Below are 72,089 nucleotides of genomic sequence, written 5' to 3'. Positions count from 1 at the left end.
CTCCTAAAACTATTAAAAGGGATATCCCGGGTAAAGAAGAAAGGTGTACTTCTGCTTGCAGCACTTTTCTCTCTGTATGTTTCGTGCAGAAACCGAGCGGAAACCACAAGGACCCCATTATAGTCTGTGGGGTCCGCATCTTTCCTTTAATGCGTATAGGTTTCCTTTTGGGGAGGTCCTCAAGCAGACTCCCTGAACAGAAACCGGAACGCAGATGTGAACCGGGCCTTACATTAGTACGTTAGAATTATATAAACATTTTCATTATTGTTATTGCACCACTCTATAAATGTCAGAAGTCAGAAATATAAAATAGAAGTTTTGGAAAGGAAATTCTCTGGTAACTGTTAAGCAAGATGAATGTGCCCTGTCACTGCAGGATTTCCTGTACATCCAGCTGTGTGTCTTCATGCTACTAATGTCAAACCTGTAGGATGTCACCATGCCCTGCTCTATACATAAGATAATCCTAATGATTTAGTACTTACCTCTCCAGAGCCCAGTAAAGACATGTACCGCTGCAACCACTATAGGTACACTCCTGCTGGCAACAATATACCTGGCGAAGGGAAGTATTACTCACAGGGCTTTGCCATTGTATATATGTGACATTAAAGATGCTATTGCTAGACTCCATCTAATCCACAGGTCACCAAACATGTTACTAACTAGTCTGGGTGTTGAATCTTTGTATACGAATATATCCCTTATATATCTTGACACTAAAAGCGTCCTGTTTAAAGCTCACGAGCACCCCGAAAGGCACCCCGAAAGGCAAATCTTTGCAAATTAGGGTATCATTATAGTGCAAAGAGGTAGATTTATTTAGGTAAGGTATTCTGTATTGCCTGTTACAACTCCACATTCTGTTACCCTGCTTTCCCAAATCTAGGCAAGGTCCGGCATGACTTTGGAGCAAGAGGGAGATATATAAGGGCATATATTTAGGTACATGTAATATTCAGCAGTCCCTATTACAGCATTAACTGGTATGTTGCCCAGCTTCCCGGGACCTGGAATGCAAATCTTCCATAATATAGCACAATATAGTAAGAAGGGCATTTATTTAGCTGGATTTGCTATTCAGTACTCTCCATATGCTATTGTAGCCCGCCTTACCAGAACATCTTTGGTTCCCACACTCCAAAAACATACTGATAGGAAATTTAGATTGTCGCCCCTGTATGGGGCAGTAACAGTCAATGTCTGAAAAGCACCTCAGAATAAGATGACGCTATATAAGTAAGCTAAATAAATAATACGATTTGGAGGATTTGTCATTGTAGAATCGCTCACAGGGGTTCAGACTGAGCTTTTCATGGTCCTGGATAACCAATATGGCTACTTGCGCTATAATATGAGAGTTGGGGATTCAGCATTCATAATTAGACAGATCTGGCATTCTGCTGTCTGAGAAACAGGGGTAAAAACTTTGACTGGGCTGTGGCTGTGTGTCGCTATACAGATTCCCTAAGGCTCGGATAAGGAATCTGTCTACATTGAGATTTCACAATTACTGTCTATCTAGGCAGATTTGGAGTAATGGAGGTCAGACTTGGTGCATACATTCTGTATGGATATTTCCAATACTATTTAGTACATAGACATACTTCCCAACTGTCCCGAATTTGGTGGGACACTCTCGTATTCCAGTCTCCCTTGATGGTGCTGTGCGTATGTGATTTTTTTTTTTGTACCTGTTTCCCTGACTTCTACCTGTATACCAAAGTCTGGGGCAATCTGTCTGCCCTGCTGCCTGACTGTAGAAGTATTGGAGAATTCATGACACCCAATGTGAGCATAGCAATATGTCAGTTGTTTCAATATTTCTAATTGATATGTTATGTTAATCACCGCTTATCAGATATGATGAATACAGTATACGCTTAGGCTTCATTACTGAAAAGAATGGGGAAGCAAAAAAAGTATAATATATACAAAAGTCTGATCTCGTAACTTGAGAAAAATGTCTTAAGACATTAATTACATTCCAAAGTAATTGTGTGTAAAAGCCAAACATGGAGATACCAGTTTAGATGCGGAACACTGAACTTGTAATGTTGAATCTGCTTTTTGTTACATTCATTATCTGTTGCTTACTTTCCTCCCTGCTGTGGGATGTGTAAACCTTTATAGAGCATCCTTTACATTGCCAAGGGAAACCAAGAACACAGAACCCAATGCCCCACTAAATTAATCTGGTTTTTCATCATTAACCCCCTCCCCCATTATAGGAATCCTGTCTTTGCTGCAGGGAAACCCCTGATCAATACTATAGGAATAATCTCAGTGGCTGCTGGGATGGGTCAAGAGAAGATAGAATGTGGCACAAAAGGAAGAAGAAGAGACAAGGTCAGTAGACAAGTTAAGGTCAGGCCAGGCAGATATTGCTCATAATGGTTTCCAGCCAGAGGTCAGGGCAGGCGGTACAAAACCAAGATAGTTATCAGGCAGAGGTCAGGGCAGGTAGAATAGGTGTAGAGTTGGGTGAACAGACAATGGGCTATAGAACAGAAAAAAATATTTTATAATCATATCACAGTTAAATTAAGTCCAATGTTTTAATAAAGGGCTTGGCCTCTTCATAAATGATGTGCATGTCCATGCACCAAAATGGAGATTTACGCCAGTCAGTTCCTGGTGTAGATTTCCTGCATAACTCACACCAAAAAACTGGTGTGTGTTATAATAAATATGTCAGACATAGGCAGGCGTGCATTAAATCGCACATTCACACAAGAAAGGGCTTTGCGAAAAATGCGCTCCACATTGTCAGCCAGAAAACTGGCACAGATGGGATAATGAATTTCCCCAATTATTTTCAAAGTGTAACAGGTAGATAATTACAATGCTCAATAACAAGGTCCCCCTCCTCAAAAATGTTTTCTGTCTCTGCACCCCTCAATCAAACTTGTATTCCTGCAGCACGCCCTCTCCTCTGGTAAGACATTATCTTGCTTTTTAGTTTCTTACTAGCAGGAGGACCCGGCTTCGTACAGGTATATTTAATTTTTTGTTAGTGTAGTGGCCCTATAAGAATTGCCCAGTTTTGCACTCGTGTATTTTGTATGTCGCTTGTGTCTCTGCCCACGACTTTGTCTCCATGTTGTTGGTGTCGATGATCCACCTATATTCAGCAAATTGCTGCCGTCAATGGTTTGCCTGCTCCGGTGTTTTGGCCTGCTGCTGAACTTGTTCCTCATGCCATGCCTGAAATTGTTCCGGCATCTCAGCAGTTTGCTGGGACGCCATATAATTAGCGTGCTGGCGTTGATCCGTCTGCACCAGCGTTTTGGCAGCTGTCAATCTGGCCTGCCACTGAACTCATTCCTCACGCTGTGCCTGTGATTGTTCTGGCATCTCAGCAGCTCGCTGGGAAGCCATATAATGAGCGTGTTGTTGGTACCGATGATCTGCCTGCTCCAGCAGTTCAGCAGCTGTTAAGCTGGCCTGCTGCTGAACTAGTTCCTCGCACTGTGCCCATGATTGTTCTGGCATCTCAGCAGCTCACTGCAACAATATATAATGAGTGTGTTGTTGGTTCCGATGATCCCCGTCAGCTCCGCTTGAGGAGAAGTCTGTGACTTCTGGCCACATTCATAGCTGTCATTGTTTTAGAATTTTGCAACAAATTAGATTTTCTTTTTCCTGGCATGTTTAAAAGTAGGAAACTGCCAATTTGGATTACAGGTGTTTTCCCATGTCAGTGCATCAGCATGTTGCCTGGAGCAGATCAGATAATATGCAAATGCCTGTACAGAATCCACTGAGAGTTAGCTGAGTGTTTACATAGAGAGATAATAGACCTGGCGTTATCAGAACTTGAGATTAGCTGCTGCAAGAGCAGTGTAATATACTATGTGAACATAAATTCATAACAGTTGTGAAGCCATGTCATTTACCGTAGTCTATGTTTTATTTGAGGTTACAAACTATGTGCCAAATTTCATTAAAATCTGTTCAGCTGTTTTTGCGTGATTGAGGAATAAACATCCAAACACACAAACTTTCACATTTATAATATTAGTAGGATTTCTTCTATGCATTGCTATCAAATCTCAAGATGCCACAGCATTACAGAAGCAGCTACAGACAGTATCGTCTTTGCCTTCTAAGAAAGAGTGTAATAATCCTTTTTTCTATATTCTTGGAAATAAGCTCAGTTCCTTAGTATAGTCAGTGAGACTGCACTGTCATCTATCCCATCATAGATGGAAACTGTATAGTCAGTAGTAGCTGAAATGGCAGTCCGTGTGGAACTGTCCATCATACAGGAAGTGAAACTGTGACTTTTGGTCAAGGCATGCAAATTTTAGCAGGTCAGAATGAGGTCATATGACTCAGCTGAAGAGAAGGATCGCATGGATTTCCAATTACAAAGCAAAAACTAAATACAGTAAAAGTCACTGAATTCTATGAATTGGGGAACTAGGTATATAATGAAAAAAAATTAGAAATTTTTATTGAAGTGTTGCTTTAAAATTGCTGCGGGGATTATTCATTCCAAGTAGAAGGATGATCTGGATCCATGGTTTATTCCATGAACCCCATCTTCATATATATCGTATAGATATAGGATGTGTAGCGGTATAAAGTTGCACCCAGGTACTGTGGAATCACAAGAATTTTGCTTATAATTTCTAAAGGTGCACAGTAAAGTGAAAAGACCTTTCTCGCGTTCCACATTCAACCTAACTGCAGCAAGTTTGGCATGCCACATCACAAACTTGGTCAAATGTAACAGTTTTGGTACAGCATACAATTTTGTGACAAGGACTATTATTTATTGACACAGGTTTATACTTTGTGCCTTATAATATCACTTTGTGGTACAAAATGTAGTTTTTGGATTTCATTCTACACAATTAATAACTGCAAATATTATACACAGAGATCGCACTACAGTTTATAAAGCAAAATAAAAATACTGCTCTTAGCATTTCTGAGTGGTATTTGTCGACACGGAGGAGAATGAAATTTGCAGTAATGTAAATAAGTAATACATAGGCAGACATAATATTAAGAAGTTACTATTTATGCAGGGGAACTATTATAATAACTTCCATGTATAAATAGGGAATATAAGCAGTTCTAACAGGTATTAGGAATTTTGGAGGTGTAGAAGACTTATACAGTGGTAATAACTAGAGATGAGCGAACACTAAAATGTTCGAGGTTCGAAATTCGATTCGAACAGCCGCTCACTGTTCGAGTGTTCGAATGGGTTTCGAACCCCATTATAGTCTATGGGGAACATAAACTCGTTAAGGGGGAAACCCAAATTCGTGTCTGGAGGGTCACCAAGTCCACTATGACACCCCAGGAAATGATACCAACACCCTGGAATGACACTGGGACAGCAGGGGAAGCATGTCTGGGGGCATAAAAGTCACTTTATTTCATGGAAATCCCTGTCAGTTTGCGATTTTCGCAAGCTAACTTTTCCCCATAGAAATGCATTGGCCAGTGCTGATTGGCCAGAGTACGGAACTCGACCAATCAGCGCTGGCTCTGCTGGAGGAGGCGGAGTCTAAGATCGCTCCACACCAGTCTCCATTCAGGTCCGACCTTAGACTCCGCCTCCTCCAGCAGAGCCAGCGCTGATTGGCCGAATTCCGTACTCTGGCCAATCAGCGCTGGCCAATGCATTCTATTAGCCCGATGAAGTAGAGCTGAATGTGTGTGCTAAGCACACACATTCAGCACTGCTTCATCACGCCAATACAATGCATTAGCCAGTGCTGATTGGCCAGAGTACGGAATTCGGCCAATCAGCGCTGGCCAATGCATTCTATTAGCCCGATGAAGTAGAGCTGAATGTGTGTGCTAAGCACACACATTCAGCACTGCTTCATCACGCCAATACAATGCATTAGCCAGTGCTGATTGGCCAGAGTACGGAATTCGGCCAATCAGCGCTGGCCAATGCATTCTATTAGCCCGATGAAGTAGAGCTGAATGTGTGTGCTAAGCACACACATTCAGCACTGCTTCATCACGCCAATACAATGCATTAGCCAGTGCTGATTGGCCAGAGTACGGAATTCGGCCAATCAGCGCTGGCCAATGCATTCTATTAGCCCGATGAAGTAGAGCTGAATGTGTGTGCTAAGCACACACATTCAGCACTGCTTCATCGGGCTAATAGAATGCATTGGCCAGCGCTGATTGGCCGAATTCCGTACTCTGGCCAATCAGCACTGGCCAATGCATTCTATTAGCCCGATGAAGTAGAGCTGAATGTGTGTGCTAAGCACACACATTCAGCACTGCTTCATCACGCCAATAGAATGCATTAGCCAGTGCTGATTGGCCAGAGTACGGAATTCGGCCAATCAGCGCTGGCTCTGCTGGAGGAGGCGGAGTCTAAGATCGCTCCTCACCAGTCTCCATTCAGGTCCGACCTTAGACTCCGCCTCCTCCAGCAGAGCCAGCGCTGATTGGCCGAATTCCGTACTCTGGCCAATCAGCACTGGCTAATGCATTGTATTGGCGTGATGAAGCAGTGCTGAATGTGTGTGCTTAGCACACACATTCAGCTCTACTTCATCGGGCTAATAGAATGCATTGGCCAGCGCTGATTGGCCGAATTCCGTACTCTGGCCAATCAGCACTGGCTAATGCATTGTATTGGCGTGATGAAGCAGTGCTGAATGTGTGTGCTTAGCACACACATTCAGCTCTACTTCATCGGGCTAATAGAATGCATTGGCCAATCAGCGCTGGCCAATGCATTCTATTAGCGTGAACTGAGTTTGCACAGGGGTTCTAGTGCACCCTCGGCTCTGCTACATCAGATTGCTACATCTGATGTAGCAGTGCCGAGTGTGCATCAGATGTGTAGTTGAGCAAAACTGACTCAGCACTGCTAAGTCTCTGCATTCGCATAGGAATGCATTGGCCAGCCTTCGGCCAATCAGCGCTGGCTCTGCCGGAGGAGGCGGAGTCTAAGGTCGGACCTGAATGGAGACTGGTGTGGAGCGATCTTAGACTCCGCCTCCTCCAGCAGAGCCAGCGCTGATTGGTCGAGTTCCGTACTCTGGCCAATCAGCACTGGCTAATGCATTGTATTGGCGTGATGAAGCAGTGCTGAATGAGTGTGCTTAGCACACACATTCAGCTCTACTTCATCAGGCTAATAGAATACATTGGCCAATCAGCGCTGGCCAATGCATTCTATTAGCTTGATGAAGCAGAGTGTGCACAAGGGTTCAAGCGCACCCTCGGCTCTGATGTAGCAGAGCTGAGGGTGCACAAGGGTTCAAGTGCACCCTCGGCTCTCCTACATCAGAGCCGAGGGTGCGCTTGAACCCTTGTGCAGCCTCGGCTCTGCTACATCAGAGCCGAGGGTGCGCTTGAACCCTTGTGCACACTCTGCTTCATCAAGCTAATAGAATGCATTGGCCAGCGCTGATTGGCCAGAGTACGGAATTTGGCCAATCAGCGCTGGCCAATGCATCCCTATGGGAAAAAGTTTATCTCACAAAAATCACAATTACACACCCGATAGAGCCCCAAAAAGTTATTTTTAATAACATTCCCCCCTAAATAAAGGTTATCCCTAGCTATCCCTGCCTGTACAGCTATCCCTGTCTCATAGTCACAAAGTTCACATTCTCATATGACCCGGATTTGAAATCCACTATTCGTCTAAAATGGAGGTCACCTGATTTCGGCAGCCAATGACTTTTTCCAATTTTTTTCAATGCCCCCGGTGTCGTAGTTCCTGTCCCACCTCCCCTGCGCTGTTATTGGTGCAAAAAAGGCGCCAGGGAAGGTGGGAGGGGAATCGAATTTTGGCGCACTTTACCACGCGGTGTTCGATTCGATTCGAACATGGCGAACACCCTGATATCCGATCGAACATGTGTTCGATAGAACACTGTTCGCTCATCTCTAGTAATAACGGAACAGACTCACATTGTATTATAATAACAAAAGAAAACATTTATTTGTAATAATTGTAATTGTCAGGCAAATTGTTTGATGAGGTCATAAAAGGACCATATAATACCCCAACCCGAAGAGTCATCCACCAGCACTCAGGAGAGGAAAAAACTCCTGTCCGAGACAGCCTTCCCATACACCTTTTCAGTGACTGTCCGAGACAGCCTTCCAAAACACATCTGTAGTGACTGTCGGAGACAGCCTTCCAAAACGCCTCCATAATGACTGTCCAAGACAGCCTTCCTAAACACGTCTGCAGTGATTGTCCAAGACCGCCTTCCCATACACCTCCATAGTGACTGTCTGAGACAGCCTTTCCTAATGCCTCTGCAGTGACTGACCCTTACTTAGGTCACTTTCTGTTGTCTTTCAGTTTTCAGTGTTCGCGTCTCCTAGCGTATGTCTCTTCTGTCTTATTACTAACTTTATTGTCATCCCATCCTTCTGAAATATATAATTACAGGTTACAATTTTGCTTTTAGTTTGTTATAATTTTCTATGTTATTATATAAGAGAGTCTTAGTGTTTGTCAAGCCTTAGAATGCCGGATATACATTACTGGGACCTTTTAAAGTCGTCTCCCCCTAAAATGACCCAACCAATGTCTGCTATAGATGAGACTCCTATTTTTTCTTAAAGAGGACCTTTCACCATATCTGGGCACATGCAGTGTTATATACTGCCGGGAAGCTGACAGTGCGCTGAGTTCAGCGCACTGTTGGCTTTCCCGATCTGTGCCCGGTGTGAAGAGCTTACGGTCCGGTACCGTAGCTCTTCTATGGTCAGAAAGGTGTTTCTGACCATTAGCCAGGAACGTCCTTCTGCCTCGCGGCGCCAATCGCGCTGTGCTGTGAGAGCCGGGAGGAACACCCCCTCCCTCTGCTCACAGCGCTCGTCCATAGACGAGTATTATCAGGAGAGGGAGGGGGCGTTCCTCCCCGCTCCACAGCACAGCGCGATTGGCGCTGCGAGGCAGAAGGACGTCTCTGGCTAATGGTCAGAAACGCCCTTCTGACCATAGAAGAGCTACGGTACCGGACCGTAAGCTCTTCACACCGGGCACAGATCGGGAAAGCCGACAGTGTGCTGAATTCAGCGCACTGTCAGCTTTCTGGCAGTATATAGAAATGCCTGTGCCCAGATATGGTGAAAGGTCCTCTTTAAGGAAACCTTTCTAACATGTCACATGTCAGTGGAGGAATCCCAGGAACATTGCTATAATGGCTGCAGTGGTGGCAGATACTACCAGGCCATGGACCCTGAGGTGGCCCAAAAGGCCTTGACATAAAATATACTACTAGACTAAATAGCATGAGTTAGGTAGGGGCCCCATTACAGACATTAGGGCTCAGGAGATTGAAGTTGTTTCTCTGGAGAAACCCCTATTTAACCTCCATAGAAGCATCTCCTTCTCTGTACAGCTAGATCTACAGTGATCAGGGCACCATCTATTAAATCCTATGGAAATAAATCATACTGTAATGTATCTGGATCATATGAATGTCTACACAACTGCACTTATTCTACAATACTAGCCTCTGCTAGGGAGTAATGGGCACCACTGCCAACCCAGAGATGAAGTGACATCTCCTGCCCCAGCTACTGATAATACAGCAATAGAAGAACCAGCCATGAAGTCCTCCATTCCTCTGGACACTAGACTATCAGTCATGAGGCCCATATCACATATGGCAGAGCTGGTACATGTAGTACTGGCAGGCAGGTGACACCTGAGGATTCCGTGACCTCTGCCATCATGTGACCTGCACACGGCCAACTGTCATTTAGTCTCAACTGTCGACGGCAGCGATTAGACTGGACTTCAGGATTACTGCAAAACTTCAGAGAATGGTGAATACTAGACGTAGAGGAGAAGGAGATAGGAAGAGAGAAGAAGAGAAGAGAAAGGAGGAGAAGAAAGAAGAGAAGAGAGAGGAGGAGAAGAGAAAGGATGGGAAGAGAAAGAGAGAAGATGACAGCAACATTGGATCAAGGAAGATCAAGAAGAAGAGAGGAGGAAAGGCCAGAATATTGAAGGATAACGGGCCAAGACCAGGCAGCAACCAGGACCCCGGAACATCCAGCCCCTACCCTGACTTCTACATCAGTCGTCTCACCATCCATCAGGTGTTGGGTAGGGGCTCCTTTGGCAAAGTAAGCTTTATGACTTCTTAATTTTTGAGAGAGGGAAAAAGGAACTTAAAGGAGTTGACCCATTATGGACACTTATTACCTATCCACAGAACAGGGGATAAGTGACCAATTTCTTAGGACCCAATTGCAGCGTCCTCTAGTGATCAGGAGGATGGGGGGCCAACAGTCCCCCTAAGATCTTCTGGTGAATGGAGTGCAAGTACGCTGGTGTGAATAGCGCTCCATTCCCTTCTATGGGACTGTGGGCTCTTTACTGATACAGTAAATGTCCATAATGGAACAAACTCTTTAACAATTTAGATTTTAATTTCCTGTTCAATTAAATGCAAGCTCCTGTTTTGTATTAACAGCCAATTAATGCATATCAGAGACTAACAGCAGTTTCTTCCAACTATGTGAATGCTAAGATGTCCATAAATGTCATGGCCCTGCGGTCACTCCTTTATATATCATATCTCCAGTGCTGAGAACCTCCTCTGACTTTCTATCTATATGTGTGGCTGGTATCAGTAGTTCTTTCTGTAGAGCTGTACAACAGGGGTGTAGCTATGGGGGTGCTGCAGTAGTAGGAGCTACCGGTCCTGGACCCTGTGGGGGGGGGGGCAGATTTTGCACTGGAGCTTCACATTGTGTCTGTGTTGTACTGTAATAAGCCTCCACATCAGGTCTAGTCTGATAGAAAGTGTAATGAGTTGCTGGTCTCATGGATTGCAGGGTCTGGTATATATTTGTAAATATTCTGTATAGTCATCCCCATAAAGCTCAGAAGCACAGACATCACATTATATTTGTCCACTTCTGCTGTAGGGTCTGGATCAACCTGAGTGACCGACCGCTCAGTCCACCCCTCTGTCACTGGCAGCAGAATATCCAAAAACCCCTGCAGACAAAGCCCCATGTAATAAATGTATAAGAACTTTCCCTGTGACCACTTTGAATGAATTTGCCATCTTTTATTTCAGGTGGTCCTGGCATCATTACCCGGCCGAAATACCTTTGTGGCCGTGAAGGTTATGGCTAAGACACAGCCCTACATAGCAGCTTTACGAGAGCGGCAGATACTCCAGAAGACCCAAGACTCTCCATTCATCTGTCATCTATATGCCGCACACCAGTCCCAGGATGGATACTATTTCATCACGGAGTATCTGTCCGGTGGCAGCCTGGAGGATTTAATCGGAATGTGCGGCAGTCTGAACACCGACAACGTGAGGTTAGTAAATGACGTATCAGATGATGGGAAAATGACTGAAAATGTACTGAAGGGTGGAAAGTATAAGGTGACATAAGAGCACAGGTATAGAAGACTGCAGAGACTGGAGGGGATACAGGCGGCTGTATACAGCGCCCCCTCTCCACTGCTGGTGACACTGATAATAACATGATATTAGGGGATTGCCAGAAAAGTATTTGCTGTCATTGATACTACACTCTGTCTTTCAGATTCTACACAGCAGAAATTGCATGCGGCCTCCAGTTTCTCCACGGACACAACATCATCCACAGGTAAGTAGAAAATGAATTCCCATTGTAATAGTGGATATAATATACCCAGCTTTCCTAGAGTCCTGATAGATAGCTGTTTTTTTTTACATGTCATCTGTCTTCTTTTATTACAGAGACATAAAGCCAGGAAACATCATGCTGGACGGGAATGGCCACATCCGCATAATCGACCTGGGGATTGCCCGCGATGGTGTCACCTCATCCCGTAAGATCCGTGGATTCGCGGGCACACGCCGTTACATGGCCCCTGAGGTGCTTCTCGGACTGGTATATGATGCAGCAGTGGACTGGTGGAGCCTGGGCATTGTTGTGTCCAGAATGGCAACAGGAAGCTCCCCATTTGACTTTTACCGCAACGTCACCAGAGATGAGCCAGAGATTCCAACTTGGCTGGATGCCCAACTACAAGATCTGCTCATACAACTGCTGCAGAAAGATCCCGAGAAGCGGCTGGGTGTGAATAACAACATAAGAGACCATCCCTTCTTCAACATCATCTGCTGGGAGGAACTGGAGATGCGGAGAACAAAGCCGCCATTTACACCTTCCAAAGCAAAACTGCAGAATGAAGACCTGCCGTGGCCGAAAGATCAGACCCTTCACCACGTGGCTGAATTTGACTACATGTCAGCAAGTTGGAGAGACCTCAGCTGCCTGCAACATCCTCTCAGACCATCCTAATGCTGCAAATCTACCACCATGCTGTTTCCCGTACCTGGACCTTCAATATCTGGCTGCTTCTGACATCACTACCTCCCGAAGATCCTCCAGAGAACCAGGAGCGGCCTGTGCACGGATCCCATCACAGCACAGGCCTGGTAAGTTATATGCATCACATATATAACAACATTACATACACCTAGATAAGTACAGGCACACAGACACATATATACATATAAGTATAGACACTAGACATAGACGTATAGATAGATACAAGTATAGTCACAGGCATATAGATAGAACAGTTAGGTGTAGACATCGGCTTTGATCCTGGGACTTGTTCTGATCGCCATATTTGGGGTCAGGAAGGAATTTTTCCCCTTGAGGGCAATTGGCTCATTCCTCAAGGAGGTTTTTGCCTTCCTCTGGATCAACTCAGCCTTAAATAGGTTTAGTATTATAGATCAATAAAATTTATAAGCAATAATTATAACAAAAAATAAATATAGAAAAATACATTTAGCTTCACAAAAATAGATAATCAAAAATACAAAAACATACAAACTCCAGACTAGATACAGTGTAGGATAGGTGCTGGCGTTTGATCCTGGGACTTGTTCTGATCGCCATATTTGGGGTCAGGAAGGAATTTCCCCCCCTTACATGAGGATAATTGGCTCTTTCCTCAAGGGGGTTTTCGCCTTCCTCTGGATCAACTCAGCCTCAGATAGGTTTAGTATTATAAATCTGTAAAATGTATAAGCAATAAATAACATAAAATAAATATAGAAAAATACAAAGAAATATAGAAAAATATAGATAAATTTAGCTTTATAAAATAATAGATAATAAAAAATACAAAAACATAAAATCTCCAGACTATACACAGTGTAGATTAGGTAATGGCTTTTGATCCTGGGACTTGTTCTGATCGCCATATTTGGGGTCAGGAAGGAATTTTCCCCCCTTACATGAGGATAATTGGCTCTTTCCTCAAGGGGGTTTTCGCCTTCCTCTGGATCAACTCAGCCTCAGATAGGTTTAGTATTATAAATCTGTAAAATATATAAGAAATAAATAACATAAAATAAATATAGAAAAATACAAAAAAAAAAAAAAATATAGAAAAATATAGATACGTTTAGCTTAATAAAAAAATAGATAAAAATACAAAAACATAAAAACTCCAGACTATATACAGTGTAGGTTAGGTAATGGCGTTTGATCCTGGGACTTGTTCTGATCGCCATATTTGGGGTCAGGAAGGAATTTCTCCCCCTTACATGAGGATAATTGGCTCTTTCCTCAAGGGGGTTTTCGCCTTCCTCTGGATCAACTCAGCCTCGGATAGGTTCAGTTCATAGATCTTTATATTTACATAGATGTAACTTAATTTAATGTATCACCTAAATATTCATAGAAATAATATAAAATATATATTTAATACAAACTATGTAATAACATAAATAGGAAAAATAAGAAAAAATAAGTTTAATATAATATAACTTTAATTGGAATATTATTGACTTTAGTAGTGATATAGTCAGTTATGTAACATAATATAAATAGATATAAAAATATAGATTTAGCCTAAAAATATTTAAAGCTTCATAAAATAATAGAGTAGTAAAAAACGGAAAAAAAAAAAAAAAAAAATATATATATATATATATATATATATATATATATATATATATATACTCTTTATATTTCCTTATTCTATATTTTCTTGCTAAAATAATACATATTGGATAGGATTAGTAAAAATAAATACAAATTATGTCCCCTCCCTTAGAAACTAGAAATAAAATGCTCCTTTCCCTCCATACCTGATGTGTCTGTGTCTTCATTTCCATTGGATGTCCAGGTATTAATTATTCTGGAATTGCAAATAATAAAACAATATCATAGCTTGGTGTGTTACACTGTTTCTGTATATCTATACAGTATACTAATCAGGTGGCAAAAGTAGCCAAAAGTGTATAATACTCCAGGAAAATAATATATCCCTCTTAATACAGCAAGTGTAATGTACAATATAAAGGCGCTTAGTCCTAGGCACAGGACCTATATGGGTCATACACAGGAGGTTGCGGAGTAGCCATAACAGGAGTCAGACAGGAGTGGTCAGGGAAAGCCATAGGTCATGCACAGAAGGTCAGGTAGATTCCAGGTCAAGAGATCAAGAAGAAGTTGTCTGTAAAGCTAGCCGGTGTCATGCACATACAGGAGGCAATCAGGAAGGTCAGGGACAGGAGGCAGGAAAAAACGCAGGAGGGAGCTGATTTCCGTGGCTAACAAATAACCAGCTGCAGGCCAAAACCAGAATGACGACTAAATAGCCTCCAGCCCGCCACTGGCCCCCCTGACTCCGGAAACACTAGTCCCCACACTAGATGGAGAGCGAAACCTCCGCAGACCGAAGTAGAGGATCCAGGAGGGACCGGAAGCATCATTCCAGCGCTGGATATGGAGAGGGCCGGTAGCCTCCATGCGGTACAGCAGAGGCTCCGGCCCACCCTAACACCACCACTACACTCTGTATGGTAGGCGAGCAGCATGAATCCTGGAATTGTTAATATTAACTGCAGCCTCACAACCCTGGAAAAGCTGATCTGCAAAGGTTCTGGCTGTTGGATAGGCCATCAATATTAGAAAGATGGATAAACCTTTTAAAGGGGATGTGTAGGAATTGAAGCAACCCATGTGGCGGGCAGGGTAAAATAAAATAAAAAATCACTAAGCATACTCATTTGTCCCCAGTGCTTTTTTGTAGACAGCCAGTATCCATTCATTCTCATGCCAGCACCTTCTAGCTGGGAGTCCTGTACCTCATGTGACCGCTGAGACCAATTAGGAACAGGATTTCCAGAAATAAGGCACCGCCATGAGACCAAACAGACAACAGGATGCTGGGGTATCCTTATTTTGAAATTTTACACTTCCCTGGCCACCACAGCTGGTTGCACAAATTTATAGATCTCTTTATAGGGTTTGTCCTGGTCTAATTTTTTATGGCAACTCACTGGTCCCTTCCATACAGTGTCCTCTTCACGGACACTGGGGCCATTATATCGTGTGGGGGCAGTGATAGGGGCTAATATCTTGTGTGTGTGTGTGTGTGTGGGGGGGGGCATTAAAGTATGTGGGACATTAGGGGAGAATATTAAAGCCATTTAATGCTGACCGCCAGGAAGCCGTCCCCTATCCAGTTTCCCCGGGGTTTACGATGGAAACCCTGGGGCGGACAGCGGCGGTTGTGTGAATGCCCCCTTATAGTAATGGTTTCCATGCATTGATAGCAGCCTTCCTACCTATGTATTAACTATTTGCATTACTACTGATTCAGTAATCCTCCTTGGCTAACAGTAGTCCTTGAAAATGCTAAAAGGAGTCGTTTTTTACCATTTCCTGTGACCTCTGGTCATATTAGTGTCACTAAATTTAGCTTGTTTTTATGGATGAGAGATAACTATTGTGAGCTGCTGGGCCTACTGTCGGCGAGGTTAGGCGCTGCCACTTCCTTCAATTATTTATCACTGCTGTGTAATGCTTTGTTAGGAATTTCCCAAGATATAATCTTGAAAGAACATAGAAAGAACCAAATTTGCATCGACCTGTTCACAAATTAGATTCAGCATATTTAATTTGTTGATGCTTTTTTGGTGCTATTACAGTACATGGATTATTGCTAAATCTGGCACCTGTGCAAACCACAGCAAGAGCAGGAGCAGCAGGGCGCTTACTGATAATCCACGTGTGGTTTGACCGCAAACATATAACGGCATCTTTAACTAGCAGTCAGAATTTTACTACATTGCCTATACACTGGGGTTGAGCCGATCTTGACTTTTCAGGATCGATTTTGAAATCCGAATTCCGATCATTTTTCATTCGAACCTGATCTCGATCCCAATTCCGATCCCAATGCAAGTCAATGGGATTTTTTTTACTAATCGGAGATCGGATTTTAAAAACAATCCTATTCACTATACAGCATGGAATTGAACGCTTTATTTGTTAGAATCCACACTGTGTAGTGATTTTTTTTAAACACTAAGTAGCCAGAGGATTTTTTTTTAATCCTCTGACTACTTAGTCCCCCCTGGTGTCCACTTACCTGCAGAGATGGCTGGTCCAGTGCCCGGTGTTCTCGTTCTTCTTCGCCTCGCTGCCCCCTGCCTCCCATGTTAGGAGAGTGTGGGCGGTTTAGGAGAGTGTGTGCGGGTACTGGGAGAGGAGACGTCCGTCTCTTCGCCCTGTACCCCCCCACTCTCCTAAGCCACAAGCCCCGCCTTCTTCCTAGCTCTTTAACACTAACCTGGAAGGCGGGGGCAGCGAGACGAAGAAGACCGAGAACACCGGGCACCGGACCAGCCATCTCTGCAGGTAAGTAGCTACTAGAGATGTTAGCTAGTCTCCCATTAGAATGAATGGATGCAGCCGACGCACAGGGGGTTAAGGCTGTGTGCCGGCTGCTTCCATTCATTCCTATGGAACCGCAGCGAACCTTCACCCTGAGTATACACTCTGCTCAGTATGAGCGGAGCGTATACTCAGTGTGAAGGCTAACATTGTTAGCTTTTCCCACAATGCTTGGCCAGTAGCAAAGTATTGTGGGAAATAATCACCGATCCGACCTAAAAAGATCGTGTTCGGAATTCCGATCGCGATCGTGAAATTTTCTCGATCGACGATTAGAATCCGATCATTTCCAAACATGATCGCTCAACTATACTATGCACCTTTGATGTGTATAGATGGATATTGACTATAGTATGGACAGGCTTAGGTTTGATAAACAGCAGCATCACATGGCTCTGCTTCTTCTGCACTTCAAGGTCTGCATTAGGCTACATTCACCCGGCCAAAGTGCAAAACAGCTGAAAAAAAAAATCTATTTTGATTATATCGAAAAATAATAATTGTTCAGAAGACCCAAAATTATAAAAAATGATTATATTTGTTTTTTACACGCTTTGTGCTACTATTCTAGAAGTATTTTGAGCATTTAGTTCATCAGATTTACTATAATTTACAGAAAAGCTCTTCTCCCTGGCTGGGGATACAGAACGCTATTCCCCTGCATTGGGTATTGCAGGTGGCTACAGTATTGCAGGTACAACTACAGTACCCCATTTGCCACTCTGTAGATCTAAGTTGCCACAATAGGAGAAGGATTCTGGTGATATTGGCATGCATAGGGCAATCTAATAGAAGGCAAAAGCATGGAACATGACAGATAGCCACACATCGGAAAGAACGAGGATGTTGCATGAGGTCACAGGTCAGACAAATCAAGGACTACCCTATGAAAAAGGAAGAGAGCAAGAGAAGGAAATACTTCTGTATGTTAAATGTTCATGAGAAACGCCTATTGCCTCTGTATAGTTGATAAGATACTGCCATTCTTGTACACGTTTTTCTATAAGTAAACTGTTTTGCACGACAACCCTGTCTCAGGATTCTTTATTGTGCATTATCCCTGTAATCTCCCATGAAATACTGATCAAACATCCTTTTTTCCATTGTAGTAGTTATTGGGTGAGCAGGAAAATGTCAACCATTGGTAAGAGAACACCATGACACCTGCGCCCAACCATCTGCTTCTGGGGTTTAGGAGAATATCACGATACCTGTGAACCCCATGAAGAAGGAGAATACCAATAAACCTGTAGCCCTGCCCACCTTCTCCTGCACCTTGTATGAGGCTCCTACAAATGCATTCTCAACTAGGGAACTAATGAATACTGTTTTATTTTTTATAATTTTATTAATTTAGGTTGTGAGCCCAATATAGGGATCACAATGTACATATTTTTTTTCTTTTAAGTACGTCTTTGTAGAAAGCAGGGATTCCACGCAAACATGGGGAGAACATACAAACTCCTTGCAGATACTGTTCCTGGTGGGATTCAAACCTAGAATTCCAAGCTGCAAGGCTGTAATGTTAACCACTGAACCACCATGTTGCCCCTCTAACGAATACTGTTTATCACAAACTGTGTTCTTGCAAAAGTCAGCACATTATCTGTTTTGACTCTGTGCTGGACTCCTTGGCATTGCAACGTCTGGTTTCCTGTTGATGATTGATTTTGCTTTTTATACCTGCCTGTCCCATCAGCCTTTGCTTGAGAGTTATTATGCATTTCGTTCTGTTCTGCTTGTTTATATGGACCTACATCTGGTTCAGCCTTGTTTTGCTGTGGATTCTGCCACATCCTAACAAGTTAACAGTTCTGCTTGAATACTGGGTACCCCAATATCTGAGCCTGCATCTGGTATCCTTTAAACCCTTGACCCTGAACCTGTATTCTTTGAAACATAAAGCCTGAGTCTCAATACTGTAAACCCTGAGACCTGAGCTTGTCTCCTGTTATCTTCAGATGAAGCATTTCCAAACAAAATGCTGAAAGGTATAAGTAGAACTATCCCCAAGGATGGGAAGAATTTAGTATATTCAGCCAATTATAGACCAGCCTCCTTTTTGGAAAGTTTTTTGTAGACATTTGCAGCTGTACCAAGTTGACAACAACCAAGATGGTTTTATGCCAGCTGGGCAGACCAGCGATGCCATGTACTGTGTTAGTAATCAAGTCTAATTGGTTAAACATTCAAGTACCCAAAGTGTTTCTATCACTAGATGCCGTGGAGGCATTTAAGGAGGACCTTTCAAGTCCTCATCGATGTGCAGTATTATAGGTAAAAAATATGCAAATCTATTCTTCAGGATGTAATTAGGATAACAATGCCTCTGTATTCTGCCCTCTAGAGGGAAGCCTCCTTAACATTATGCATGACTCAGTTAAGAAGCCTACTAACATGATGCGGAGGATTTAATTGCCAAATTAGTATTTCTATTCCAAAAGTAACAGATTCCCAGCTATGGGCAGCGCTGTTTTGGTCTTTTGGACCTCCTCAGCATAGCGCAGGGATACTGATTTGGCAGAGTGAGAGACCTCTCACCTATATCATGCTAGTAAGCTGAATTAAGCACACTGTTGGCTTTCCCTGTATGCAACCTGGTGCTGGAAATATTGGTGCTGTTAATTTTGACACCGATATCTCCCCACTGTCAGAAGCATCATTGTTGGGCTTTGAAGGACGCCCTTTTGACAGCAGATAGATATCGGCGCCAAAACTAATGTCACCGATATCTCCTGCACCGGGACTCATAACTAGAGATGAGCGAGTACTGTTCGGATCAGCCGATCCGAACAGCACGCTCGCGTAGAAATGAATGGACGTAGCCGGCACGCGAGGGGTTAAGCGGCCGGCCGCCGTCAAAGCGGAAGTACCAGGTGCATCCATTCATTTCTATGGAGCGTGCTGTTCGGATCGGCTGATCCGAACAGTACTCGCTCATCTCTACTCATAACTCTTTAACAATATATATGATATTGAGCATGGTATTTGGAACCCCACATGGCATCACCCACCTAAGGAAAAGGGATCACTTAGGGGGATATTGTTCATAATCATTTACCTCTGCTTACAGATGTAGCAAAGTTTAACTTGACACTGGTCACGTGTCACTAACTAAATGTGCCTAATGGTCATCACCTCCTATGAATATTCTATTTTCTATGTGTTAACTTTCTAAGGCCAAAAACATTGGACGTTAATCTCAAATAATTTAACGTAGTTGGAATAATGTTTTATCCAAATGTTTTTCTTTGGGCTGATTTTAGATGTTTATTTGTGCACTTTTTGTACTGGCATCACTTGTATGCAGTTTAAAAGATCGCGTCAACTTGTGGTCGGCAAACGCACGCCAGAATGCCCTCTAGTGTACAGAATACAGTAGTTCCTTTCTTGATATAAAAAGCATTCAGAATTAACAAGGTAAGCAACTCTCACAAAAATAAAACGAAATGAGCTAAAAATGGGAAATCGTCAAGTAGGCGATTATGGAATACCGCTAACCCAAATGTATCAATTTGACCTCATCATTTGCGAGCTTTGATACAATTTTCTTGAACCGGTGTTCTTGCCTTTAACCTTAATAGCTTTAGGCTAAACCACAAATTCAAGGGGCAGGACAGTACAGGGACAATGGTAGGCACTTAAGGCACTTTATTGTATTTCCTGTTCTTTCAGGCAACATTGGCCCCTGGCCCCTATTAAATGGACAATAGACCACCCAGGTGTGAAATGCCACTTCCTAGTCTGAAGGTACCGTATAGCATGCACTTTATTTACTTACAATTTTCCATGTACTGTCCTATTTTTTGAACTTCTCAATGACTTGTGGTCCTAGACATTGGGTTCACAAGGACATGCTGCACCCTTCATACAGTTATCGTTGCCTAAATTCAGGTTTGGCAGCATGCCTATGAACTCTGCAAGATTTACTAAGACTAGTGGAACAGTCTCTGCAACAGATCTGTAGCATATGACTTCATCCTTACAGAATAAAGGAATAGGGGGCAGCACGGTAGCCTTGCAGCACTGGAGTCCTGGGTTCGAATCCCGCCAGGAACAACATCTGCAAGGAGTTTGTATGTTCTCCCCATGTTTGCGTGGATTTCCTCCCATTCTACAAAGACATACTGATAGGAAAAAAAAAAGTACATTGTGATCCCTATATGGGGCTCACAATCTACATTAAAAAAAAAAAAAAAAAAAATTTAGGAACAGAAAAAAAAAATTAAAAATTTCATATTTGCCTGTCCCCGATGCTCTGGTGTCCTCCCGTGCATCCCGGTTTTTCTGCTCTGGCAGGTCTCTGTTGTGCTGAAGACGCTGATTGGCCTCACAGGCTGTGATGTCACAGGTTCTTTACTGATTGGCCTCAGTGGTCATGTGACTGCTGAGGCCGATCATCAGCTTCAGGGCAACTCCAGAAGAGTCCCACTGGAGAAGTAGAATCGGGAGGTGCGGGAGAACACCGGAGTAACGTGGAGAGGTGAGTATTTTTTAAAAAATTTTTATCAGCTGATTTAAACATTAAAAGGGTTGTCCATTTTTGCCTGAACAACCCCTTTAAATGCCTTACACCACATTAACCATTAACCTTTCCCTTGACAGACAGCGGAGCCTATTTCTACATTTCCTGTGTTCAGTTCAGTAAAATCTTTGAGAATTTGAGCGTTTCAGGTTAGATGGGTTGATGGTAAATGATGGTCATGCAAATACTTTTTACAATAAAGATGAAAGGACAAACCTGAAAATGGGACTTACAGAATGGGGGTAAGTGACAAACGTAAATCATAAAATAGGGTCAACGTTCATTTAGAACTTCAAAGAGGCGCCAAGATAATATTGTTATCCTGACAAGAACCCCCATGCGGAAAACAGCAGTCTTATATTTTTCAGTTTACCGAAGGAAAGACCCATCATTAGTCATGTGATGAATACTTGCACAAACAATTCCTACCCCTATTGTGTCTTTGGGGTTGTGACTAAGAAATGAATAGCTATGTCACCTTATACTAAGTAAAAATGTAGAAGTGCAGTATAAAGTTACCGTATATAATGTACATAAAGGGACACATTCATTATTACTTTTATTATCTATTTCTGGTCCATTTTCCATCACTTTTGTGTATTTTGCTCGGTTTGTTGTATTTAGCATTGATTTGTGTTGTTTTTCTCATTAATTTGCACTTTTCTAGATGTGTTTTTTATCTTATTTGTAGTAACATGGATAGAGTATGGAGTTCAGTTTATCACTTTTTAACTTTTTGTAAAAGTTTGTAGTGAATGTGGATTATTATTATTTTTTTTTGTCATGATTTTTGGAATTTGCAAAAGAAACTCCCCACATCCGTGATGCATCAGGAACATGTAAAAGCAGCCTAAAGCGATTTGACGAAACTTTGCTAATAATATGCAGTTTGGTAGGAAACTTTTTGGTTCTAAAAATAATAATGCGGGATGTGAAGTGTCAGCTGAACCTTTATTGTGAGCAAATCAAAGACAGGATTAAAGTCAAATACAGCATATCATGTGCACCCAAGACCAATAAAAGGACATGACCTATATTTTGATGGTCCATTTCAAAGGGTATATTGTATGCTACAGCTGATGGGGCCAACTCAGCTCCTGAGCATGGGCCACCTTTATACCAATTTTATGGTAGCTACCACCCACACCTGACATAATAATGCATTATGGGGCAAGAATTCTTTAAGGCTGTGGCCCCAGGTAGTGAATGTCAGCCGCCAGTGATCACACGATACAGTATTAGTATTTTGTATTTACAATGTACAACATAAAACAGGAATAAACTAAAGAATAGAGATGAGCGATTAGTATTCGAAACTAGAGTTTCGAATACCTCTCTCCCATAGGAATGCATGGGAGCAGCCAAACACCAACGGGTTAAGTGCCGGCCGCATTTCTATGGAGCGAGGTATTCGAATCTAGTATTCGAATCAACTCTACTGAAGAACTGACCTCTTTTAGGCCCAGCCTTGGAGACTGACAGATAAATTGGATATATCTACAGCCTGGATTTGCCTCTCAAAGGAGGTTCTGTCCATCCTCCCTTTCTGAAACACTCCTAACTAGAGATGAGCGAACACTAAAATGTTCGAGGTTCGAAATTCGATTCGAACAGCCGCTCACTGTTCGAGTGTTCGAATGGGTTTCGAACCCCATTATAGTCTATGGGGAACATAAACTCGTTAAGGGGGAAACCCAAATTCGTGTCTGGAGGGTCACCAAGTCCACTATGACACCCCAGGAAATGATACCAACACCCTGGAATGACACTGGGACAGCAGGGGAAGCATGTCTGGGGGCATAAAAGTCACTTTATTTCATGGAAATCCCTGTCAGTTTGCGATTTTCACAAGCTAACTTTTCCCCATAGAAATGCATTGGCCAGTGCTGATTGGCCAGAGTACGGAACTCGACCAATCAGCGCTGGCTCTGCTGGAGGAGGCGGAGTCTAAGATCGCTCCACACCAGTCTCCATTCAGGTCCGACCTTAGACTCCGCCTCCTCCAGCAGAGCCAGCGCTGATTGGCCAAATTCCGTACTCTGGCCAATCAGCACTGGCTAATGCATTGTATTGGCGTGATGAAGCAGTGCTGAATGTGTGTGCTTAGCACACACATTCAGCTCTACTTCATCGGGCTAATAGAATGCATTGGCCAGCGCTGATTGGCCAGAGTACGGAACTCGACCAATCAGCGCTGGCTCTGCTGGAGGAGGCGGAGTCTAAGATCGCTCCACACCAGTCTCCATTCAGGTCCGACCTTAGACTCCGCCTCCTCCAGCAGAGCCAGCGCTGATTGGCCGAATTCCGTACTCTGGCCAATCAGCACTGGCTAATGCATTGTATTGGCGTGATGAAGCAGTGCTGAATGTGTGTGCTTAGCACACACATTCAGCTCTACTTCATCGGGCTAATAGAATGCATTGGCCAATCAGCGCTGGCCAATGCATTCTATTAGCGTGAACTGAGTTTGCACAGGGGTTCTAGTGCACCCTCGGCTCTGCTACATCAGATTGCTACATCTGATGTAGCAGTGCCGAGTGTGCATCAGATGTGTAGTTGAGCAAAACTGACTCAGCACTGCTAAGTCTCTGCATTCGCATAGGAATGCATTGGCCAGCCTTCGGCCAATCAGCGCTGGCTCTGCCGGAGGAGGCGGAGTCTAAGGTCGGACCTGAATGGAGACTGGTGTGGAGCGATCTTAGACTCCGCCTCCTCCAGCAGAGCCAGCGCTGATTGGTCGAGTTCCGTACTCTGGCCAATCAGCGCTGGCCAATGCATTCTATTAGCCCGATGAAGTAGAGCTGAATGTGTGTGCTTAGCACACACATTCAGCTCTACTTCATCAGGCTAATAGAATACATTGGCCAATCAGCGCTGGCCAATGCATTCTATTAGCTTGATGAAGCAGAGTGTGCACAAGGGTTCAAGCGCACCCTCGGCTCTGATGTAGCAGAGCTGAGGCTGCACAAGGGTTCAAGCGCACCCTCGGCTCTGATGTAGGAGAGCCGAGGGTGCACTTGAACCCTTGTGCACCCTCAGCTCTGCTACATCAGAGCCGAGGGTGCGCTTGAACCCTTGTGCACACTCTGCTTCATCAAGCTAATAGAATGCATTGGCCAGCACTGATTGGCCAGAGTACGGAATTCGGCCAATCAGCGCTGGCCAATGCATCCCTATGGGAAAAAGTTTATCTCACAAAAATCACAATTACACACCCGATAGAGCCCCAAAAAGTTATTTTTAATAACATTCCCCCCTAAATAAAGGTTATCCCTAGCTATCCCTGCCTGTACAGCTATCCCTGTCTCATAGTCACAAAGTTCACATTCTCATATGACCCGGATTTGAAATCCACTATTCGTCTAAAATGGAGGTCACCTGTTTTCGGCAGCCAATGACTTTTTCCAATTTTTTTCAATGCCCCCGGTGTCGTAGTTCCTGTCCCACCTCCCCTGCGCTGTTATTGGTGCAAAAAAGGCGCCAGGGAAGGTGGGAGGGGAATCGAATTTTGGCGCACTTTACCACGTGGTGTTCGATTCGATTCGATTCGAACATGGCGAACACCCTGATATCCGATCGAACATGTGTTCGATAGAACACTGTTCGCTCATCTCTACTCCTAACCCAGCAAACTTTCAGAGTCTCCTAATTGGGACTGGCTATTGCACCAAATAAAGAGGGATAGGTCCTATTTTGAGACAAACTATAGGGTGGGGACCTCATATAGGTATGATATACCCAGCAAGTGATACCAAATGTTTTATAAGTCCAGGCATAGGAACCATGAAGATAAAATCTTCATCCTTTCGGATCATATTTCACATTAAATGTCCAGATGTTTGATGCTCCCAACTGGTCGGGCGACATGAAATGTGGTGATGACGCTTTTTTCTGACCTGACCAACGCATAAAGTATCCATGTCACATATAATATTACAGAAAGGCCAGGCCTGGGAGATTTGCCCATCCTTTGTCATCCATTTTTGTGCGATTCCCCCAGACCTTTTGGGAAAGTTGCCAAGTATTTATTACTCCGCTATAGAATAGTAAAAACTGTACAGTGATCGGCTGTGATGGTCACAAAAATGAGTTTTCTTTTAGTCGGTTTTGATACATAAGGCCTAAGTGTGTGAAGTAGGCCTCTGTTAGTCCATACCAATTCTATACATTGTGACCTTTATTTCTTTTGCAGGCAACAACACAAATAACTATACATATAAGAAGACACGCTAGAACAATGGCAGAACATACTATAGCTGTGATGGCTATTGTGCTAAGTTTTGCATTAGCTTCTATAGTTGTAGAGATGGTTGTAGTAGTGAGCTTGTGTCTAGTCGTATCTGCATTTGATGTTGTGGGTACTGAAGTAGTAGTAGGAGGCCGAGGGACATTATAGAAAACAGATTGTGCAATGTTAGATTTGTCCGATTTCTGACCCGCTTTGTCTATAGCAATTATTGCATAGTGAAGGACAGTGCCATTCGATATGTTAATATTTTCAGGTGCAACTATAAAGGTTTCCTTGAATCCAGCAGGTTGTGGGGTGAGACTGGCAGTGTTCACCAGGGTACAAGATTCAAAGTGGTCTCGGATTTCTTTGGGGTCTTTGCTCATTCTCAGTTCATATTTGGAAGCTAAAAAAGATTAGAATAACATGTTATTACTGAGTGTTCAGCGTGGCCGTTCTTATGCTTTATCCCAGACTTTGTACATTTCGGAGACGCTGTGGCTGGTTCAGTATAATTCTGTCAAAAGCCATTTATTCCGCTAATATGTGTTCCAGGCGGCTGGGGAAACTGGAGCACCTGGAGGAAGACCATGTAAACACGACGACAGCGTAGAAGTCTGCACAAGCTGAGCCACAGCCAGAATCAATCTCACAATGTGAGCGCTGGGCACGGGGGCAACTTCTGAGCCAGCGTTTTTCTGAGATCACACGCATATCGAATACGAGTCTGAACTTTCAAGAGATCACAAGATGGATGTCCATAATGTGAAGTACAATAATATACGATCATGTCAGTGGCGTAACCACCGCAGAGGCAGCTGCCACAGGGCCCGGGCCATTAGGGGGCCCGGTGAAAGCCGCTACCGATGCGGTTTTTTGTTTTTTTAATAGGCCGTTATGAGCCCTATTTACTTGCCGATCCTGGCTGGGCCGTGATCAGTAAGTGACACCGCAGGCCCCACAAATACTATCATTATACTCGGGGGTCTTTGCAGACCCCCGAGTATAATGATCGGTGGACTGGGAGAGGTAAGAGAACGTAAAAAACGCTGTTACTTACCTCTCCATGATCCTGCCAGGCCTCCTTCCTAGTTGTCTGACGTCACATGAACCCGGCCTGCTTCCCGGGTCATGTGACGTCCAGCGTCATAGAAGAAGGACGGCAGCGGAGAAGTCAGCGTAGGAGTCGGGGGACAGGTAAGAAACAGTAATTTTTTATGTTTTTTTTTCCCCTGGATCTCCGATTATTATACTCTGGGGTCTGAAAAGACCCCAGAGTATAATAATTGTTTATGGGTGTCCACTATGGGCTATAATACTGTGTGCAGCGGACACTATGTGGTATAATACTGTGTGCAGGGGCCACTAAGGGACATAATACTGTGTGCAGGGGCCACTAAGTGACATAATGCTGTGTGTAGGGACCACTATGGGGGATAATACTGTGTGCAGGGGTCACTATGGGGGATAATACTGTATGTATGGGCCACTATGGGGTATAATACTGTGTGCAGGGGCCACTATGGGACATAATACTGTGTGCAGGGGCCACTAAGTGACATAATGCTGTGTGTAGGGACCACTATGGGGGATAATACTGTGTGCAGGGGTCACTATGGGGGATAATACTGTGTGCAGGGGCCATTATGGAGCATAATACTGTGTGCAGGGGCCACTATGGGGGATAATACTGTGTGTAGGGGCCACTAAGGGACATAATACTGTGTGCAGGGGACACTATGGGCTATAATACTGTGTACAGAGGACACTATGGGCTATAATACTGTGTACAGAGGACACTATGGGCTATAATACTGTGTACAGAGGACACTATGGGCTATAATACTGTGTGCAGGGGCCACTAAGGGACATAATACTGTGTGCAGGGGACACTATGGGCTATAATACTGTGTACAGAGGACACTATGGGCTATAATACTGTGTGCAGGGGCCACTAAGGGACATAATACTGTATGCAGGGCCACTAAGGGACATAATAGAATGCGGAGGAGGGGGGCAGTCGAGGTCTTCAGCGTCGGTTGGGGGAAGGGGGGGCCCCATGTCAAAAGTTCGCCACGGGGCCCCGCCATTCCTAGTTACGCCACCGGATCATGTCCAGCTCATCTCAATGTCAGTTCTCATTATTTGCACAGTAGATATGCTAAGATGTCCTTTCCTTTAGTAGTTATCACAATACAGCAAGTTATGATGCTATGCCGACATTCTTACAAGAATCGGATGAGTTTAGAAGACTATCTCTTCTGCAAAGGATAATTGCAGGCATGTGGCTTTCATGGGGGACGTTGCTATTTTGAGCTAGGGGATGCAGAGGGTGCAGTTGCACTGAGGCCCAGGAGCCTTAGGGGGCCCATAAGCACTGGCATCAGTATTGAGATTGCAGCTTCCATCTGGTCCATATGCCAAGGAGACTCACAGATTACCCTAACCACACTAAAGTGGATTAAACTCCTTAGCACCCATAACCATCACTATCATGAATTTGCTGTAGGGATGAGGTAGGGGGCCCCGGACAAAAGATCATACCGGGCCCACAAGACTTTAGTTGTGCCACTGTTTGGAGCCGATATAAGGGGCACTCTAGCAGGGTTAAGGGGCATTAGGGTTAATGTGTGACATACTAGGCATTGTGGCTGTAATGGGGAACAATTTCTAGCTCTCATAAGAGAGATGTGGTGTAAATGCAAGGAGCCAAAGAGGATGTTAACAGTTTTTAATATGGCAATGACAGCTGAAGGTTTATTTACATAGTAGTGGTCAGGTAATATAACTAGAGAATGTAATAACTGTAGAGTTCATTTATTGCCCAGTATGTCTCCTGTTCTGTATATATTGTAGTAGTGCCACTATACATAAAGCAGGTTTTTCACAAGAAATGTGTTCTCATGGAGGTGGTGACTTTTCTCCTCTTTCACTGTGTGAAAAACCTGGAAAGTGGCTGGTCTGCTAGATCGGGAGCAAAAAAAATTTCACTCCACGTAGCAGGGCGGTCCCAGGTTTGAGCTGCTTAAGGCTAAAACCACACATTGCCAAAAAGCAGCTTTTTTTGTTACAAAGTTTTTGGTTTTTTTGAGCTACAGTCAGGAGTAGTTCACACAGAAAAGAAAAGTATATAAGATTCCTTTATAGTTTCCATTCCTTTTCAAGCCATTCTTGACTTGGCTCAAAAAAACACAGCAAAATCTGCAACAAACAAAACCGCTTTCCGAAACATGGGGCTGTAACCTAAGGCTGGGGCCCCACATTGTGAAAACGTTGCATTTTATAGTACCTGCAAAGTGGATGGGATTCTGATCAATCCCATCCACACATTGCAGAAAAATATCCGCAGTGTAAAAGCTGTCACTTCAAAAAAGCTTGCGTTACTGAAAACCGCAATGTGTCAACTATACCTACGAAAACTACAGACTTTCCGTGAAAAACGCTGCAATAAAAATGTGATGCGTTTCTGCCGTGGTCTTTTCCGCAGCATTTTTTGGCTGTGGCTCAGTACGTTGGGCGTTAGACTAAAGAGGTTTTCTGGCTCCAAACTGATTTTCATACTGATGACCTATCCAAGGATCACTCAGATGGCTGGACCCGGCGCAGATCATATGTTCTAGAAGCCTCTGGGTGGCGGAAGATGTTAGTGGAGTTAGAGGCTACTGTAATACTTGAATAGGGGCAATGCTAGAACAGCTGATCTCAGCGGCATCTGGATATCGGACCCCGACAGCTCATATATTGGAGAAGTATCCTGTGGATAGGTCATCAGCATGAAAGATCAGTTTGGAAATGGAAAATCCCTTTAATGAACCTCTTTAGATATCAGATGAGAAGACTCCTGAATGTTCATTGCTCAGATACGTTGGTCACCCAGGCTGATATTTGTAGCTTTACATCTATACACATACAGTAATATTTAGGATCATTTCTCAGCATGTCATTTATAGCTGACACAGTACCTTGTCCTTGGTCCAGATCATCCCCAGTTGCTGTCCAAGACAGCACAGTCCTGAATTGTTCTAGTCTTGCTTCCAGATCAAATATTTTCTCAGGTCTGTGACTATCCGGCTTTACCCCTGTGGGTACATTGGACACAACAAAGGAGCCACCGGATGCAGTCCTGCTGAACGCTCCAAAATGAAGCTGCAGGTCATCGTCACTGATCTTCGGTCTCGGTGGATTTAAAGTGATTTTGCCTGTAAGATGAATGAAGAATAAAATCTATAAATGCACAATTTATGTTTTATTTATTTCCATGAATTAAAACATTTATTCTAATTCTCCAGAAGGCCATTGCAAAGACTGATATCTGTGATATGTAAAATATGTGAAGAGATGAATTACAAGAGTGTATAGCAGCAAAATATTTGATAACTGATAGGCCTGGCTGTTTTTTCATGAATCCATGATGGTTAACTAATAGAGATGAGCGAACACTGTTTGGATCAGCCGTTCCAAACAGCACGTTCCCAAAGAAATGAATGGAAGCACCTGGCACGGCGACCGGCCGCCGGCAAAGTGTACGTGCCAGGTGCTTCCATTCATTTCTATGGGAGCGTGCAGTTCGGAACGGCTGATCCGAACAGTGTTCGCTCATCTCTATTAACTAACATGCTTGGCTTATATGAGGAGGTAAGTGCAAATCTCGATATTGGGTATTGGTGATATGATATCATCTAGATTTTGCAAAAGCATTTGATACCACAAAACTGCTTTGTCCTAAACTATAGATGCAAGGACTACATGCAAGGATGATGTATACACATTGGTAAAAAATTGGTTAGGAGACAGTTAGCAGTCATTGTAAGGCCCCGTGTCGGTAATCTGTTCAGGGGAGTCCGCATGGGGAACCCCCCCAAACGGACTACTGAACGCATTGGCATGCGGTGTAGAGTGAAAGCACACGGACCCCATAGACTTTAATTGGGTCCGTATGCTTTCCGCACGGTCTTTGCATGAGTCATGCGGACAGGTTGATGCAAAAATGTGCAAGTTTTTTAGACCTGAAAACTGGAGTAGGGAAGAAAAGAAAGAAAGAAGATAAGTTCCTTCCACTGTATAATTGTGCAGGTCGACTGACCAATATAGAGTATGTATTTGTCCAAGTGTTTCTCACTTTGGGATTGGTGAAGAAGAAATCCCCTTCGTCAATATGTCCTATATAAATTAGATTCCTACCATTGTTGACATAGCCAGGTATATAAAGAACTCGACTCTTCGGTAACGTCAGTCGACTTTTGTTGTCTTCGCCGGTCACTCGCACTTTCAAAATATATCTTCCACTTACACTAAAAGAGGTGAAGTATCTAGAGTAGATTCCATCATTTTTTGCTAAGTCAGCACCTTAAAAGAATCGCAAAATGTTAAAAAGCTATAAGGAGAAAGTCTTGGAAACATAATATTCAGGATTGGCCTGTATTTTGAAGTTAAAGGGGATAGCACGGCCGCAAAATAGCGCCGCGTATACGATCCACGCTCCCATTGAAATCAATGGGAGCGTGAACGGCCCGCAAAAGCTCACACGGCATTTTACTCCGTGTGAACCCACCCTAAATGACACAAGGTAGGTAGGGGCTCCATTGCAGATTTTGCATTGTAGACCAAGAACTTCAAGATACACCTCTGGCTATAATCATTTTTCCATAGGAAATAGAGTAGTTGTAGTCTTTGTACTCACAGTAAATGTTATCTATGAATCTAGGAATGCTGACATGGAACATAAAGCTTGAATGCAAACAACAGTAAAATAAAAAATGTTTTTGTTGCAGCCATTTGGCTAAAAAAGACCTGCTGTCTGTCCTGACTTGTTATAGTAAATACTAGAGATGAGCGAACAGTAAAATATTCGATATTCGTTATTCGTTTTGAATAGCCGCTCAGTATTCGACTATTCGAACGAATATCGAACCCCATTATAGTCAATGGGGAAAAATGCTTCGTTTCAGGGGAAATCACTATTCGACTCAGGAGGGTCCACTAAGTCCACTATGACACCTCAGGAATTGATGCCAACACCCTGGAATGCAACTGGGACAGCAGGGCAAGCATGCCTGGGGGCATCTAACATGCCCAAGTCACAGTTTTACCCCAACATCACAGCCTAACAACTACACACTTTCCACACTCAAAAAAACCTCTATCAAAGTGGGAAAATACCTGGAAACCTTCATTCTTCCCCAATTTGATAGACAGAAACCCAAGTTTGGCGCTAAAGAAACATTAACAAGCACCCCTTTAAATCACATTGCCCCTGACAACCACAGATGGAATAGGCAATGGGAAATGCAACAGTAGCCACCTTTAACTGTCATTGTATGTGTGTGTGTGTGTGTGTGTGTGTGTGTGTGTGTGATGTGGCGCATCAGCTGAGCTACCAGCAGAGATTGAGGCCCTTTAGGTGACTTCAGCCTCTTACCAGCAGAGTTTTAGGCCCTTTAACTTAGTTCAGCCTTGCATGAGCAGAGTTTTTTGCCCTTTGCGTGAGTTGAGCCTTGCACCAGCAGTGTTTTTGGCCCTTGGAGTGAGTAAAGCCTTGCACCAGCAGAGTGTTAGCCCCTTTAAAATTGTTAGCCCCTAAAACAGTGGTTCTAGAACCATCACTCTCATTGTGTGGGATTGATGCAGTGGATTGGACTGAGGACCCAGACATTGACCTTGATTGTGATTGTGAAATTGATAACATTTTGGTATCAAGTCCTGGGGGTAACTTTTATTTAGAGAACTGCAAAGGTGGAGAATTGGCTGAAACCACTACTAGCGGTAATGGTCCTTTAATATCGGACTCTACATTACCTCTACAGGGTTCTGATCAGGTGTTAATAGTCCAAACAACATGCTCCAGTACTTTAGATGTAGATCAGAAACCACTTTCCCTTCCGACACCACATTTAACCAAGCTTCATCATCATCATCATCATCCTGCTGAGATGGAGCCACTAAAGGAAACCTTGCCTTCCAAGGCATGTTTTGGAGCTGTGACTGAGCCAAATCTAAACACAGAGTCCTTTGAAACTGAAAAAAATTCACCAGCAGTGTTTTTGGCCCTTAGGGTGAGTTGACAAATTGTGGTGGCCTGCCTTGTCTCCCCGCCCAATATTCCTGGCAGGAGTGCTGAAACACCAAACTCCTCCCCATCCACTGTTAAATCGACCCCAGCTACGAGCTGGAAACGCTGCAACACTGGCGTGGGGAGATGTCAGCAGGCCGTGCTGAAGCTAATCAGCTTGGGGGACAGACAGCACACTGCCTCCGAGGTGAAGGATGCCATCCTGGATGATATGGCAATGTGTTTTTCCCCGCTGCACCTGGCGCCAGGCATTTTTGTCGTGTGTGATAATGGAATGAACCTGGTAGCGGCTCTCAAGCTTACCAGCCTCCAGCACAATCCATGCCTGGCCCACGTTTTCAAATTATTGGTGCAATGGTTTTTAAAAACGTACCTCAATTTACACGAGCTACTGGTTAAAGTGCGGCGCTTGTGCGCCCACTTTGGCAAGTCTACAGTAGCTGCTGCTAGCCTCAATACACTCCAGCAACGCCTACATCTGACTGTATCACACTTAGCTTTTGGGGGGTAGACCCTTAAAAATTGCATTGAGCTGATATAGCCTGATTGAATTGCTGTGTCTCCCATTTAGCTTTGGGGGGTACAGCATTAAAAACAGGTTTGACCATACATGGACTGAATGAACAGCTGTCTCCCACTTAGTTTTGGGGGGTACAGCATTAAAGGGATTCTACCATTGGGCCTCTATGAATACCAGGAACCACCATCATATTTTTTTATTTTCCTGTAGGGCGCAGCGAACATAGTCTCCTGATGAATTATCAACAATAAGGAAACTCGTTGAGACGACTAATATCAGACTAGCTGGCACAGATATGTAGCTTTATAGGTAGGAGATATCAGTATCCTGCTGTGATTTAGAAATAGGCACTATAATTTACTCTGGTTTGGGGTGGAGCAAGGGAATCGTCAGGTGAGCTAAAACTGGTCTGAACCAGTACATAGGAATTAGCACATAATTAACTTGGGCTATCAGTGTGACACCCACCTAGGAGTTTTTTTAGGGGTTAATTTGGATGGCTCAGGATAACAGGAGTTGTCTTTTTTGAGGTGTTGCAATTGGATTGGGAGTGGATATATACTATGCACTCAAATGACCCTAACCCCCTGCTAGTCTCCATATGATATACTGCTCATGCAAACATATCACAGAGTGACTGGTGACCTTGAATAGGGTTTATGGTATTAGAATCCAGAGAAAACATTTATACCAGGGGGCCAAAAGTGGATATTAACATTTTAATCAGATATATTAAAGATTAAGTTTTATACATTTTTTTTCTTTTGGGGGTACACATTTGGATTGTAGATTCTACCATTGAAATGAATTTTTTTGTCGATCACACGTCGGAATAGCCTTTAGAAAGGCTATTCGTCTCTTACGAGCTCTTGCTCTTGTAGTTCAATACAGGAGCGGCCTCCCAAAAATGGCCGCCGGCTAGCATGCGCACTCGGCTCTGCTGGTGTCTCACTGGCAGAGCCAACTGTGCAGGCGTCGGAGGTGACGCAAAGGAAGACGACGAAAGAAGGGGAGGATCCTGCCGAAGATAAAGGCGTCGCTGGAGCGTGTTTTTGAGCAGCAGTGGGGATGCCCCCATCGCATTTTCAGCGCTGGGGCCCGTCCCCATTGCTGTGAGAGAACTAATCTGCATACCGGTAAAAACCAGTATTTCTAAGGAACGGCACAGCGGAGACCACTTCTAAAGGTAAGAGACGAATAGCCTTTCTAAAGGCTATTCCAACGTGTGATCACCAAAAAAATTCATTTTAATGGTAGAATCCCTTTAAAAAAACTGGATTGAGCTATTATAGCATGACTGAATTGCTGTGTTTCACACAAAGCTTTCTCGGGTAGACCCTTAAAAATTGGATTGAGCGTACATAGCCAAACTGAATTTCTGTGTTTTCCACCTAGGTTTTGGGGGTACATACCGTGGATATCTGGATTGAGCGTACTTAGCCTGACTGATTTTCTGTGTCTCCCACCTAGGTTTTGGGGTTACACACCCTGGATATCTGGATTGAGCGTATATCGCTGGACTGAATTGCTCTGTATCCCTGTTAGGTGTTTGGGGCGACACCTCCTACAAAGCTGGGTTCAGCGTATAGAACTGGACTGAATTGCTCTGTATCCCTGTTAGGTGTTTGGGGGCAGACCCCATAGAAAGCTGGGTTGAGCGTATAGAACTGGACTGAATTGCTCTGTATCCCTGTTAGGTGTTTGGGGGCAGACCCCGTAGAAAGCTGGGTTGAGCGTATAGAACTGGACTGAATTGCTCTGTATCCCTGTTAGGTGTTTGGGGGCAGACCCCGTAGAAAGCTGGGTTGAGCGTATAGAACTGGACTGAATTGCTCTGTATCCCTGTTTTGGGGGGACACCCCGTGGAAAGCTCGACTCCCCTCCCTGCAGTATATAGCTCTGAAAAGAGCTGTTATTTTTCTTCCGTTTTTTCTCTACCTACTAGAAGCTAATCCTCTCTAGCCCTCAGCAGATCTCTCTCTCCCTATCTCTCACCGCAAATGTCACGAAGATGGCGTTGGCTAATCTTATAAATCAGAGGTCACATGTTTTCGGCAGCCAATGGGTTTTTTCAATTTTTTTCAATGCCTCCGTTGTCGTAGTTCCAGTCCCACCTCCCCTGCACAGTTATTGATGCAAAAAACGCGCCAGGGAAGGTGGGAGGGGATACGAATTTTTACTGCGTATGCCGCGTGGTAATCGATTGGAAACGAATACCTCAAACAGCCTGATATTCGATCGAATACCTATTTGATTGAACGGTGTTCGCTCATCTCTAGTAAATACTTGGATTCCTTGGATTCCCCATGTAATAGTAATAGGCTGGAGCATCTTTTTTAAACCTGTATATTATGCCATTCTATTGTTGCTCAATGTGTATATATATATATATATATATATATATATATATATATATATATATATATATATACAGTCCTATGAAAAAGTTTGGGCACCCCTATTAATCTTAATCATTTTTAGTTCTAAATATTTTGGTGTTTGCAACAGCCATTTCAGTTTGATATATCTAATAACTGATGGACACAGTAATATTTCAGGATTGAAATGAGGTTTATTGTACTAACAGAAAATGCGCAATATGCATTAAACCAAAATTTGACCGGTGCAAAAATATGGGCACCTCAACAGAAAAGTGACATTAATATTTAGTACATCCTCCTTTTGCAAAGATAACAGCCTCTAGTCGCTTCCTGTAGCTTTTAATCAGTTCCTGGATCCTGGATGAAGGTATTTTGGACCATTTCTTTCTACAAAACAATTCAAGTTCAGTTAAGTTTGATGGTCGCCGAACATGGACAGCCCGCTCTCAAATGATCTGAAAACAAAGATTGTTCAACATAGTTGTTCAGGGGAAGGATACAAAACGTTGTCTCAGAGATTTAACCTGTCAGTTTCCACTGTGAGGAACATAGTAAGGAAATGGAAGACCACAGGGACAGTTCTTGTTAAGCCCAGAAGTGGCAGGCCAAGAAAAATATCAGAAAGGCAGAGAAGAAGAATGGTGAGAACAGTCAAGGACAATCCACAGACCACCTCCAAAGAGCTGCAGCATCATCTTGCTGCAGATGGTGTCACTGTGCATCGGTCAACTATACAGCGCATTTTGCACAAATAGAAGCTGTATGGGAGAGTGATGAGAAAGAAGCCGTTTCTGCACGTACGCCACAAATAGAGTTGCCTGAGGTATGAAAAAGCACATTTGGAGAAGCCAACTTCATTTTGGAAACAAAGATTGAGTTGTTTGGTTATAAAAAAAGGCGTTATGCATGGCATCCAAAAAGAAACAGCATTCCAAGAAAAACACATGCTACCCACTGTAAAATTTGGTGGAGGTTCCATCATGCTTTGGGGCTGTGTGGCCAATGCCGGCATCGGGAATCTTGTTAAAGTTGAGGGTCGCATGGATTCCACTCAGTATCAGCAGATTCTTGAGAATAATGTTCAAGAATCAGTGACGAAGTTGAAGTTACGCCGGGGATGGATATTTCAGCAAGACAATGATCCAAAACACCGCTCCAAATCCTCAGGCATTCATGCAGAGGAACAATTACAATGTTCTGGAATGGCCATCCCAGTCCCCAGACCTGAATATCATTGAACATCTGTGGGATGATTTGAAGTGGGCTGTCCATGCTCGGCGACCATCAAACTTAACTGAACTTGAATTGTTTGTCCAAAATACCTTTATCCAGGATCCAGGAACTGATTAAAAGCTACAGGAAGCGACTAGAGGCTGTTATCTTTGCAAAAGGAGGATGTACTAAATATTAATGTCACTTTTCTGTTGAGGTGCCCATACTTTTGCACCGGTCAAATTTTGGTTTAATGCATATTGCGTATTTTCTGTTAGTACAATAAACCTCATTTCAATCCTGAAATATTACTGTGTCCATCAGTTATTAGATATATCAAACTGAAATGGCTGTTGCAAATACCAAAATATTTAGAACTAAAAATGATTAAGATTAATAGGGGTGCCCAAACTTTTTCATAGGACTGTATATGATACAGGGATAAATTGGCAATTGATCAATATGGTACCCCGAGCCCCAATGCTGTGGCCCTTCAATCAGCTGATCGTTGTTGGTTGTTGGTGCTCGAACTATATCACAGAGCTTCTATTTAGCTGCAAATTGGCTGTGTGAATGAGCCTTTACCATTATTAAATGATTTTCTTACCTGCTCCATTATCCAAAAGCTCTGTAGTCACTAAGTCCCCACTCTCTGATTCCACATTGGCAGTCACTTTTGCTCCGGCCACCGGCAGCAGACCTTGGCTTACAGATGCATAAATAACCATAGGGTTTGGGTAACTATTTGAGTTACTGTTCATATGGCAGCTGGCCATAATCGGTGGCACATCTTCATCGGCTGCTTTGGAGGTTACAGTAATACCTAAGACTTGGCTTGATATAAAAGGGTTACAAAGTGCGTAGTTCCAGGGTCCTCTCTGAAAGTAAAGAGTCATAATAACACTTCAGTATTCTTTGTGAAGATTAAAGGGGTTTCCAAGATGGGATATTGATCCTTATATATATAACTGAGAACAAGAGGGCCCGATCGTGAGCAGAATACTGAATTTCCCACATTAAGAATAAGCCTACAGTATACGAGCATACGACATTACCTCTACTGTTCCCGGCAGCTGAAGCCTAGATAACTTTAAAGTGGAATTGCTACTGAATTGTGCTTGAGTATAAATGATTCCCATTGGATCCTGTAAATGAATATTTGGTATATCTGTCTGCCAGGTGACCACGAATGAGGTTTCATTCCCCACTGTACTGTCAATGAAGATGGTGCCATTCAAACATGTTCCAGGTTCAAGGTCTAGCATCATACTCTCCAACTATAAGAAAGAGATATTAATTCATTTAGGAAAAAATAGAAAGAATATCAGTGGATTTGGTATGAAAGGACTAGGAAAACCACTAAGAAACTTCACTAAGTGACCCTAAATGCGTCAAAGTTTGATTAAAAAAAAGCAGTAGTAGTAGCTTTTATATTATAGGGCATCCCGCAAAAAAGTTGAAGGTTTTCCAAAATAACATTTTCCAACAGTATAAGCAATAAATGTCTGATCACTGGAAACCTTACCACTAGCACCCCCATGAACACTGGCAAAGAGGTTCTAGGCAAGAGGGTTCCTTGCTCTAGTGATTGTTGGGCTCCTAGTAGTGGAGCCCCCAGTGGTCAGACACTTATCACCTAACCTGTGGAAATGTCAGTTGTGGGTAAATGGGAAAATCCCTTTAAAGAGGACCTTTTCCCAGTTCAGTTGGAATTTTTTCTCTTGACCTTGTTGTTCCCAAGTAATTATTGCTGTTACTTTCCGTACAATGATGCTCTCTACTGTCAGGTGGGCTGTCCTGTCTCTCCCCTCCAACCTAGTGCCACGCACCAGACAGTAAAGATGAAAGTAGTGAGGAAAAATCGAGAAAAAATTCCAACTACACTGGAATCATTGGAGCCCGTTCTATTGAAGGATGCAATGAGTTGGAGCTGGTAGAGGAGGTGAAAGGTCTTCTTTAGGCTAAGGCCCCACGTGGCGTCCTGCAGCAAAAAAACTGCGCCGGTTTTGGAAATCGCGGCGTGTCCGCAGGACGGTTTTTCCATATAGTAGGCATGGGATTCGCTATAATCCCATCCACTTTGCTCTGACTATAAAACAGCACAATTTTTTGCCACGTAGGCGTGGGGCCCCAGGATTGAAGGAACATTATTTTTAAGTTTTATAATGGATATATTTCTACATAACATATCTCTAAACACCTGAATAGCCTGCTGTAACTCTTGTCCATCGATGGGTACAATTCCACTGAAAGCTTCAATTACACCATTATTGTCCAAATTTTCCAAGGCAGCAAATTGTTTTCCTCCTGAAAAAATTATAATATGTAGTGAATAAGTAAAAGTGTTCACAATAATAGACAAAAGTATAATTTGTGGCCTCTGGGTCCCAATAAAAAATGTAACACCCCCCCTACTGTGTATGATATTGATGTCTTATGTGGCAGGAGAGCCTTTGGCTACCTCTGTGTCCCCTAGAGCTACTCGTCTGCCAGTAGACAACATTGTGGAACAATACTGGACTGTCTATCAATCTATTCCATAGCTTTTAACCTGTGCTTCATTACCAGTCATTGCAGCAATAGTTTCCAGTTCTTTATCTACATAAGGTCCAAGTGCTATGACATGTATGACTGCTCCGCTTGATCTTATAGTTGGAAAACATAGCCTTGTGTCAAAATGATCTTCTCCGCCTGTTAACAGCACAATCTCGGTTCCTTGCACTGAGCCATCTAAATCTTTATTCAACTGAAACGTAAGAAAATTGTTACAAAGTAATGATGACAGTATCAGTTCCAATGATGACAGTATGCAAGTCTTCCATGAAACGTATACCAAAGGGGTAACATTAATGCATGGTCCAATAAGTCCCTGTACCACTGTTTCTCCACTTCTGACCCATATTAAGACCTCTCATACAGCCAGTCAGTACTCTACTTTACAATGATGAGAGACAAAAAACAGAAACAGGAGTCTGTGGGTGGGAACCTCTTTCTTCTGGAGGACTTATTTTGGTTTGGCTATTATTCCCAGATTATGCCCTTAGGTTTCTTTGAAAAACAGGTCTATAGGGCACTACTTTCCAATAAGTGGCGCTAGGAGCAAATTCTATTATTTTTCACCAATGAGGTCTTACTTGCATGTTCCATACCCAGAATTCTTAGCAGGGGATGAATAGTCTAATAAGTTCCTGTATCACCGTCTCTCCTTAATAACAGGTGTTACCCCTTATGACTGACATATATATCTAACCGAAGGATACAAATTCAGTGTGAAAAGAGTCTCTTATACTGTATATGCATCAAACATCAGTATTAGGTATAAAATAGCTCCTCTATACCAAATAATCTTCTCCAAAATTCAAAAAATACCATTGGTACATAGAAACATGAAAGATATGACGTAAAGGAACATACACTGTATTAGAGAATGAGTAAAGGCCCGGGATAATGTGCACTGGAATAACTACAGCAATTCACTGTCCTATTTTCTAAGTTAAATATTCTTTAAACTGAAGCTATATTCATATTAAAGTTGTTAATGTTCATTGATGTCATCCATCACAGGATGACAGCAACGGACATTAACTGTAGCATAATCCATTCCCATTGACTCTAATGTAAAAAATTACACACACTTTCTTCCGTCATGTTTGTTCACTTTTAGCAAACCTAAAGTCCCTCACCAATCTGATACTGATGATCTTCCTTAAGATAGGTCATTCATATCTGTAACCGGTAAAATAATTTAAGCCTCACTATTAAGACAGTGGAATAGTAGCATACTACCTCTAGTCCAGTGACAATTCCAGAACAAACGTTTGTTCCTTCATCAGTTGAAGGTGAAGATGGAATCAGTGATTTTAGTTTTTCCCGTTGTTGATCATTGACTTTCACTAGCGGGGAGATGACAGATGCAGATCTGGAGAACTGGACAATCCCAACATAAGCTGAGGCTTCAATAATCTGAGAGAGGAATATGTCCACCGCCTGGTATAGTCGTCTTATACGATTGTTCTGCAGTTAAGAAAATTCATTCTTAATACAGATTTGTTTAACAATGAATACACAGAATGAGGAAAAAAACCTGAAATGAGATGAGCGAGTAGTGAAATATTCGAGATTCGATTTTCGTTTCAAGTAGAGCCTCAATATTCGACTACTCGATTGAATATCGAATCCCATTATAGTCTATGGAAAAAGAGCTCGTTTCAGGGAAACCACTATTCGACTAAAGGAGAGTCACCAAGTCCATGAGTAGCAGGAGGAGAGCGTTTAGGAGAAGCGCTGTGCAGTTAAAGCACACGGACCCCATTATAGTCTATGGAGTCTGTGCGCTTTAACTGCACAGCGCTTGCAGTTGCGCTGATATTCCGTTGGGGGGGATCCTCCTTTGGACTCCTTCTGGAGAGGAGGCAAGCGCTAATGTGAACTTGCCCTTACTTGTCCTGCAGAACCAGCATTGATTGGCCGAATGCTATACACTGTATAGCATTCAGCAAATCAAAGCTGGATCTGCAGCAGGCTTGTCCTTGCTAATCGGGAGAGCTGGCAGCTTGCGCTTAAGTGGGAGCTGACTTTTTCTCATAGGAATGCATTGACCAGCGTTGATTGGCCAGTGTACAGCATTCGGCCAATCAACGCTGGTTCTGCTGGAGGCTCGTCTTTGAGGAGGCGGAGTCTAAGATCGGACCACAATGGAGACTGCTGTGGTTCTGAATCAATGCTGGTTCTGAATCGAATCTTTACTGTGAATAGCGATAGTAGTCGAACGAGTACGAGTATTTCAAATACCGTAGTATTCGTTCGAATACCTACTCGATCCAATACTACTCGCTCATCTCTAATTAGGACTATATAATAATAATTATATACATGAACATATTACAGTGTTAAAACATAGATATTTACTTAGTACATTCATATTCTATAAAACTGACCAGATACTGTGGCTGTGAGGTTATAATGAAGCATCTGTATAAATGCTGCGTTTCTGCAATGTGGGGCTTTAGTCTCCTTCCCAGAGCTGGTTTATGTAGAACTCACCAGTATCATACTTGTAGATACATCAAGGACCAGAGTCACCACTCTGTCTCTATTCTGCAACAGAGTAAAGGAAGGTACTGGAGGACTGATGTCAGGTTGTGGAGGACTGGAGCTTAGATCTGCTGAATCCATGATGACATCCCATGTACTGCGAGAATTGCACATTCTGTTTTGTAGATTTGGAGCTTCTTTGTTGTGAGTACTGGAGTCACAGAAGTCGGTAACCTGAAAATGTAATGGTAATATATTTAATAATATGGACTTAATCATTACTATTATTATATAAATAATAATATAGTCATTTAATCCAGGGTGCTGTCCATATGATAATGGTTTCAGTACAAATAATGAGCTAATAGAGCACCTTACCTTGGACAACCCCTGCGAATACATTATAGATTCCTGAGAAAACTGGAAGGTATCTGGCACAAACATACAGCCCTCTTCATAAAGTCCAGTTGCTGTATCAAAGTGGCAAGAATTTATTGGACAGTCTTCTCCATGACATTCACTTGTTTTTATAATATTGCTACCTAAGATATCCAAGGAGCACCTAGAAAAAAAGGCAAGAAAATCAGAGACCCAATGTATATCTTTATCTGGATTATGTACTCATGGGTTCTCATGGTCCTCCTAAGTAACACCAGTGCACCCAATAATGCTCACTTAGGTTATATCTTATAAGTTTAGCAATTTCTAGTAGATCCGTGTTTATCAGCTGATATATCCTTCCCTTTTAGTGGTTTAAAGGGGTGGTACGAGACTGAAAAACATGTTTGCTTTCTTTCCAAAATAGTGCAACACCTGTCCATGTAATATGCCAATGAAGTAATGGGTCTGAGCTGCTACATGCAAAATATGGACAGATGTGGTGCTGTTATTTGAAGGAAAGCAATTGTGTTTTCTGGATAATCCCTTTAAATGGAGTCTATCCCAAGCATATTCAATTGCCACCACCATATAACAGAGCATGTTACGGTGATGCATATCATATAATGGTGTTATATATGTCACTTTTGTAGTTCTGTAAATAAATGACATTGAAATCTTGTGCAAATGGGCACTTGGTGCACTGGGGGTGGGTCTTCATCCTCCGGGAGCACTGCTCACAAAACACATACTCACCCCAAATGCCCATATCTCTTTAATCATAGTGCAGCCCTTAGCCTAGCATGCACATATCATAGGATACATACCTTGTTGCTTCGATTTTACTGTGTCCTGCAACATAGTAGGGTTTTTCCTCATTATACTCATCATATACTCCCCAGCGAAGATGTGCCCACTCATGGACAAACACTCTACCTAAAAATCAAAGTAAATGTACAGTATCTGACTTTATCAATGCAAATGAAATCTTCTATATACTGTATTATTATTGATTATTATTGTGTTATTTTCTTAATTCTGCCCAGTATGTACAGCACCTTTGATTTGATGCTACCAGGGATTGCTGAGGCAGAAAGCTAAGATTCCTTAAGAGTTTTGGTAACAGATTTATGTTGTTCAGGAGTCAAGATATTAAATAACTAGTAAGACATTCACCTCTTGGTCCATATACTGAGAGTAGATTATCGTCCACCAGGAAGTTTGGGGTCAGATGGATATATCTTCCGGGCTCGCCACAACGTCCATATTGTAAAGTATATGGATCATCTCCATATTTCAGGTATGGGTTTGCTATAACTATATCTGCCTGAAATATAAATATAGAATATGTTGCATGACATAGAAATATCTTTGTTTCCAGCAGCTCCATCTTGAATTTGCAATCCATAGAACTACTTATTTTTTATGTTCGGAGGTTTCAATGGATAGATCTACCCAGAACCCCCTTTCTTCATGCTTTGGGAGACTATAGGGTTTCGTCCAATGCCGTTTTGGAGAACAGATGAATCATATAAAGCATGGAGGAAACTACTGTGGATGTTGCCATAGAACATTTCAGAATGAGGATACTTGCTATGCTGTAGCAATCCTTTAACTACTTACGGTGTTGTAGGTTTCAGTCGCTGGTTTCGTGTAATTATTTCTTGGTGTCCATGTAGACGGGATAAGGATTTTTACACTTTTTATGAAAAGTCTTTTCTTAGTGGCCTGAAATAAATAACTTGTTGCTTCTTTTACCATTTCCTAGAACACAAAAAAAACCAATTTGCTAAAGTAGATGTCTGTGACTATGATATTCATGGCTGTGGCCTCTTCACTATCAAACATAGGACAGTACATTGTATAGTAGCTGTGTTTGGTATTACAGCTCAGCCCCATTCATTTGAATGGAACTGACCTAAAGAATGACTATGTGACCATTTCATGTCACTGGCCTGGGAAGAGGAAGTGGAGCTCAATATAATTGGTTATAAATCAATTCACAATACCTTGTAGATGTCATGGTACAGTTTCCAAATATACCTCTATTATTCAGCTTTGCAGACCCATTTTCATGCAAATTGCCATTTTATTCATAGGCATGCCTCAGCTTGTGTGGGTTTTGGACTCTTCTGTAGATTCCCAGACAAAAGCGCTTTTCCCATAATATGCATATGACTTAAACAAAGCCCCGGTTCACATCTGCACTTGGGTTTCCATTTGGGGAGTCCATTTGGGGACCCCTTGAATGGAAACCTATATGCATTAAAAAGCAGCTACCTTCTGGAAACCTGTGGACCTCATAGACTATAATGGCGTCCGTGTGGTTTCCGCACGAAACACGTGGAGAGAAAAGTGCTGCTTGATGCTTAATGAAAGTAGCCACAGAAGCACGGCCCATGTATGAGCGGGACATCTCTGATTCCCCCGTGTGCAGCCTGTACTTTTAATTCATGGCAGGCCTACAGCTACTAGACAGCCCTGGGTCACTTTTTTAGACCTAGGAGGGAACAGTAAGCTACAGAAGTCGTGATGATAGGGCTGAAAGGAAAATAAGAAAGGATGCTATCATGCTATGATAAAGTAAGCAAGACATGATGACATCTTATGTGGTCGCTCCCAGGATGTTCATCACACTATGTTTATTGTGATGTTAGTTTGTAACCCTGTGAACTTAGATCAGTAGATAGTAACATTATTGGTTTATGAATTAGAACTACACTCACCGGCCACTTTATTAGGTACACCATGCTAGTAACGGGTTGGACCCCCTTTTGCCTTCAGAACTGCCTCAATTCTTCATGGCATAGATTCAACAAGGTGCTGGAAGCATTCCTCAGAGATTTTGGTCCATATTGACATGATGGCATCACACAGTTGCCGCAGATTTGTCGGCTGCACATCCATGATGCGAATCTCCCGTTCCACCACATCCCAAAGATGCTCTATTGGATTGAGATCTGGTGACTGTGGAGGCCATTGGAGTACAGTGAACTCATTGTCATGTTCAAGAAACCAGTCTGAGATGATTCCAGCTTTATGACATGGCGCATTATCCTGCTGAAAGTAGCCATCAGATGTTGGGTACATTGTGGTCATAAAGGGATGGACATGGTCAGCAACAATACTCAGGTAGGCTTTGGCGTTGCAACGATGGTCAATTGGTACCAAGGGGCCCAAAGAGTGCCAAGAAAATATTCCCCACACCATGACACCACCACCACCAGCCTGAACCGTTGATACAAGGCAGGATGGATCCATGCTTTCATGTTGTTGACGCCAAATTCTGACCCTACCATCCGAATGTCGCAGCAGAAATCGAGACTCATCAGACCAGGCAACGTTTTTCCAATCTTCAATTGTCCAATTTCGATGAGCTTGTGCAAATTGTAGCCTCAGTTTCCTGTTCTTAGCTGAAAGGAGTGGCACCCGGTGTGGTCTTCTGCTGCTGTAGCCCATCTGCCTCAAAGTTCGACGTACTGTGCGGCATTCAGAGATGCTCTTCTGGCTACCTTGGTTGTAACGGGTGGCTATTTGAGTCACTGTTGCCTTTCTATCAGCTCGAACCAGTCTGGCCATTCTCCTCTGACCTCTGGCATCAACAACGCATTTCCGCCCACAGAACTGCCGCTCACTGGATGTTTTTTCTTTTTCGGACCATTCTCTGTAAACCCTAGAGATGGTTGTGCGTGAAAATCCCAGTAGATCAGCAGTTTCTGAAATACTCAGACCAGCCCTTCTGGCACCAACAACCATGCCACGTTCAAAGGCACTCAAATCACCTTTCTTCCCCATACTGATGCTCGGTTTGAACTGCAGGAGATTGTCTTGACCATGTCTACATACCTAAATGCACTGAGTTGCCGCCATGTGATTGGCTGATTAGAAATTAAGTGTTAACGAGCAGTTGGACAGGTGTACCTAATAAAGTGGCCGGTGAGTGTATATTTCATAGTTTCATCAGTAACTCATGTAATAGAGCCATAAGAAAGGTAAAAAGTTCAAAATCCATCTGGCTCAAAACTATTTTATAGTTGATAAGCTGGAAACATAGCCGTAAGATGTGCGGAGGTGGCGGTGTGACAAGCCCAGGTGCCTGAAGGGGTCCAAAAACTCATCTATCACATAAGACACCAGTATTGTTAATGCTACATATGTACTCTGTCATTCATGCCCAGTGGCAACATACCTAACAACTTTTACACTGGTAAAACAGGAATATCTAAGTCCACAGCTGAGACAACCTCCATGCTCTAAACTGGAGAAGACTTCCCATTTTTAGGCAGGATTTTATAAACCCCTTTCAGACCAGGACATTGCAGAATTTACCTGGAACATTTCCAAAAATGTAGGACTGTCCTAGCAAATTCAGGACTGTTGGAAACTATGTCTAATAGCCTCAAAGAAAGGACTAGAGATCCACATAAGGCTCACAAATGTCTCATTGAAAATTAACACTTTAATTAAATATGTTGCTGCTTTCTGGCTGAGAAACCTCTCTAAGGGTAGATTCACACTGGGTTTTTTGGACCAGAACCTGAGGCTGAGGCCGCCTCAGGTTCTGGTCCAAAATATGGGTAACTGCGACTGGATGCCGGTGCAGTGCACTCCGCTCCGGATTAGGCCCAAATGAATGGGAGTGTCTTCAGGCAGATGTCGCGAGGCAAATCAGCCTGAAATAATGAGTATCTCGCTTCTTTTTCCAGGAACTGGAACAAACAGCTCCCGGGAAAAAGAACTGACCGGCTCCCATTGAGTTCAATGGAAGTCGTCTTTTTGGTCAGGATTTTGAGATGGATACGGCCTCAAAATCCTGACCATAAAACCCTGTGTGAACTTACCCTAAAGTTCCTGCCACTAGGTGTCTCCCTTCTAGCTAATTTGCAGTTCACTCCCTGTTACTAGGGAAATCCTTAATTCACAGTGAGTGGAAAAAGGAGTGACTAGTCTCTTCACGAAGTAAAATGAAAGGGGACGGTCTTTATCCTCAAAGAATGTTTGCAAACTGCTTTCTCTGTGCACTGGACTGAACATTCTGCACATCTTACATCTACATCCAAGACTTTTTATTACATTGTATCTATTTCTAGTTGGTTAGTGTATGCCCCCGTGATCTAAGACCCCATACAATTTCTTGGAAACACCCCATGCAGATATATACTGTATGTGTCACAGGATGGACAGCATGTCAAAATAATATGATTTTTTGATCTGCTGTCACAAGATGTCAGTCCAGAGCACAATCCCCTCCGGTCAGCCCCCAAATGTGAATCATTGTATGAGAATATATCATCATTCATCAGCTATTATATCAATCATAAATAAGCTTTCCTCTGGTACAAGTAGTTTAGAAATGACATATGTCTATGAACATAACAAGACACTTAGATTATATCCCACTAGCTTTCTCATACGTTTAGCTCTGTAGTCCTACCTGAATATTCTGAATAATCCTGATGTCTTCTTTTACATCCGGATTGATCGCAAACACAATATCTTCATATCCTCCATTGTTAACCTTTACCAGAGACTCTTTACTTGGATTAAACAAATGAGAGATCAATAGTAACACAAGCACATTACGGAGAGACATCTTACTCAGACGGAAACTGAAAAGCTCCTTGAGAACTATATAACTGTCTTATCATGTGGACTTTGTAGTTTATTGAATTTTATACCCCATAGATGGACAATGAAAGCTGTTGGTCACAGATAAAGATCTTGCGGCTACAAGGAAATAGTTGGGATGAGCTCCATTTATTATGTGCTTTGCATACTAGAAGTATTTCATTTTTGAGCAAAGATTGGATAGTTGCAATTTCTTGGTAAATTAGGAAGCAGGAAACAAGGAAGTTTGTCACATGAGCTTGACAACCTTCTAATCCCAGGAAATGTAGTATGAGTTCACCATCTTCTGCCTGCGAGTTCCATAGTGAATACTGTGCTGTTACCTGTGCTCCATTTAGTTCTATAGGGCTGCCACAGATTGTCGTCCTCATAGTCCTGTAGAATTGGCAACAATGAACTCAATTCACTTGGACATAAGTGTCTCAGAAGCTGGCTCCCCCAGTGAGCTAACACTTATTTCATATACTGTAGGTAAGGGATACATGTAATTTGTGCCTTACCCCCTTTAATACTTGATTTACAAAAACTATCCTCAGATTCGAGGGTCAGTCTCTCACTCTGCCAAATCAGTATCCCTGCGCTATGCTGAGGAGGTCCAAAAGACCGAAACAGCGCTGTCCATAGCTGGGAATCTGTTCCTTTTGGAATAGAAATAACAATTTGGCAATTAAATTCGCATCATGTTAGTAGACTTGTTAACTGAGTCATGCATGATGTTAAGGAGGCTGCCCTCTAGAGGGCAACATACAGTGGCACTGTTCTCCTAATTACATCCTGGAGAATAGATTTGCATATTTTTTACCCAGATTCGAGGGTTGAGCTAAGATTAGTGAAACTTGTCTTAATGCAATCTATGTAAAAAAGTTACTATATACAATGCATTGCATTATTTATCTTGCACTGATCCTCATTTCCTCATTTAAAGGGTGTAGTCAGAGCTGCATTTCATAGTTCTGCTAATCAAAATTGGAAACAGTCAACAAGGTTGTTATAAGACAGATCCTTAGATTTTGCAGAGATTTTGATATGTAGGGCCCCTACCTGCAGTCCCGTGAAGTCTGGGCAAATACTTCATTACTAGGGCATGTAGGAGCATGGAAAGGGGTATCCTTAATGGGTTCTGTTGCATATAGTCATTGGGTGTGATAGAGTGCCATTCACTTGGATTGATCATGAGGTGTATTGTGTATGTATACAAGCAAGCATGATGTGGCCTAAACCCAATTGTAAGAGAACAACCTCGAGAAAGTTCCAATCCACTCTATCGAAGGCCTTCCCCACATCTAGGGATAGTACCATCATCGAGGCTTGAGAATGCTGTGTGTAGTAGATAACAGAGAAGGCTTTCAGAGTGTTATCCTTGGCTTTCCCCATTGGATAAAACCAACCAAAAAGAGGGTCAGTGTGCATCAGTCAACACCGCATTAAAAGCTTTTTTTTTTTTTTTTATGTAGATTGTGAGCCCCACATAGAGTTCACAATGTACATTTTTTTTTCCTCTAGCAGTATGTCTATTTGGAATATGGGATGGAAATCCAGGCAAACACAGGGAGAACATATAAACTCCTTGCAGATATCTTTTTTGCCCTTGGTGGGATTTGAACACCAGGACTCCAATGCTGCAAGGCTGCAGTGCTAACCACTGAGCCACCGTGTGGTCCCACATTAGAAACTTTAAGCAAGAGGGGGCTTAGCTCTTGTAGAAGCAAGCAGTAAAGCCATCTGGGCCCGGGCTTTTACCTGCAGGGAGGTTGGAGATCTCTAGTTCTAGTTCATGTGAGGAGAATGGGGCATCTAATTGAGTGGTGTCTTCCAATGTTATGGGGGGTAGTGCAGTGTCCATGATATATTAAAAAAGCTGTGACCACAGTCAGGAAAGTAAATGCATACACAAGACTTTTTTCATACATTGTAAAATGTGAGATTTGCAGAATGTTTGCCCCTTCGCAAGGAGCAACAGTTTGCGGATGTGTGTGTAAGGCAGTGAGGAGAATTCACCCCTCTCACTGCATTCACTGTGTGAAGAGGAAAACAAAGCTCCCTCTCCTTTTAGGCTGGTCTTACACGACTGTAATGATTCTACGGTCCGCATGTTGCTGATCAGCAACACTAGTTGCTGATCGGCAACATACACTCCGCAGATTTCCGTGTCCTGCCACACTCGCCCATAGAGTTCTATGGGCGAGTCCGTGCAGTGCCGCAATTCACAGGCATTAAGGACATGTTCTATAAATTGCAGACCACGGTTGCGGCCGGGCCACACCACGGATAAAATATCCGGTGGTGTAAGAGGCCGCATTGAGTATAATGTGTCCGCAAATGGTCCGCAATTGAAAACCCTCAATTGCGGACTTACATTACGGTCGTGTAAGACCAACCTTACCGTTATCAGTCTTACTTATCTAATGTATCTATGAATAAACCTTGGTTAACAACAGGGAGTGAACTGCAATTAGCAAATTTTCAAGCTCCTGACCTTATATCCATGGTACTGTGGCTTATAACAGTGGTAGCTAAACTGTTGAAGTATGACAAAGTTAGGCTCTAGAAATGCAAAAACTCCTTGACACGTCTCCAAGGAGGTCTCATCTGATCTGAAAAACCATAGCAGCAGAGACATTCTCAAGTGATCTTAGGACGGTCATGGGCAATATGTCTTAGCTTATTAGCAAGGTGAATTATATTGAAAACAGACATAGAAGGAATGATCTCTGCCTTATTGGAGTTTCCAAAAAGCATAACTGAAATCCTATGGACCCCAATGCAAATGTTTAATAGGGTCTCCAACCAAATCCTATGCTGTATTCTTGACAGAGATAGTTATGGATATTACAGCAGTGTGCCATATACCTGCATAGCACACTGTTGTAGTATCCACAACTGCTATTATTAAGCATATGGTAAGTAAGAAGTTCAGTGCTCAGCATAAAAACAATGGTGGGAGAAGTGTAAGCTGGGAAACAGTCTGTGAGGGTTCCAACAGTTGAACCCCTGCTAATTTAAAATTGATGGTTTATATCAAAGTTAGGTCATCAATTTGAAAAGGTGGATAACCTTGGGGCCCCTAATGATCAGCGGTTTGAAGTGACTGTGGGACTTGTGTGAGAGCTGTGACCCCTTTACTGTTTACATCACGCGGCTTCTATGAAATAAATGGAGTGCAATGTAATTACAATCTCGTTTAATAGTACCGCAGTCCCTTCAAAAAGCTGTTCAGCAGGGGTCCTGCGAGTAAGACCATTATTGATCTCATATTGATGGCTTGAGCATAGGTCAAAAAATGTAACAGAAATACTCCTTTAAAGGGGTTATCCACTGAGGGGTTTCCTAATGTAACAGCTTTTTATGCAAATAGGTTTCCATTTGGGGCTCCCCAAGCAGATGTGAACTGGGCCTATTCTACATCACAAGGATAAAAACATTATGGCAGATTTATTAAGACTGGCATATTGTTCTGCAAGGTACAGCTTTTGAAGAGGCCCTCGAGGGGTGGATATATCACACGTGCAGCTGGTTCGGAGGCCCATAGAAGGAAGGGAGTCCGCTCAGCTGTTACAAACACTGGACAGTAAAGATGGGTCATGAAGTAAAGGGGTCCATCCGGCAGTCTCCATTTTACACTTGTGGAGCGGGAGATGCTGGATGTCACTTACAATATTTGTTGGGCAACACATGAGATTCGTTTTCGTTTAGACCGAACATGTCTGAAATGAAATTGTTATTATACTCTGGGGCCTATTCAGACACAAGAGTATAATTAAAGGTTAGTAGAAAAGTAGAAAAAAAGCGGCACTACCTGTCCTGAGATACTCAAGCTTGTGTCTTTCTTTTTCGCGTTTTTTTTTTTGTAACTAATTCATTGTTTTAACCTATTTTTGAAATGAACAGTTGTTTTGTTAATAAAGAGTGCTTTGTTTGAACAGACCACCTGAAGGTAAGGTGGTCAGTACACCTGTATAAATCAGAGGTACAGAGGCAATGTGATAGCAAGCCTGATGAAATGCTTACTGCATGAAACGATCGTCGCTTGATCTGTTTGTTATACCATCTACTCTATCCCTATGCACTGGATGTTTTTAAAAAGATAAATAAAGCCTTCTGCTTTTAAAGAACCCATTGTTTGGTGAGTGCCCTGCGCTTTTTTTTCCTATTTTTTGCTACTTTTTGTATAATTAAAGGTTGCCAAGGGGAGGCAATCAAATATAATAAACAGTGTTACTGGGCTGCCGCTCTCCGTTCTTCTCGGTCCGGTCCTCTCTCATTGACATGCCTTCAAAGCGCCGTGCACGCCACCACCTCCCTAGGCTAGTGTTAGAGATGATGGGAGTAGGCGGGGCTTGTTGTGGCTTAGGAGAGGGTTGGGGGGGAGACATGAGTGCATCTCCACTCCCCTCCCAGTACCCGCCCACACTCTCCTAAGCCACAAGCCCCACCTTCTCCCAGCATCTCTAACACTAGTCAAGGGAGGCAGGGGCGCGCAGGGCGCTCTGAAGGCATGTCAATGATAGAGAAGAGGAGCGAGAAGAACAGGGAGCAGCAGCGGCAGCACTTCTGTGCAGGTAAGTTGAGCGAAGTTCGCGAGTAGATAGATACTATCTACTCTGTTTCCTCCCTGCTGTGCCATATACTGGACTCTGCTACATCTCCATAACTGTACATTGATTTGTCTATCTACTCTTCTGCATCTGAGATGTAGCAGAGCTGAGTATACAATAAAACAGGGACGAAGCAGAAGAGTAGATAGACAAGTCAATGTACAGTAGTATCTATCTACTCGCGAACTTCAGCCATGGTTTATTATATGGCGAGTGCCTCATTGTCCTCACAGCAGCGCAGCACAGAGTGATTTATGGCAGCCTGCCACTCTTCTGCTTCATCCCTGTTTTACCGTATACTCCGCCCTGTTACATCTGAGATGTAGCAGAGCCGAGTATACGGCACAGCAAGGAGGAATTGTCAATTAAGCGACCGGATTCTGGCAAAGTCTGCGTGCTGGCCGCTTCCATTCATTCCTATGGATGTGTGCTATTCGAAACAGGAGTTTTGAATAGTACTTGCTCATCTGATACTATAGCTTTTCCCACTAATGTTTGGCCAATAGCCAAGCATTGTGGGAAATAACCTCTGACCTCGATCCCACCGGAAAAAATCGGGAACGGAATTCCGATCGCGATCGTGAAACTTACTCGATTGGCGATCGTAATCCGAACATTTCAACCCTATCTGTGACTTCTCTCCAAACACATGTGGCTTTCATGTACGGCTCTGAGGCAAACTTATAAGGTTCAGTTACATCCTCCAGGATTATGGGAAGAATATGCAAATCTGTCTCCCAAGATGTAAACAGGGAGACGGTGCCTCTAATGCTGCCCTCTATGGGAAGCACCCTGAACATCATGCCCAACTTTCCCAGAAGTCTTTACTGCATAATGCGAGGTTATAACCAAATCAGTTTCTCAGCTACGGACGACACCATTTCTGTCTGGTTGGACTTCATCAGCGCAGCCTAGTGAGAACTCCTTAGGGAGAGACCACCTTTTCAGTAAAGACTTCTGGGAATGTCGGGCATGATGTTCAGGGTGCTTCCCATAGAGGGCAGCATAACAGAGGCACTGTCTCCCTGTTTACATCTTGGCAGACAGATTTGCATATTCTTCCCATGTTCCCTTGCAGTGGAGCAACTATGGCTGTATAAGTCTCCACACACCTGAAAAGGTGGTCTCTCCCTAAGGAGTGACATTATCCCCATAATCCTCCAGGATTATGAGCCAAGTGCTCTTCCCAGAAATGCTCAACTGTTCCTCTCTATGTTGCATTGTGGTGGCACCCAGTGGTTGAGTTGTGAATTGCACCCTGTCAAGGATTTAGCTATCCTAAACCAAATTTCAACTGTGGTACAGCTGCACATCTGTGAATCAAATATCTCTACTAATTCCTTGTTCAGGACTGAATGTGACGTGAAACCTTTTGACATTCCTGCAATGCAGTACATTTACTAATGAAAATGCTCCAGAATTCCAGAGTAATTTATGCCTAACAACTATTGTATGCCTTACACGACATTTATTAACTGTTTTAGATACATTCTGTGCTTTGTTTAACAAGGGGATGGTAATTGGTGAAAAATAAGTCTGCAGGTTATGTAAACTTTTCCAGACAGACTAAAGATCTCTCTAGATTTACTATTCAGTTTTAGTCACTTTGATGAATTTTAGACTGTCTAGTCCAGCGATCTCAAACTCAGCCATGAAAATGCGTCATGCATAGAAAAAATGTGAAGTTGATTTGTTGGATTCCTTTCAAATACTATACAATACAAATGTATTGTTAAATAAACCAGCAGGAGTCCTCCACAGTGTAATGTCGCCCTACAGAGGCTCTGTACAGTTTAATGTTCACTCCAGAGGAGTCCTACACAGTCTAATATCCATCCAGCAGAGGCCCTGTCCACCCAGCAGTTTTCCCGCACAAGTAAGTCCCACGGCAATGGCGACCCACTGTTTAATGGCTGACACAAGTGACCAAACATAGTTTAATGTCCCCCTCCCCCCAGCAGAGTGGCTCCCCACATTATTCCCCCCTAGCAGTGGTCCTAGTGCTCACCTTACTGCTCCTGATCATGCTCTCTTCCCCTGCTCTAGGCAAACATACATCACAGCAATGTGCCTAGAGCAAGGGAAGAAGGTGAGGGGTGCTGGCCAGGGAGCCAATATAAAATTAAGTTGCCCAAACTTGTAGGACGCGTTTGCAGCCTAAAAGCTCAGGAAGTTCCAGCAAGGGGTTCATTACTCTGAGGTTTTGAATATTGAACCATAACAGAAAAGCCCATTAGCCACAGATTGGAGCCTCGTGGGCCACATCAGACCCAGGTTTAGTATAAAGGTACACTGTCTAATAGTTAGTCAGTATTGATGTCTGCTCCATTATGTTGGGTTGGCCAACACAGATGCTGCTGGACTCAGGGAAATATAAAGCATAAAAGAGAAAGAGGAAAGGTAAGTACAGACTTTTGGGAGATGTTTAATATATCACACACATATATATAGACATATGGTAGCTTTCCATCTCACACTGACACTTGTGGATTACTTTTCCTCTTCTGACAGCTGACAATGCAGACAGTAACACATGCAATAATACAGAGGACAATGGCAGCCGAGCACACTATCAGTGTAATCTCTGTTACAGTGGCGTAACTAGGAATGGCGGGGCCCCGTGGCGAACTTTTGACATGGGGCCCCCCCCCCATCCCAACTGACGCCGAAGACCTCGACTGACCCCCTCCTCCGCACTCTATTATGTCCCTTACTTACTGTCCCCTGCACACACAGTATTAACCCCAATAGTGTCCCCTGCACACACAGTATTAACCCCAATAGTGTCCCCTGCACACACAGTGTTAATCCCAATAGTGTCCCCTGCACACACAGTGTTAACCCCAATAGTGTCCCCTGCACACACAGTGTTAACCCCTATAGTGTCCCCTGCACACACAGTGTTAACCCCTATAGTGTCCCCTGCACACACAGTGTTAACCCCTATAGTGTCCCCTGCACACACAGTGTTAACCCCAATAGTGTCCCTCTGTGGACACCCATAAACAATTATTATACTCTGGGGTCTTTTCAGACCCCAGAGTATAATAATCGGAGACTAAATCGGGAATAAAAACATTAAAGAAAAAACCACTGTTGCTTCTTACCTGTTCCCCGGCTCCTGTGCTGTCCTCCTCTCGCGTCCTTCGTTAATGACGTCGGACGTCACATGACCCGGGAAGCATGCTGGGTTCATGTGACGTCAGACAACAGTAGGACGGAGGCCTGGCAGGATCGCGGAGAGGTAAGTAACAGTTTTTTATGTTTATTACCTCTCCCGATCCGCCGGTCATTATACTCGGGGGTCTGCAAAGACCCCCGAGTATAATGATAGCCCCTGTGGGGCCCGCGGTGTCACTTGCCGATCCCGGCCCAGCCAGGATCGGCAAGTGAATAGGGCCCGTAACTGCCTATTGAAAAAAACCCGCAGCGGTAGCGGCTGTCACCGGGCCCCCTAATGGCCCGGGCCCTGTGGCAGCTGCTACTGCTGCTACCACGGTAGTTACGCCCCTGCTCTGTTACTTTCAGTCCATCAGATCTGTCATTATCGGGAGGATCAGATCTTGGTGTCATTGGTTCCTGGAATAAGGAGAGCGGCCTGAGCTATGTTTGACATATCTGATCGATGACCGACTTCATCAATGGCAACTATAGCAAAGTAAAGGTTAGTGCCATCTTGTATAACAACATTTTCTGGCACGAAAGAGAAAGTTTCTCTGGATCCAGCTGGCAAGGGAGTAAGAGCTGCAACACTGATGGATGCTGAGCCGTTAAAGTTGGTCCTGAGGTCACCGTGGTTGATGCTCATTCTCAGATCATAACTTAAAGCTAGGAAACCAGAAACAAATAATGTAAAACACAACATGGAAGCAGTTGCAGCTTATTGACTTGTATATTGTTAAATATTATTAAATCTGTCTATATATCTAATAAATGGAACATTTCTCACCAGTCCCCTGGTCCAGGTCATCCCCGGTGGCAGTCCAGGATAACACAATCCTATCATTGACAATCTGTGCCTGTAAATCGGATATTCTCTCTGGTTTATAGATATCGGATTGAGGACCTCTGGTTGTTGGCACATTAGATACCACAAAAGACCCTCCTGAAGCTGTCCTGCTGAATTCTCCAACATTAAGATCTTCATCTGGAAGTTCAGGGTGTGAAGGGTTTATGGTAATAGAACCTACAGAGAGATTTCCAGTAAGAGAATTGCATTATTTAAAATTTTTGTATATTACCCCCCAAGCTGATGGGTTTTTTTGGCCCGTGCATCTCCTCTCCTGCAACCACAACTTGATAGGAATACCAACTATCATCAGGACTCCTGTGAGTGGGCTGTGTATTTTTCTCCCATTTCCCTATCCCAAGTTTTTTGATTATCTTAAATTAGGAAGTGATGGGATCGTTGCATTGTTGGATGTATAAATATATGCAGGTTAATGCCTTCTTGTCTGTTTTATCTAAATGAAAGGGTTAATGACACGTGACTGTGGGATTAGACTATTTTTTATGTCTGCTGTTTAATTTTTTCAGCGTCCCCTTCATCCGAATGGAACTTGCAGAAATCCATGCACTTGCCACCAAAACAATCCCATTCAAATCAACAAAACTGCAACAAAAAAAGCTGTGTTTCCTCAACGTGGGGCCATAAATGTCTCTTACCATCTCTGATAACTCCTGGGACATGCAGAGCGCGGTTCTTGGGGAGGGCCAAGCGACTTTTGCCTTTATTATGATTCTTAACTCGCACTTTTAAATCATATCTTCCATTTTTCGAGAACTGTGTGAAGTATCTGGAATATACGCCATCATTTTTCATAATATCAGGGCCTGAAAACAGAATTTATCAAGTTACATAGGTTTGTGTTGTAGTTTAAAGTACTTTGTTGTTGTCATTGTTACTAATGTAAGAAAATGGCCAATGGACGTTATATCACTGGCGTAAGAAGGAGAAGAATTGGCGGATATTCAAGATCCGTGGCGTTTTGAAACAGCTGATCAGTAGGGATCAGGGAATTAACCCCCACTGATCTGATATCAATGACCTAGCTTAAGGGTAGACCATAAATTTAATACTCTCTGAAATCCCCTTAAAGTATTTAAATATCCAGCATCTGCCACAATAGTATAACGGATCTTCGGAAAGGGTTAAAAAGGTATATATTGCCCTATTAGTATAAAGCAGCATTGTAACATAAGAAAGCAAGCAAATTGTGGCATGTCCTAAATAGGGGGAGAGCGATTCAGCCCTAAACACCTATAAGGGAGCCTTCACACGGAGTAAACGTATTTTTGCAAAATACGGGGGCATTCACACTACGTAACGCCAGCGTGTATCACAGCCGTACACGCCAGCGTTACAGCAGTGCTGCCAAACACTTCCCATTCATTTCTATGGGAGCCGGCATGCGAGCGCTCCCCATAGAAATGAATGGGCTGCTTCTTTCACTGTGAGCAGTCCCATTGAAGTGAATGGGAAGTGCCGGCGTATATAGCAAGCTCTGCTCATGCCGAGCCGTACACGCTGGCACTTCCCATTCACTTCAATGGGACTGCTCGCAGTGAAAGAAGCAGCCCATTCATTTCTATGGGGAGCGCTCGCATGCTGGCTCCCATAGAAATGAATGGGAAGTGTTCGGCAGCCCTGCTGTAACGCCGGCGTGTACGGCTGTGATACACGCTGGCGTTACGTAGTGTGAATGCAGCCTACACGTGTAAAAATACACGTGTAAAAATAAGACTCCCATTGACTTCAATGATATTTTTTACACGTGTAAAAATACGCCTGCAAAAATACGCCTGTAAAATGTAATTGAAGTCAACTGGAGTCTTATTTTTACACGTGTATTTTTACATGTGTGTTTTGCAAAAATACATGTGCGTTTACTCTGGTTCATTCAACCAGGCCAGAGGACTCTTGCTAACACTTCAACCAGGGTATCTGTGTCTATATGAGGTCTCTCTGGACCAAGAACAGTCTATCACTATCCCAGTTCTCCACTGTTGAAACCCCCTCTTGTGGCCATTGAGAAGAAGACATCCTTAGTTATCTTAGTTGAATATTGATGTAATGTATTGGGTCATATTCCCCTTGGTTACTTTACTCTCACTCACTATGTATATAGGCAGTATATTGCATGAGATGCTGGGACTTCTCATGTGATCAGCGGTTTAACATAGTAAGTCTCCATAAGACAGGTAGCTGATTGTCTCATATATATATATATATATATATATATATATATATATATATATATATATATGATATATATATATATATATATATATATATGATATATATATATATATATATATATATATATATATATATATATATATATATATATATATATATAATATTAGAAGTATTAATAGTAAGGTTGTCCAAGGCAAAACACATAGACCAGGAGTCTGCAACCTTCGGCTCTCCAACTGCTGTGAAACTACAACTCCCAATATGCTCCATTCACTTCTATGGGAGTTTCAAGAACAGTACGGCAGGTGTGCATGCTGGGAATTGTAGTTTTACAACAACTGGAGTGTCAAAGGTTGCCTACCCTGACATAGACAGTAGTTACCTGCTCCGTTGTCCAGAAGTTCTAGGGTCACTACTGGCCCACTGAGAGGTTTAATGACTGCAGTGACCTTTGCTCCAATGACAGGCACGAATCCTTGACTCACTATGACGTAGATAACCATAGGGTTGGGATATTGGTTTGCATCTTGGTTCATATGGGCATTTACAATAATTGGAGGAACCGTTTCGTTAAAAGCCTTAGAATTCACAACTAATCCTAAAGCTTCAATTGAACTGTGTGAATTGCAGACACTGTAATGCCAGAGTCCTCTCTAAAACAGAAGGAAATCCCTCATATTATTAAGTTTGCACAATATTGAAGATCTAAACAAAAACAAATTGTTCAGTTAGATACATTTTCCACGGGACGTTACTATCATTTGGTCATTTCCATCGCAACAATGGCTACAAACTATTGTATTACATGATGACTATTCACATGAAGGGATCTCTCTGTTTCCCTGGGAACATAACCAAATTTAAATTTTTACAAAATTAAAAATTAAAACATTTTTGTAAAAAAAATTATTAAAAAATTTACAGGGTTTCAAAGATTTGTGACAATCTCTTGTCTTGATCTTTTGCTGATGGATCCAACCATGAATGGCGCTCCAGCCATAATGTCCTTGTTGTGGACAGGTTATCAGACACAGATACTACATACCTACATACATACGTACATACATACATACTACAACCTGGACACAATCAGGAAATCATGGCTGGGTTTCTAACGGGTCCAAGAGGAAAGAAAGATCCTGTATTCATCCACTGGCAACCGATCAAAGGTAAAGACTGTCGTTACTAAGATTAGATTTCACTGTAGGTGCTTATTCCAACAGTGTGATCGAACATCTTCACCGAAAAATGGAATCGATAGTGACCCCTATTAAAATAACTGGCCAGATGTGAAGGAATAAATAGCACAATCACATTATGGATGATCAGTCCCTTTTATGGCTTGAATAGTGTGAATGACTCCTTACTATTAGAGATGAGTGACTAGTACTCGATCGAGTAGGTATTCAATCGAATACTACGGTATTCGAAATACTCGTACTCAATCGAGTACCACTCGCTGTTCGAATGGAAAAGTTCGATGCAGAACCAGCATTGATTGGCCGAATGCTATACAGTCAGCCAATCAATGCTGGTTCTTCTCCTACCTTTAGAAGTCTTCTCCGTGCAGCGTCCCCGCGGCGTCTTCCGGCTCTGAATTCACTCTGCCAGGCATCGGGCCTGGGCAGAGCAGACTGCGCATGTCTGCTTGTAGTGCGGGCATGCGCAGTTGGCTCTGCCCAGGCCCGATGCCTGGCAGAGTCAATGAAGAGCTGGAAGACGCCGCGGGGATGCTGCACGGAGAAGACTTCTCGGAGGATCCAGCCCGACCCTCACTCGTGGACTTGGTAAGTGTAATTTGATCGAATGTTGCCTACCCCTGAAACGAGCATTTTCCCCCATAAACTATAATAGGGTTCGATATTCGATTCGAGTAGTCGAACATTAAGGGGCTACTCGAAACGAATATCGAACCTCGAACATTTTACTGTTCGCTCATCTCTACTTACTATCATTATTGTTATGTCTAGTATTATCGATAGGCTCGCACTAGCGTTCAAGGTTTTTTATCCTTGGGGGTCGAAAAGATGGAAACTCTATCCACTTAAAAAGCAGTTACACATAGACTATAATAAGGTTTCCACCCAGTTTCTGCCAAAAATGGTTGAGAGAAAAGTCCTCCTTTTAAGACATTTCTACCAATTTTTAGCAGAATGGGGGACAGAGTCTCGCAAGGAGACTCAAAGACTGTTTTCAGCTGAATAACAATAATTATAATGAATTATTTATTACATATGGATAAATGTTACCTCTGCTGTTCCCGGGATAACAAGTCTTGAAGATCTGGAAGTGGTGTCAGTGGTGAATTGTGCTGCAGTATATGTAACCCCCTTTGGATCTTGCAGATTAATATTCGGTACTGCAGATTGCCAAGTAACTAGAAAGAAAGTGTCATTTCCCACTGTATTGTCAATGTACACGGTGCCATCCAAGCATTTAGATGGCTGAAGGGTTAATGCTGTACTTTCCAGCTGGAAAAATAAGAAGATTAAATAATAAAACTTCATCATTAATTTGACTTAAATAGGTTTTTCCATTAAGAAAGTTATTCCTTATCCATAGGATAGAAATAACTTGCAGATCAGTGGGGGTCCGACCTCTCAGACCCCCACTGATCAGGAGAATGGGGGACTTTCTCCCCTCGTTCTGAATGGAATGGTGATCTCCGACACTCCCAATGAAATGAATGGAACAGTGCATGTATTGCCCCACTACCACTCCATTCAGAGCAAAGAGCAAAATCCCCCCACTGATCTGCAAGTTATCCCTATACCAGGTAGGGGGAATGACTTTTTTTGTGGGAAAACCCTTTAATTTACACTGTTTTCATTAAAAATATGACATATCTCAAAAGACAAGCTTAACACAGTTTTATTGACAACAAAAAGATGAAAAAGTGAAATTCCATCAAAATTTACTAACGAAGAACTGCAAGCCATCTGTAAACATGCCAGACATCAAACATACTGACATATAAATATACATACATACATACATATCCCCCATAACCTCATGCACTAGAGGAAAATAAAACATTCACCTGTATGGACTGTTTAGTAACGTCTTCATTTCTAGCTAAAATTGAGCTGAAGGCATCGATCAAACTTTGGTCAGCCAGTTTATCTGTACTTAAAATGATCATTCCACCTGGAAGAAAATTGGAATTTTTCCGTGTAAATAGGTTAACCCTGTGAGATGGACATATGTGAAGCAGACGCGCAGCACGGTGGCTCAGTGTTTAGCACTGCAGCGCTGGAGTCCTGGGTTTGAATCCGGCCAGGAACAACATCTGTACAGAGTTTGTATGTTAAATTATCTGAAATTGGATTTTGAAATTTTAATTTTGGCTCAACCCTAAAAGTGACTTTTCCCATAGAGAAGCTTTGACTAGGGTTGAGCAATCAGGATCGGAAAAGATCAGATTCCGATCGGCGATCGAGCAAATTTCACGATCACGATCGGCTGGAAAATGACCGGAAATCGGATTTTCAAATCGATCCTGAAATCTCAAGATCGGCTCAACCCTATCTGCGGACCATTCTGAGCCTGGAAGGAAGATACAGCAGAGCCTGAAGATTTATATGTTGTCTTATAGTGACTGTATACAGCTCAGAGGTTGCATAGAGCCATAGCAGAGTATATCACATAATAACTAGATGTTTTATAGAGAATAGTTTCGGAGTTCACCTGTAGCTTTTGCAATGTCTTTAAGTTTTGGTTCTTCATTAGGTCCAATGAATATGACATGAACTATAACACCACTTGCTAAGATGTCGGGAATACATGCATTGGTATCGTAATCATCTTCTCCGGCTGACGTTATTATGATTTCTGTTCCATCAGCTGAAGCAGAAGCAGACGTTCCTTTATTCACCTGTGCAGTAACAGGATGTACAGTATGGATTTAGATAATATACAGTAATAGTAACCTCTTTTAACCTCCATTAGCAGTATGTATAGCGGTCAGGGAACCAGGCTTTCCCCAACTGCTATCATGGTACTCCGGGGCCCCGCCACTTTCTCGGGTTACCCGGGTGCTGATACCAGCTCTGAGAGCCACCATTACCAATTGTGATTTAAACTATTCTGTAACATAATAGCAATGGTGACTCTTATCTGATTTAGAAGACTATGTTCTTCCTGTCTAGACTGTTTCCAATCGGATAATTACATTATCAGTAAACTTTACTTGTTGCAATTTTCAGTGCTGCACCTCTGCCCCCACCACCCCGGAGAGGATTGCCCCTCAGCTAGCCATTATATTACCTGAATACCAGCCAGAAGGCCAGCACATATATTTGTTCCTCCACTTGCCACCGTTGGAAGAAGTCTTTTCATCTGCAGACGTTCTGCATCACTATTTAATTGGACTAATGGTGATCTTATAGAGGCAGAACATGAAAATGTCACCATTCCAAGATAAGAACCGGTCTCAATTTCCATAATTAAAAGCTCTGCAGCCTGGTATAAGCGCTGAATACGATTATACTGGGAATAAAAAACAAATATATTATAATTATATATGTATTTACATTTTAAAACGTAACAATGAAATAGTTTATTTCCCAGTTTTATGTGAATAATGCATATTTTAGCTGGAAAATATCAAGATAAGTTTTTGATCCTCTGGACAGTGCCGCATCTCTAATGAGGCGAGGTGAGGCGATAGCCTCATGCGGCGCTCCGGAGGGGGCGGCAGCCATGTGCGATTTTTTTTCTTCTTACTAACGTCTTAAAACAACCCGAGCAGCCCCTCTCCTGCGCTGACCTCTGCGTCTCAGTGCAGGCGGTGTCGTCACACCACCTACGCTCTTACGCCTTACTGCCGGGAGAAGAGGAGGCGACAGCGGGAGCAGCAGCGTGATCGGTAAGTAACTTTTTTTTGTTTTATAATAGGCCACTACCTTCTGGAATATCCCCAGAAGGTAGCGGTCTATTTACCAACCTCCCTGGGCCTGCTCATCGCCGCCCCTGCTTACCCTTGTACTATAGGCTGCAAAAGGTGGTAGTGAGAAGGCCCGGGCCCAGGCCGCGATCCCACTACTGCTAATATTATACTCAGGGGTCTTTTCAGACCCCCGAGTATAATCGGAGCCCCGGGGGGGGGGGGGGTGTGAGGGAACATAATAAACAATGTTACTCACTTCTCTGGGATCCAAAGTTAATCCTAGCAGACTTCGGGCCTATGGTAATGTCCCAGATGTCACGTTGTCTGGGATATTACCATATAGGTCCGAAGCCTGTGCTAGTAGTAATAGCCTGTTACTGAACCCCTGAATATAATAATAGTTCATGGATGTGCAATTGTGGGGCATAATAGTTGGGTGGGCAACTGTGGGGTATAATAGAGCTTGAAGGATCCACTGTGGCCCCTGTAACCTCTATTATGCCCCACAGTGGCCACCCTTCAACTTCTCTTATGCCCCACAGTCTATTGTGCCACTGTGGGGCGCAGGGGCCGCTGTGGGATATATGTGTATATATATATATATATATATATATATATATATATATATAAACTGTATATATGGGTTGGGTGCACAGAGAAGTGAGGAGTCAAAGATGTCTGTGTTGCAAACGTTACAGAGTCAAGTCACAGCTGGAAGAAGTGGTCATGGCGGTCCAAAGGGAAGAGATGGGAAATGTGGAAAGACGTCTCCTATGAGTATTACTGCACAAAATATTACTGCATTGTATTTATTGTAATGTTATCGCTAGCACCGCCAACCCCCCCCCCGCCTGAGGCGGACGATCGAAAGATAGACAACACCCCACCCCCACCCCGAACTCAATACTGGGGGGGGGGGAGGGGCGTCTTTTGATCATCCGCCTCAGGCAGCAGAGAGGCTAGGTTCACCACTGCCTCTGGATATAAACAAAACTGGCCCACATTTACTAAGTGACAGTGTAAAGACAGTGGAAGAAGTCGTAAAATATGAAAATACACCATATTTATCAGTGTCTCAGGCTGTATAATACATCAGCTCACAGGCGTCTTAGCACTTTATTCTGACACTTCTTTATAAAAACTGGAGCTTGTGTTGACAGACACTTGGCTTTGTTCTTGGCTTAGATTAAGCAGATTCTACAATCACTAAAACATTAGTTGCTGTGAAGACCACTTACAACGCTCATGTTTTCAGAGACATCCATCACTAAAGTCAATACTTGTTCTGAATGCTGCAAAAGTGTGAAGGTGGGGAGCGGTATACTGAGTTCAGGATTTTGTTTTGTGAATTTTATGTCATCATGGCTCGCGATCACTTCCCAAGTGCTGCGGTAATTGCACATTTTATTTTGCATGTTCGGAGCTTCAGTGTTATGGTTACTTGCATCACAGAACTTAGTGACCTAAAACAGTCATGAAAGTGTTATTTTCTTCCAAAAAGTCAATGCATTTCACTACACAATTGTTTGCCAGAATGTCAGACTTTACCTATACTTACATCAGGAAGAGACTGCATGTACATTAAGGATTCTGAGACAAATTGCTTCGGGTCAGGCACAAAAACACAGCCTTCTTCATAGAGACCAGTGTTAGGGTCAAATCCACAATGAGAAACTCTACAAGAAGTTCCTTGACATTTTACAATTTTGTTATCTCCATAAATAGCATCAGAGCACCTGGAAATTACAGTTATAATGTGAATATTCCTGTAAATCAAGACTTCTAACCTTTAAGATAGTTGCTTGCATAGAATACAGGTGACATGTCATTTTGGCTTCAGCCTGAATGCCGTAAAAATGAAACCCATAAGAAAGTCTCCCAAATGCACTTTTCCTTCAAATCCACCCCATTCCAAATTTTTTTTCCAGCTTCCCAGTACATTGTACAGAATAATGAACGGTACGATTATGATGGCCAATTTTCTCCTCCAAACCTTAAGCCCTCGTATGGTTCTGTGAATGAAAAAAATACAAAAGTTCTGGGATTTGGAAGAGGGAAGGGGGAGTCAGAAACGACAAACTCCACTGGTGGGAAGGGGTTAATATGTAAAGTCAGAAAGCCATGGGACATGTCAGTCACACATATTCTAAAATATGTGTTGGAGACTCCATCGCTGAAACGGAGGACTTTTCTCTTCACCGGTTTCAGTATAAAAACGTTGGAAACCCAACAAACACCTAGTGGACCCTAGCAAAGATGAAAAGCAATGTCTGCCTTTATTCCCTTCCCCTATCTGAAGGCCAGGCCATTGCCCTCTGAATGCAGACATGGCACTTCATCAATGCTTCCTCAGGAAAATCCTTTCATAGTGAAGTCACACTTTGGTGTCAGATCACACTTCTTCCAGTTTGTGTTACGTGCGCCATGTTTTGCCAATGTCATACAATATACTAATATAAATGGCTCACCTTGTAGCCTCCACTTTAAGATTCCCTGCAATGTAGAAAGGTTTATCTGAGTTGTACTCATCAAAAACACCCCATCTGAGATGAGCCCATTCGTGAACAAAGACTTTACCTGAAAATATAAAAACTGCCTCTTTAATTTTTTATTTACAGCTAAAAGACAAAATAAATATGGAAACTATTAAAATAAAGAAATATATAATATTATACATGTTAATTTATAAAGATTAATTTGGAAGACTTTTAGACCAGATTGTATAACTCTTACTAGTAACCCACACCTTTCGAAAGATGTTGTAGTAGTACGTATACTAAAAATGATAACAAAAAAACTTCAACTCATCCCGCAAAAAAAAAGGCTTCTCTCAATTTATCCCACAAAAAATCAGCCCCCATTTAGCTAGGTAGATAGAGAGATTAAAAAAAAATTGACTCTTGAAATGTGACAATAAAATAAATAAGAAAAATTATACTTGGTACATAAAGGGATTGTTGGGGATAAAATGAAATATTTAACACTAAACTAAACCGCCTCCCCCTGCCTAACATCTAATTTACTTACGTTAAAAAAAATATAAGTACAAGATAGCCAGGGTGGTCATGTGACCACCCCAGGGGCATTATCTGATTTCCCAGTAACAATCCGTTTCCCCATTTTGAGAAATGAAACGTCGTCAATACTGTGAACCCTGTGACCCCATCATACTTGCCTGTCTTCATGTCCTCTTCTTCTGGACACAAAGAATAAATTCCTTCAAGGGGGCTGATGCCTGTGCAATAGAGCCAGAATGCACTCTGGCTTAATTGCCCAAATGACAGACAAGAATAGGAGACAGCCAGCACACTGGCTCTATTGTGTATGTGTGGGCAGAAATCAGAAGAAAGTGATCTCCAGGACAGTATGATGAGGTGGGAAGGGGGGTAGGGTTCTGAGTTAGTTAGTTATTTAGGTAGGCAGAGCTAGTAGTTAGCGGGCTAGCTAGGGAGACAGGGAGGGGATGTGAGAGAGGGGGTGGGTGGGAGTAATAGGGGGATCTGAGTGAAGAGCAATGCATCATGGTAATTGTAGGCTTAGAGGCTAAGCATGTAAACAAATGCAGAGGATGCCAAGAGCTTCCAGAGAAACCCAGAAATCACTCCAAACACTGCTAAAGGTATTTGAGTGCACTTATTAATCCATTAGTAGCACTAACAGACCTTTTTTTAAAAAAAAAAAACCATTTTTTTTTTGCCCATAAAACCCCTTTAAGACCAAAATAAGTCTGGTTCTTAAAGGGTTATCAAAATTTCACCCTCAATAACATGGAAAATGGCACAGCTAAAATCTAATAGACATATCAAAAGAAAAAAAGCTTCTTCTTTTACTGTACCTCGGGGGCCATACACTGAGATGAGACTGTCATCAGTTATGAAATTTGGAGTAAGGTGAATAAATTGGCCTCCTTCTCCACAGCGTCCATACTGTTGTGTGTAGGGATCATCTCCATACTTCAGGCTAGGATTAGTAATGATAATATCTGCCTAAAATTAGAAACACAGAAATATCATGACCACTGGCTGCAGTGAAGGCATAAATCTGCTGCACTGTTACTTCAATACCCCATTTCCTTAAAAGTCTATGACTATGATCAAAGTTGGTAGAGATAAGACTGGTGACCACCAGAGCACCCTGAGAGTAGATAAAATTCAAGATGGAATGTGTTAATTCATGAAAAAGAAGAGCTTGTACTTCCCAGCGTCTAAAATGGTGCCTGAAACTCCACTTCACTCTCAGAAGCAGGAAAACAACTTTTATATGGAAAGCCCTGCTGATGACCAAAGTCTTATTACCAAAGTCTTTACTGCAAGCCATGAACATACTCCTCCCTAGAAATTACTTTTCCCAATGATATTATAATTGCCACCCCAGTCTACCTCAAACGCAGTGATGTAACTAAAGTCTTGTGGGTCCCAGTGCAAACTTTTGTATGGGGCACTCTATCTACTCCCTACAGCAAATTCTTGATAGGTTACGGGGCCCTCACACAGTATGATATGCTCCACAGTGGCCCCCAGATAGTATTATATGCTCCACAGTGGCCCCCAGATAGTATTATATGTTCCACAGTGGCCTCCACACAGCAATATATGTCCATAGTGGCCCCATACAGCATTATATGCTCCACAGTGGCCCCCACACAGTATAATTTGCTTCACTGTGGAGCACACACAGTATAATATGCTCCATACAGTTGTCCCACCCAGTATTATATACTCTGTTAAATCCTTGATCCTCCTTAAATAGCTACAACCCTCACTACAAACAATTGAGGAATGGGTTAAGTGACATGATGCTCTAATTTATTAAGACACTTATTCAGTAGATGGCCCCCGAACTCCCCTTACCCCACATCACTTTTCCCACTGTTTTTGATACCTACTTTGACCCCCTCATAACCCAGTAGTATAGATGTCTGTGCAGTGACTTAGGAGCCGAGAATGACTGAATCTCCAGCGGCTCCTTGAGCGCCGAGCCTGGGAAGTGGGAGGATTGAAGCGTGGTTTGGGAGCATTGCGGCAAGGGATGGAGAGGAGCGGGAGTCGCTGTCTCTGGAGGAGATATTGGCTTTGTATAAGCAGCCCATCAATGAGGAGCAGGCATGGGCAGTGTACTACCAGTGCTGCGCCGTGCTGCGACCGGGGAGCACCAAGAGGCCGAAGATAAAGGGAGCCTTGGAGATCCGCATCAGGAGGGATGGAGCTATCACCGCCAGCCAGAGCTCCGGGCCAGATGGATCAAGTGATGCAAGATGTACAGAGACAGAGGTTATTGTATCGCTTGGGATTATAATCTACAAAGCACTTGACTATGGCTTGAAAGACAATGAGGAGAGGGAGTTTAGCCCTCCCCTGGAGCAGCTCATAGATAACATGACTAATGTGGATGAAATGGATGGTAGCAAGGCATACTTGACACTTATACTGATCCTGCTACCACACTAGATGGCGTCTGATGAAGGTCTAAGGACCGAAACGTCATATCCAATTGATCTAGCCTGTCTTTGTATGCCAATATTTTGCATTGTGTCAAAAGGCGTTAACTATATTATAAAATAAATCTCTATATTCCTTTGATCACAAAACAGTGTGTGCAGCAAAATCTATTTTCACTAGTATATTTGGGTCGAAGGACCTTTTTTCACTAGCACCACATATAATTTTAGAGTGTGCGGTACCATTGACTTTTTTGCTACTCGGGTCCAGGTAATGAGAGATCTACGAAATGGAGTCAACCTGAAGAAAGTACAAGAACGGCAGTACAACATGTTGTCCATCGAAGATGAGATGCTAATGGATGACATCCAATCTAAACATTACACCTTGAGGAAGGTGATGGTTCAGGGTGACATCCCTCCGCGATTAACCACTTCCGGACCGCCCATAGACTATATACGTCCGGATAGTGGTTGTCTAGTTCTGCCAGGACGTACCTGTACGTCCAAGTCAGAACACAGCAGCTGCACAAGATCGTGCAGCTGCTTTCACTAGGAGCCGGCTGTAACTTCAGCCGGAGCTCCCAGAGAGATAGCAGGGCAGGTTTATTACCTGCTCTGCTATCTCGATCACGGTGTATACAGCGCTCAATGAGCGCTGTATACACGGCTATGGACGCAGCCATAAATCAGCTGCCCTCTGACCCGGCAGACACGTGATCTGCCGGGAGCAGTGTCCTGCCAGAGCTGCTGGGTCCTACAGGACTCAGATCAGCTCTGCATACTGTGTATACAGTGTGCAGGAGTCTGTATTTCTCCTGTAACTGAGGTTAAATGTACCAGCCTCAGTTATAGGAGAAATCAGCCTCAAGTACAAAAAAAAAAGTGATCACATGTCCCCAAAGGTCTCTTATCACCTTATGGGGACACAATCTGGGAAAAAAATAAAATAAAAATATAATAAAAAAGTTTTTAAAAAATGTAAATAAAATAATAATAAAAAATAAATAAATAATACGCTAATAAAACGGCGTTATTAAAGGTTATAGCCCCACCCCCGACGACACCATACAAAATAAAAATTACCGTAACGGAGAGGAAAAACTATATTATAAAGTTTTTCAGTGACACTTTGTGTTATTAAATAAAATAAAAATTATAAATTGAAAACCAGACACAATTTCCCTCCTATTTTGTTTATATTTTCCTGGATATAAAAAAAATTAAAACACATTTGAAAATAAAAATAACATAAAAATAAAGCCCTATGTGTCCCCGAAAAAAAGACGCAAAAATTAGTTGACTAAGACATACGAGAAAAATTTTACAGACCTCAAAACCGCAGATACATAATAAACCTAAAATGTGTCTGGTCCTGGACCACAAATTGGCCCGGTACTGAAGTGGTTAAAGAAGAGTGCTCATGAAATAATCCTGGATTTTATACGCTCCAGACCCCCGTTAAATCCTGTATCTGCACGGAAGTTAAAACCTACCCCGCCTCGTCCACGAAGTCTGCATGAATGAATGCTGGAAGAGATTAAGTCTGAAAGGAAGCTTCGCCCCGTCTCTCCTGATGGAATATATACTAAGCAGTGTTTACCTCTTGGCCGATTGACTGATAGGGATTGCACACAGGGGCGTAATTTGAGTTGTCTGAAAATTTAGTCTTAATAAATCTGCACCAACATTTCTCATTTGTTCCCTTTAAGTCATTTTACTTTACCTTAGCATATGTCTCTGTTTTAGGTTTTGCATAGTCATTTGCAGACCAGGTTTTGGGAACCAAAATCTTCACATTTCGTATGTAGAGCCTCTTGCCTGTGGCATCAAATAGAAAACCTGTGGCCTCTTTCATCATGTCCTTTAGAGAAAAAATAAAATATCATAACTAATTTTGTTTCCAAACTTTCATGACAGTGTTTAAAGCAGCAACACCATTTTTCAGTGTACATTGCATTACAGAATTACGGTAGTTGTTATCTTGTGTTAGAATCTTTATTACTGTACACATCTCTATATTTAATTTAATTGTTCTGAGCTCAGTGTGACAGGGGAGAGCTCTTGGCACATGTACAATGGGTATTAAGACACTAACCTTCTATATTCACATGCTTTGACCAAATAGATATGTTTTACACATTGGTGGTTTTAAATGTGGAAATAGTCCATTTGTATAAACCCTCCATTGCTGGTTCACCACCTCCACCACCTTTCACCACCTCCACCAATTCAAGTTCTTAGCATCTACTAATAGGCACTGCATAACTGATTGGTCAGACCCCCATCAATATTTATCACCTGTGTTTTCCATGGTGAAGTATATTGACAAAAAAGGAAGCACAGACAAGAAATCTCTAAACTCGGAAGCTCACTGGACACTCCAAGACTGGACTGAGACAGGATTTCTAAAAGAATCATCTGTCACAAGCAAATAAACATGATATAACTAATTGTTTTCTAACAATGGCTGCCATTCCCTTTGAACTTTGAGGAGTGATAGACAGAATAAGGGGGCATTCACACTTGCGCCCGTGTCCACCCACTGGGTCTCCGTCCTATTCCCCAGAGAAACTGCATAGGGGACGGCTTCCCAGCGGTCAGTTTTAAAACCCATTCATTCGCTGTGTCCGTATGCAGCCTTGTTTTTGAGGATTTTCCCATGGAGAGGCTGCATGCAGACACCAGCGGTTTGCTTTTAAAACGCATTCAAATGAATGGGTTTTAAAAAGCCATCCCCTGTCCAGTTTCTCTGGTGAATAGGACGGAGACCCGGCGGGTGGACACGGGCGCAAGTGTGAATGCCCCCTAATAAATATCATATTATCATGCATATTCTTAATATTAAAGCATATAATATTCGTAATGCTTACCTTAATATTTTCAATGATCTTGGGATCCTCCTTGACATTAGGATCGATAGCGATTACTATATCTTCGTATCCTCCATTACTGAGTTTAACCATAGAACTCTCACTTGTGGAAAAAATGTGAAAAACTAAAACTAATGCAAAAATATTTCTTGGCCCCATTGTCAATGATTATGGCAAACACATGAACATACTGAATTATTTCCTTAGAAGTGATAGTTATATACTTCCAAACCTTATCAAAAATTGTTTCTGGACTTTGTTTATGACATTAGTTAATGATAAGCCCTTTACAACGTTTTCTTTTTAGGCGAGTCATCATTGGTTTAACAAGGAAATGCTATTTTAAGCATTATGTTTCCTTATTTTCCCCTTTAATAGAGAGTAAAGGTGCATAGCAGCTTACACTAATATTATGCCATTTGAAACAGGT

At 42.7% G+C, this 72,089-nt stretch overlaps 2 protein-coding genes and 1 pseudogene across 2 annotated transcripts; 1 reads left to right on the top strand and 2 right to left on the bottom strand.

Annotated features, from left to right (window-relative positions):
• Window positions 1-10,045: 10,045 nt before the first annotated feature.
• LOC142218203 (protein kinase C theta type-like) lies at window positions 10,046-12,367 on the top strand. Its single transcript, XM_075286747.1, has 4 exons — window positions 10,046-10,101; window positions 11,064-11,314; window positions 11,545-11,607; window positions 11,721-12,367. The coding sequence occupies exons 2-4, from the start codon at window positions 11,115-11,117 to the stop codon at window positions 12,286-12,288; spliced, it is 831 nt and encodes a 276-aa protein (XP_075142848.1). The 5' UTR covers window positions 10,046-10,101; window positions 11,064-11,114; the 3' UTR covers window positions 12,289-12,367.
• A 13,011-nt stretch (window positions 12,368-25,378) lies between these two features.
• On the bottom strand, window positions 25,379-47,632 carry LOC142218470 (calcium-activated chloride channel regulator 1-like). Its single transcript, XM_075287220.1, has 14 exons — window positions 47,474-47,632; window positions 43,663-43,803; window positions 43,216-43,366; window positions 42,867-42,975; window positions 42,040-42,223; window positions 41,671-41,895; window positions 40,414-40,641; window positions 39,193-39,373; window positions 38,828-38,934; window positions 37,683-37,904; window positions 37,235-37,505; window positions 30,627-30,791; window positions 29,408-29,644; window positions 25,379-25,851 (listed from the first exon to the last, which is right to left on the bottom strand). Exons 1-14 carry the CDS (start codon window positions 47,630-47,632, stop codon window positions 25,379-25,381), a joined length of 2,853 nt encoding a protein of 950 aa, XP_075143321.1.
• A 7,101-nt stretch (window positions 47,633-54,733) lies between these two features.
• On the bottom strand, window positions 54,734-71,842 carry LOC142218371 (calcium-activated chloride channel regulator 1-like; annotated as a pseudogene).
• Window positions 71,843-72,089: the final 247 nt, after the last annotated feature.

The sequence above is a fragment of the Leptodactylus fuscus genome, chromosome 9 (genome assembly GCF_031893055.1).
Source record: "Leptodactylus fuscus isolate aLepFus1 chromosome 9, aLepFus1.hap2, whole genome shotgun sequence".
Lineage (NCBI taxonomy): Eukaryota > Metazoa > Chordata > Amphibia > Anura > Leptodactylidae > Leptodactylus > Leptodactylus fuscus.
This window is presented reverse-complemented; position numbering and strand designations above follow the sequence as displayed.

Coding starts and splice junctions, on each gene's coding strand:
- LOC142218203 (XM_075286747.1), top strand. CDS start 11,115: ATGGCTAAGACACAGCCCTACATAGCAGCTTTACGAGAGCGGCAGATA. Junction 11,315..11,544: donor CTGAACACCGACAACGTGAG/GTTAGTAAATGA, acceptor TCTGTCTTTCAG/ATTCTACACAGCAGAAATTG. Junction 11,608..11,720: donor GGACACAACATCATCCACAG/GTAAGTAGAAAA, acceptor CTTTTATTACAG/AGACATAAAGCCAGGAAACA.
- LOC142218470 (XM_075287220.1), bottom strand. CDS start 47,632: ATGTCTCTCCGTAATGTGCTTGTGTTACTATTGATCTCTCATTTGTTT. Junction 39,374..40,413: donor GAATTGTCACTGGACTAGAG/GTAGTATGCTAC, acceptor CTTACGTTTCAG/TTGAATAAAGATTTAGATGG. Junction 37,506..37,682: donor AGCTGCCGGGAACAGTAGAG/GTAATGTCGTAT, acceptor CTTTACTTTCAG/AGAGGACCCTGGAACTACGC.